A 72,089-nucleotide genomic window follows, 5' to 3' on the forward strand; every position below is an offset into this window, starting at 1 on the left:
TTATTTTTGTGATATGCTCAAAGAAGCTTTCACTCTCCTCATGAGAAATGGAAGGCAACTCAAGGAACGTAACAATTGAATACACTCGGGAGTAAGCGTGATGATCTTCTTGCGAATGCCAACTATGACCTCACGAGTTAGAGACTTCTCTTTAGGGAACCCATTATAGAACTCTCTAACCAAGTCCTCATCAAAGCCTTGATTATCCGAAGCCAAATGCTTCAAATGATTATCCTTAATACACTCCCTAAGGGTCGTAAATGAATCATCTGAAGTTGGGGACTCCAAATCAACATTCCGCTCAGGTAAAATAGCCCTTAAAAATTTGGGGAGCCGTCAACTCTAGTCTTTTTGGATGGAGGAGGGGAAGTGGAGGCACCATTAGCAACATGTTTGCTTGAAGCTTTAGTTCTCGATCTTACCATCTTGAAGAATGGGTTGGTAGTGCCTATGAGACAAAAAGGAACTTAACAACAGAAGCAAAATTAAACAAACACAAGCAAAAAATTAGTTACAAATTAAACAACAAATTATTCTTTTTTTTTACTCCTTTTAAAAAAAAAAAATAATAAGTGTGAAGGTGTGAAGAACACCCATGATGTAAACCAGAAAAGAAAACAAAAGAAAGAAAAACATTTTTATTTCTTTTTTCAATTTTTCATTTTTTTTTTAAGTTTGGACAACCAGTTGGCCAGTCGACTGAATGGTCGGTGGCCTTCTGAACATATTTCACTCACTTCTCTACTGGTCGACTAATTTGGATGATCGTTCGGCCAAACAAGTAGGAAAAATTCAGAACAGGCAAACATCAAATTTGATTTATTCTCCGAATTAAACTAATCAATCATAATCCGAAGTAATTAAAGCAAAATTGAAACAAAAAGAACTCACAAGAACAAGGACAACAAAAACACAAGAACATCAACTAAAGGGGAGAATATCACAAATGGTCACTAAACTTTAACATGTTCGACACTTTGGTCACTGACTTTTCAAATATGTCACTTTAGTCACTCATCTTTTACATCATCTTACACATTAATCACCGCCGTTAAATATTCTGTTACAATATTGTAAATAATGCATATTGTGAGGATATATTTTCATCTAAGTTGAGATTTTTCTTATAAATCATATTAAATTATTAAATGGATGGGGAGAAGTATCAGATCTGAGATAGTGAGTTCCATCTCCATTCATCGTCTTTGTTGAGAATCCCGCAGTTCAATGTGTCAAGGAATGAGTGAATGACTTTGATTGCGGGAGGTTGGTGGCGGTTCGAAGCAACTCCGGTAACAAATTTGATGAGAAGTTGGATGTGTTTGTTGGGATTGAAGAAAGAAATATTGATTTTGAGGGTTGCCTTTCGACTCAGACTCTACAAGCTATGGCGGAGGATGCATAATTCACAAACATATATGGACAAAGAGAAGAACATGATTTTCATGTTATTAAGATTGGGTTGTGTTTGTATTGTTCAAGGCTTTTATGGGTTGTGCAGGTTCAATTGAATTCATGACTGAAAATGGTTACTCAAAATCCATATCATTGCCCATTCGGTCAAGCATATGACTATGACTTCGCATCCTCATGTACTGACAATCTCTTCAGCAAATTGACTTTATCTTGTAATCCTTCCACTGCCCTTTCATTATCTTGCTCATCAATTTCATGGGAATAGAAAGATGAGGCCCTGATTGATAGGAGCATTTTAATGCGATGTTTTAATAGTTATTTCCCCATATTTTGCTTAGTTATTTCCTTTACTTAATCATTTTTAATTTAGTTTCTATTTTCTAGGTACATTGAATAAATGGAGAAGAAATGAGCTTAAAGGCAGAAGGGATGCAGAAATGAGCTGAAATAAAGAAATGAAGTTTTCCTGGTCCGACTAGGAATCCCAGTCAACGCAGGAATCCTGATGAGGCTAGGAAACCTGAAGGCATTAGGAGACCACATGACGTGGGAGATATTATGGGAGATTAAATCTGATTTTTGCATGGGAAATCAAGGAGATTACGTTGAGAAAATCAAGGGAGAGTTTCAAGGGATTGTGCAACAAGAAAAAGCTCAAAACAAGTCCAGATTTGTTCCTTAATTCCCTCAAGATATGTTGGCTGAAATTAGAGAATAAAATCTGCAATTTTAATGTGAAAATCAAGAGAAAATCAAGGGGATGATGTTAAGGATAAAGCCATGGAGAGATTTAAGGGAGAAAATGTCCAAAACAAGTCCCGATTCATTCCTATTTTCACTCAAGATTATTTTGGCCGAAAATTAAGAGAAAAATCAGATAAAATCTTGGGAAAATCAGCAATAATATATTTGGAAAGATTAGGGATTGATTTTGGAGCTTCCTGATTGGTTGAATGACATGGCAGAGCTGACGTGGCATTAATTCATTGGTTGGAGCTGTGTGGTGCAACCAGAAAATTCCTTGGAAATTAAATTCATGAAGCCTTGCCTCCCCCTATATAAACCCCCCTATGCTAGATGTTTTAACACCATCAAACAACAACACAAGAACAACACCTCAACACCTCTTCATTCAGAAAAATTCTCTCCATTCTCTAGTTGCAAAGTTCTGCATTTTCAAGCAAGGAGAGGAAGAAGAAGAAGGAGCCGTGAAGATCATATCCTCCATCATCCACCTTGAAGGCTTGCTTCCAAGATTCAAGATCCAACCATCTAGCTCTCCATCTCCATCTCCACTCACGGTGTAATTCGTTCCTCTTCTTTGTAACCTTTTTGGTTTCCTTGTTTGATTTCGTATGAACTTGTTTCTAGTTAACCTAACGTTTAGGGCGAAGTTTAAGCCCAATTTCTATGTTTAAATAAAGTTTTTGAATTCTATAATTGTGATTCGAAGTTGCTTATGTGAGTTTGTTTAATTAAATTTGCTTTATAGATATCTTTCGTATTTTAATCTTATGTGGTTCGAAACACTTAGGGTTTTGATATGAATGGTGCTAGATTTAAGAACATGAAATCAACTTTTTGTTTTGTGTAACTTGAATCGAAGTAGTAAAGGTTTTGGACAAAAACTGAATTTAATTAAAGAGAATTGCAATTAGGTGGACTTTTCCATAACTAAGTTGTACACTTGAGTTGATAGCTTTTCTCTATGTGTAATGCGTTAAACATGTTATGATTAACTAGCTTTCTAGTGCTTGAATGCATGTTTGATAGGATTGATCTAGGTGCTTTCGCTTAGGTTAATTAGCATTGAAAAGTAAAAAATGGGAAATTATTTGCTTTCGAATATTTCACATGATCAACTTCTTTCTCATGACTTAGATGAACAATTATAGGGTTTGAATCGAATTTGATTACATGGAATTGGTTTTGATCTTTGTTCCTTGCGTTCCACCCTTGTACATGTGTTTTTACATTTTCTTTATTTTATTTATTTTAATTTTCAATTTATTAATCCTAAACCCCCCTCTTTATGTTTACTTGTATATATTTTTATTTCTTTGTTTTATTTTTGTAAATAATACTTTTTACTTTTACTAATTAATTAATTATTTTTGCAATTACAGGTGTACCCTCAATCCCCGGTTAGAACGATCCCTACTTATTCTATACTAACAACTACATGCAGGGTTAAATTGCGCGCTTACTTTTAGCGTATCACTGATGTCACCCTCCTCAATGCCATAAAAAAGAACGACTTCATTGTTGCAGTAAGTCCCTTCGAGCATTCAGTAAACGATAACAACCCAATCCCTTCGCTGCTGCTTTGATCTTTGAATTTGAGTTACGTTTGGAAGGAAGAAGAAGAAGAAGAAAAAGAAGAAGAAGAAGAAGAAGAAAGAAATAAGCCTCGGGATTTTGCTGTTGAGGAAAAAATCTGAAAATTTGTTCAAAAAAAAAAAAAAAAGAAAGGAAGATGTAAATGAACAGTTTTTTGTAGGTGAATCGACCAAAATACGCTCAATACTAACGGTGTGTAACAAAATATTTAACGGCAATGACTAAAGTGAATGACGGAGTTAAACTTGAGTGACTAAAGTAATATATTTGAAAAGTCAGTGACCAAAGTGTCGAATAAGTTAAAGTTCAGTGACCATTTGTGATATTCTTCCTCAACTAAGGTATAATTTGATGAAATTAATGGTGATAATGAAATGACAGCAATTTGATTACCCATAGCTCCACAACCTCAAAACTAAATTTAGATAGCAAAAACAATTGATAATCTCAACTCAAAAAGCTGAAAATTTTCGGGTTTGAATGCTTGTCATGATACCCGACACAAAATCCATTAAATTTCTTCAAATTACCACCAAAATCAAACAACCCATGACTCTTACAACCTAGAATAGAAGGAAAACGAAGCAAAAATCCTAGAATCAACACCAAAATCACAAGAATTGAAGAAGAAAAGATGAACTCCATACCACTTGAAGAGAGCCCAAAACATCAAAATGCAATTCAAATTCACCAAGAAGCATGAAAAATCACTCACAAACCTAGAAAATTGGAAGATTTTGGATATAAATTAATGGCTTAAGGTGTTGGGTGTTCTAAGACAATGAAGAGAAGAAGATGAACAATAAACGCAGAAGAAGAAAAGAAAGAAGAGTGAGTTTGTGGGGGAAGAGAGAGAAAAGGTAAAGTGAATTTATTTTTTTATTTTTTTTGAAAGTTAAAATTTTCAAAAACAAAAACACAAAGCAAACATACCACCACATATTTTTACACAAACCATTTGAAATACGAAATTGAAATGCAAGATTGAGATTTAGAAATGCTCCCCCTTGAAGACCATGACGTTCACTCAAGTCACCAACAATCACCAACATGCAAGGCTTCAAGACCTTGCCTTCTAAGCTAAACTTTAATGGTGGTGTCATTTCTTCAAGAATGGTTCCATGGGTTGATAGGAGCATTTTAATGCGATGTTTTAACTGCTATTTCCCTACATTTCCTGCGTTATTTCCTTAAAAGAATCCCTGTTTAGGAAAGTTTCTATTCTTCGATTGGGGAAGTTCCTAATTGTAGAAAGTTTCCATTTTGTAGTTTCTATTTCTCATTTTTAGAAAGTTTCCCATTTTAGTTTAGGAAAGTTTCCTCTTCTTATTTTAGAAAGTTTCTATTTTCAGGTCCTTGGAATAAATGAGCTGAAATGAGCTCATAAATGGAAAGAGGAGCTGGTGAACGTTGGAAGGAGACAAGAGGAGGTACAAAGGGCTGCATAAATGAGCAGAAATGAAGAAAAAAAGTTTTCCTGCTCCAACCAGGAAATCCTGTCCAAGAAAGGAAATGACTCCTAAGCCGTCCTTGAAGTGTGATCGAAATAATGAAGTGTCATAGCATGAGAGAAGCTTCATGAAGACCTTAGAAGATGACATGGCAAGAAGGTGACGCAAGAAGGCCCAAGAATTCTCAAGAGACATTGGATTTTCGGCAATGGACAAAAGCCTATGAAATTAGGGTTTTGTGACGCAAAGGAGTATGTGTTGAGTTGTTTGCCGTGAAATCCTAAGAGGAAGAGAGAGAGATGGCGTGAAAATAAAGAAAAGAATAAAAGATTACACCAAGAGATTTTCTAGGGAGATTTTTATGGAAGGAAATATTCTTGGAGGAGTTAATTTTGTGTGATTGCCGTGAAAAGAGAGAGAGAGAAAGGAGGAAGCCAACGTGAAAATCAGAAAATATCAAGAGGAAGACGTTGGGAGAAGAAATAGGGAGAAGTTTAAGGAAAGAAGAAGTGTGTGCAAGAATAAAGAAGTCCAAAACAAGTCTAGGTGCATCCCTAAATTCCCTAAAGGAATTTTGGCCGAAATTCATGAAGAAAATCAGAAAATCCTAATATAATTTCGGCAAGGATATATATTAAAGGAATTTAGGAAATTAATTTGGAGTTTTGTGATTGGTTGAACAACAAAGAAGGGATTACTTGGCATCATACATTGGTTGAAGTGATGTGGAAATTTCTGATTATTTCTTGGACATACAATTCACAAAACTCAGCATGATCTCCAACAGCTTCAGCAATCAGTACCTGACAAACATGGAATAAATCATCATTACAACTTCATGCTGAAAATCCTAACTTGCCGAATAAACATTGAATATAGACAAAATCAGAACCAAGTTCAACCAAACTCGATAATTGTGATGAGTATAAAGAATATGAAGAAAATTAAGTTAATTAATCACAACATAGACAGCTAGGAGCATTAACATGCAACTAGTCATATCAAGTCTCAGAAAAAGAAAGGTTCAATAAGCCCATAACCAACAAACTAAAATCCTTAATACAGACATCCTTATAATTTACCTATTCGTGAATCTTCAATAACATTCAAGCTCCACCATTTATATTCAATATTTGCAACAAACAAACTGGTACTAGCAAAGTAAGTGAAACATCTGTTTTATCAAACAATATAAAATGAGCACATACCATATTTTTTATTATATCAAGTTTAAAATAAACCACAAACTACAACCAATGCCATTTAAATATCAAAGTTATATTAACAAGGATATGGTTTTCACGTTATTATAAAAGTGTCTTTCTGAAGGGTATTGTTGTTCAGAACATACCATTCTTTTTTCAAACTTGTACAGAGCTAAGACCACATAATCAACCAAATTATGCTTCAAGAGCCAAACAAAAGCACATGATTGAGACCATTCCAAAAAGAGATTTTAAGCATTATCAGAAACTAAGAACAAAAGAGCAACTATCACCACTAGATCGCATAATCAACAATTTAGCCTATTAATTGCTCATAGAAACTTGTTTTCACTCAGAAAGGGAACAACAATTTCAGCTTCAGTAGTAACAGACGATATAACCTTGTGGAATCAAAAGCACACATAACTACTACCAAATCATACTTCACAAAACAAAAATAATCCAAATTGTATTGACTAATACAAAGACCAATGTACAAGCAATAATAATTGTATTGACTCACACTTGCATCCAGATTCAATTAAGCATATAATCAGATTTTATTACAGAGTTAATCAAACAAATCAATAGTTGTAGAACTTCAGATTCACAGTTATTCAAACATACAAACAATTTCACAATAATGAACCACAACTAAGTAAAGATTGAGAATGAACTTATAGCTGGGGGGTAGTGAGCTTAAGTGTACGAAAACAAATGTCATAGAAAGCCTCATTGTTAGTTAAGAACCATACATGGAGAAAGTCATCATCATGTGATCTAGGTACTCTTCCCTAATCTTGTTTATCAGAAGTGTTCCCATTCCAGATCTAGTACCACCACCCAGAGAATGGCACACCTGGAACCTTGCACTAATCACCAAAAAATTAAACAATCAGATACAAACTTTCATTTCATTTCCACTTCAAATCCATGAAAGTGAACAACAATTAAAAACCAGAACACTTAAATACACATATCCCTAAAGTTTCACTTCATTTCAAAGTAACCCTAATTTCCACTTCATTTTGATAAAAATGAATTACAATCAACTATTGAACACTTAGAATAACAAATCCCCAAAATTTCACCGCCTTTACATTTCATTTCTACTTCATTTCACTAATAGTAGGGTTTTCTTCGGTCTGTATTCACCAAAACTCTTTTATATACCAAATCCATATAATACAACTCGATTTACATGTAAACTAAGAAGAATTAGGGTTTAGTTAGACCAGATTCATACCTTGCAAGTAGTCAGTTCTCCGCCTCCCTTTGCACCACATCAAGAACCGAATCGATCAACTCAGCCCCCTCGGTGTAGTGACCTTTCGCCTAGTTGTTTCCAGCACCAGACTGACTAAAGACGAAATCATCATAACGGAAGATCTGACCGTAGAGACCAGATCTGATGATGTCCATGGTCTCAGGCTTTAGATCATGAGGACGGCGCGTAGAACATACCTTTTTCCACTGGCTTTGTTATAGTAGATGTTAACCCTCTTAAGCTAGAGCTCGGAGTTGTCGGTGTATCGTTCGGTGGTATCGATACTATGCTTGGTGCGTGTTCTGAGGAGGGGAAGAGAGAGGCAGGGAGGGAGAGAGTATTGTTGTTCTATGTTCTTTCCAAAGGATAGAGAAACTAGAAAGATCTCATTGTCTCTCGTTTTTAAGTTTGACCTGTTTTGGGCCTAACGTCATTAAATGGGTTTCATGACACTCTAAGTAAAGAGACGTCTTTAAAAAAAAAAAAACCGGGTGTCCAGGTATGTGTTTTGTGTAGCAGTGACGAACTTTACATTATGTGGTGGTGGCAACTTGGAAATGAGCTCCACCTTGACTTTGTCAACTTCAATACCTCTTGAGCTAACAACATGTCCAAGGACAATTCCTTCTTGCACCATAAAATGACACTTCTCCCAATTCAATACTAGGTTGCTTTCTTCACATCTTTGGAGTACAAGGGTCAAGTGTTCTAGGCATTGATCAAATGAGTCTCCAAAGACACTAAAATCATCCATGAAAACTGCAATGAACTTCTCCACCATATCACTAAAAATGGAAATCATGCACATTTGGAAAGTGGCCGGTACATTGCACAATCTGAATGACATTCTTCTATAGGGAAATGTGCCATATGGACAAGTGAAGGTGGTTTCTTGGTCTTCCGGAGTAATTAGAATTTAGTTGTAGCTACTATATCCATTAAGAAAATAATAATATTCATGGCCGGCAAGCCTCTCTAGCATTTGGTCAATGAAAGGAAGAGGAAAGTGATCATTCATTGTTGCATTGTTGAGCTTCCAGTGGTCGATGCATACTCTCCATCCATTAGCAACTCTTTGAGGAATAAGCTATCTCTTGTCATTAGCTACCACAGTCATGTCACTCTTCTTAGGAAGCACTTGGATCGGTGACTGGATAGATGACACCAACATCAAGCAACTTCTTGACTTCCTTCCTTACCACTTCTTACATGGGGGGATTTAGCCTCCTTTGTGGATTCCTCCTAGGCTTCATGTCTTCTTCAAGAAGGATCTTGTGCATGCACATACTTGGACTTATGTCTTTGATGTCAGCAATAGTCCACCCAATAGCCTCGTTGTGATCATCCAACACCCTAAGTAGCTTTTGTTCTTGCAAATCACTTAAACATGAAGAGATAATTATAGGGAACTTGTGGTTTTCACCAATAAAAACATACTTTAAATGGGAAGGAAGTGGTTTCATTTCTAGAGTAAGGGGACATTTAACTGAGGGAAGTAAGGGAGGAGAGTTAGAAGAGGGTACCTCAACTTTTGGTTGCAAGTGTGGAGTGCATGGCCTCATGGCCTCAAGTGTAAGATCGGCTTTCTTAGGTGTCTCTTCAACAAACTCCATACCGTTATGATGCAAGCATGTCTCTAAAGGATATTTGGATGCGGTTTCAATAAAAGTGCTCTTCACCATTTTGTCAATACCATCAAGAACCTCAATCCGATGGCATGTGTAAGCTTGTGAAGGTGTATTGAATCCCTCAAAGATTCTAAAGCTGATAGTGGTTTCATGGACGGTCATGGTCATCAACCCTTCCTTAACATCTATCTTTGTCCTGCCGGTAGCCATGAAAGCTCTTCCTAGAATGATAGACAAATCTTTCTCCATTGGAACCTCTTCCATGTCAAGATTGACAAAGTCTGCCGGTATTAATAGCTCATCAACCTTCACAAATACATCTTCAACAATTCATCTTGGGTACACAATGCTTTTATCCGCCATTGGCAATGAAATAGCAATGGGGCAGATTTCTCCATTGCCAAGAGATTCATAGATACTATAGGGCATCAAGTTAATACTAGCCCCTAAATTTATCAAGGCTTGATCAAAGAACTTGGTGCCCACTTTGCATGGAATAGTGAACGAACCCGGATCTTTCAACTTGGGTGGTAGCTTCCTTTGCAAAACCGCACTCACACTCTCACTAAAGCACACCTTCTCATCCTTCTCAAATGTGGTCTTATTATTGTTGCAAAGCTCCTTAAGAAACTTGGCATAGGTAGGAATGGTTTTGATTGCATCCAAAAGAGGGATGTTAATCTCCACCTTCCTAAACACATCTACGAATTTGCTCTTTAACTTCTCATTCTTTTTGCTTCAATGCCACTTTTCTTTGAGCTTGAGGGTAAGGAAGGGTCACTTCTTTTTCTTCAAAGAAGGGTTGAAGGTGATACCTCTTTTGAATGGCCTTTCATTTATAGTAGAATGAGAGGGAGGATTTATTATCATGAGTTCCGACCTTGGCATTGAAATTATCCTTCAAGGCTTCTTCTTGCTTCTCATCGGCATAAGCATTCATCTTATCATTCAAAGCTTCTTCTTCACCATCATTGAAGCCTACGATGACTTCTTCATGTGACAACTCTCTTGCTTTCGCCTTTGATCTTCTTTCAAAACTAGGTGACTCCCTTAGAGTTACATCTTCCTCGTTGGTAGGCATGTACACATTGTTCTTCACTTGCCTTCCACTTTTCAAGGTGGTAATAGATTTGGCTTCATGCCTTGGGTTATTCTCCACTTGGCTTGGAAACACACCTTGCTTCCTTTGACTTAACTCACTAGCTAGTTGCCCTATTTGTACCTCAAGCTTTCACACTTTGATGAATGACATTGATCTTCTCATTTTGCTTTGCTTGATTATTCACAAAGACCGCCATCATTTCTTCAAGGGCAGGTGTCTTTCTTGCTTCTTGAATTGGCACTTGGGGTTGTTGTATGATACGCTCAAAGCAAGCATATAATTTAACCCTATAACATGTCATCGTTAGTATATAGTAAATAGAGATCGTTCAAATCCGGGGATTGAGGGTACACCTGTCATTGTAAGACAAATAAAGAATTAAAATAAAACAAAGTATAATATTTACAAGAATATATACAAGTAACGAAAAAAGAGGGTTTTAAAAATTGGTTTCCGAAAATTAAAAGAATTAAAACAAATAAAACACAAAAACACATATACAAGAGTGAGAAACCCATTCCTTAATCAAATTCGATTCAACCCCACAATTGTTCTTCCAAGTCATGAGAAAGAAGTTGATCATGTAAAACATTTGAAGCAAAAGATTTTCCACATTTTCCTTTCCTTTACTAATTAACCTAAGTGAAAGCACCTAGATCAATCCTATCAAACATGCAATCAAAGTCTAGAAAGCTAGCTAATCAAAACATGTTCAACACAATAAACAAGAGAAAGGTTATCAACTTAAGTGCACAACTTAGTATGAAAAAGTTCATCTAATTGCAATCCTTTTCAATTAAATTCGATTCTTGTCCAAAACATTTACTACTTTTGATTCAAGTTTACAAAACTATTAGGTGAATCATAAACTTAAACCTAGCACCAATTATATGCAAACCCTAAAAGTTTCGAACCATTTAAGACAAACATATAAAAGATATCAATCAAGCAAATTTAATTGAACAATCTCACATAAGCAACTATAGAATTACAATAATAGGAATTGAAAAATTCATTCAATCATAAGAATTCGGAGTTAAACTTTGTTCAAACATTGATGTCAACTAGAAACAATTCCAACAAAAATCAAACAAGGTTACAAAGAAAGATGGCGAATTACACCGTGAGATGGATGATGGAGATGGAGATGTTGGCGTTGGATTCTTGAATCTTGGAAGCAAGTCTTCAAGGTGGATGATGGATGATGATGCTCACGGCTCCTTCTTCTCTTCTTCTTCCTTGCTTGAAAACTGTGGATTGCACTAGAGGATGGAGAGAGGGAGAGAGACTTGACGTTAAATGGTGTGATTTTTCTGAATGGGAAGTGGAACCCTTAATGTCAAAACAAGGGGGGTATATATAAGGGACGACAATGCTTCATGATTCTTCTATTATTTTCTCAAGGAATTTTCTGAAAATGCCACATAGCTCATCTAATCACAATTTGCCAAGTAATCCCTATTGTGTTGTCCAACCAATCAAAAGTCTTCAAAATAATTCCCTAATATATTGTTGCCGAAATATCCATGAATATATTCTGATTTTCTTTATTATTTTCGGCCAAAATATCTTTAGGGAATGTAAGGATAAACCTAGACTTGTTTTGAGCATTTTCAAGTCCACACTTCTTATTTCCTTAAAACTCTCCCTAGGAAATCTCCAAGGCATATCATTCCTTGTGTGGCGTTAATCTCCTTTATTTTTTTTGATTTTCACGTTGTCCTCTCTCCCTTTTCACGGCAACAACACAATTATTCTCCAAGAAAATCTCTTTGCCCCTTAAAAATCTCCCTTGATTTCCTCCAATCGAAATATTCAATCAATCTCCTTGATTTTCACGTTGGCTTCTTCTTTTCCTCTTGATATTTCACGGCAAAACACTTAAAACCCTCCAAAAATATATCTTTGCGTCACAAACCCTAATTCCAATGGGCCTTCATTGTTTTGCCGAAATCCATAATAGTCTAGAAGGGTCTTGGGCCTCCTTGCGTCATCTTCAAGCCTTAAAGTCTCCTAGTGCCTCCAGGAATCTTCCTCCAATGTCAACTTCCTTTATTTTTCTGCTCATGCTTCCTTGTTTGCTCAGGAGTCTTGCTTTGACAAAGTTTCCTTTTCTGAACAGGTTTCCTGGTTGAAACAGGAAAACTTTATTTCTTTGTTTCAGCTCATTTATGCAGTCCTTGAGCTCCTTCCAACGTTCTCCAGCTTTTCTTTCCCTTTTGAGCTCATTTAAGCTTGTTTGCTCCAAGGACCTGAAAATAGAAACTATTACTAAAAATGGAAACTTTCTAAAAATAGTAACGTTCCTAAACAAGAAAGATTCATTTAAGGAAATAACTAAGCAAATATGAGGAAATAACAATTAAAACGTCGCATTAAAATGCTCCTTTCATTGTAGAGGTAGAGGTTGTTGAGGTGGTGCTTGATAAGGTGGTCTAGGAGCATGATAAGCATTGTTTGCTCCTTGATTGTTGAAGTGTGAACTACTTGCACCTTGATATCCACCTGCTTGCCTTTGGTAACTTTGACCTTGTTCACGGTTTTGATTCCCACCCCAACAAAAATTAGGGTGGTTCCTCCATCGGGGAATTTAAGTGTTGCTATAAGGATCATTCTTTGGCTTTGTTTGGTAGCCGAGAAGATTGCATTGCTCTATCAATTTCGGATACATGTCGCTTTGTGAACATTCCGTTGTGCTATGATACTCACTTTCGCAAATCAAGCAAGCTTACTCCATGGCTTTGACTCTCAAACTAGGCTCCTGAATTTGGCTTGGTGATGCCATTTGATTGAGGGGTCTTCCTTGTGCTTGTAGAATCATGTCAAGATTCTTTTACATATTTCCTTCTATTCGCTTCAACTCTTGTTGCATTTGAACACTTGGAATGCCAATATTATACATGCCTCTCCTTTGGTCTTGCTCTCTCATAGGTACTTGTGCACAATTCATCATCATTGACTTTCTATCCAAGGCACTATCATAGAGTTGAGAAGATTCACTCATTTAATCTAGGATCTTCATTGCTTCATCTTCGGTATTGTTCATGAAACATTCCCCACAAGCATTGTCAACTCTCCTCCTTGTGTCTTGTGAAAGCCCGGTGCAGAAGGCACTTAGAACCGCTACCTTAGAGAGGCCATGATTGGGAACACCACCCTCTATATCCTTGAATCTCTCCCATGTCTCATAGAATGACTCATTTGGTAGCTCTCGGAAGTTTATCAACTCATTCCTCAATGAATTGGACTTGTGAGGAGGGAAATAGAATTTGAGGAATACCCTTTGCATCTTTTCCCAAGTGTGGATACTAATTGGGGGTAACTTGTACAACCATTTCTTGGCTTTGTCCTTCAATGAAAAGGGAAAGAGCCGAAGACGCAAGTTGCCTTCATCAATACCCAAAAGTTGAACGGTTGAGCATGCTTCATTGAACTTTTGGAGGTGCAAGTATGTCTCATTACTTGGCAAGCCAAAGAAAAGGGGTAAGTTTGCAATAATCCTTGACTTTATGTCAAAAGCAAAGACATATGGTGGAAGCACAATGCAACTTGGATGATTGGAAATTGTTGGCAAAGTGTAATCCTTCATGGGGCGTGGTTCAACCATTGTGGGTATCCGGGCTATTTTAGCTTGCAACTCTTCCGCCAATTTCTTTATGAGATCAAGAGTGCTATTTTAGCTTGCAACTCTTCCGCCAATTTCTTTATGAGATCAAGAGTTTCTTGCGGTATATGAATTTCTTCACCACTATCTTCAAGGATTTGATCAATAGATGTGTTGTCTCCACTTGGTGTGCTTAGAGATGATGGAGTAGAATATCTTGAATTGATCCTTGGGCTACTTGTAGGTGATTTGTGAGACATAAACACCTATTAAATTTCAAAACAAAGGTAAGAACATAAGTTAAGATACAAAAAGAAACCACAAACAAGAAATTGAAAAATTGCTGAAAATAGGGGAAGCGACCTGTCGGCGACACTTGCCGACTGGTTAGTGAACTTCTGTACCCTAAAACGACTGATTAGAAATTTCCAACGACTGGTCGGTGAAACAAAATCACACGAAATTAACACAAACGACCGGTCGGTAAACAGAGATAAAATAAAAACAAGGGAAATTTCTAGCTAATCCCTAAGGCTACCCGAGCTAGGGTTCGGATTTTACACCAATCCCCGGCAACGGCGCCAAAAACTTGTTAGCATTGAAGTCACCCTTAAGTATAAAGGTCAAGTTATAGTGCAGTGGGGGTTTAGAGTAAGGGATATCGTACCCAATGGATTGGTAAATCCCACTCTAGGTAGGGAAGTCCTAAAGGAAAACTAGAAAGAATATGCAAATGTACAATCACAAAAAAAGGCTTACAAGTGAACCAAAGTTCATGTGAGTATGTGCAAGATAGTGTGTAGAGATTTGAGTTTGATTTTGAGAATGATTTCGATTCAAATTGAAACAACGAAAGCAAGTAATGTAAACTAAGCCTAAACAAGTTGTTATCAAATGGATGTGAGTTAGGGCATCGGGTTTCACCTTTTGCCTCCCTTGCAAGCATTAAAGAAATTGAATATGAATGATGCAAAGCTAATTGTCCAACTACCCTCTTAGCATCCAGATAGGACTACTAAGGCTTAAACCCCTTTCATTTTATTAACTCTAACCGGATAAGTCTAGAGCTAACTACCTAGAGACAAATTCAATTATCGGATAGGTCTCAATCGGATAGCAAAACTTCATGTCATGGCAAACACCTAACTCAAATTGATTAGGTCTAAGTAATGCATTCAACTATTGAATTAGCATGTGAGAATGACAACATGAATTTGCATCAATTTATAAACAAAAGCATCAATACAAGCAAGTTTGGCTCGGGCTTTCAACTCTAGACCTAACAAGTTCACTACTCACACATAGCTAGATACACAAGCTTCAACATTCTATTAAACATCAAATACATAAAGAGTTAGGGAGTAAAGGGTAACTATTGATGATGCCGGAAGAGGTGGTGGAGATGGGTCTCCAAGAACATGATGTGATGGTAGTCACCTCATTCTCCTTGCTCCAAGCTCTTGATATTGGTATGAATGGTGAAATTTAGAATCTCTAAGGTGAGTTGTGGCGCTGAGTAGTGGTGGAAATAGAGGTTGTAGCAATGGAAAATGGTGGTTTTTGTGGTGGAAATGGTGATGTCTTCTCTAGAGAGAAAATGGGTCTTGACTTTGATGAAGATGACGGAATGGAGTCAAGAATGATTAAGATCGAGTCTTTGGCCTCTCTTTTCTTAGCTATGTATGTCCTCTTGGTCCTAAGATGTGCAAGAGATGCTCTTACATCCCCAAATCGTCCCAAATTGGCAAGGTGACAAAAGGACAAGGTGTAGGGAGATATTTGAATTTCAAGTCATGGGAGATTCTCACAACCATGGTCCTCCTTTGCTGCACAAAAGATTCTCCATGAGTGGCGGCTTGTCAGAAAAGTTCACCGGAAAAGTCGCCAAAAAAATCGCCGGAAAAGTCTATTTGCAATTTTCTTCCAATCTCCGTGTTTTCTTCTCCTAGATTCAAATCTCTGCATTTCAAGCCTCAAGTCATTTTATTCTCAATGCATGGTTTCCTACAAATAAAAGGAAATGGATTAAAAAGGGCAAAATAGCATGGAAGACAAATCAATTTTCATAGTTATGGGGCACAATTGCATAAGTAATTTGTGACTCAACACAACCCCCAAATTGGGTCATGATGCCTATGCCAAAATCTTCCCCACAACATGTACATCAACTTTCACAACTACACTGAGTCAGATTGTAAGCCATTTGCCCGGAATTTACCTCAAAAGAAAAGGGGCCGATCGAAACCCTAGAATTTCAAATTCTCAATTCGACCTCTACACTTCAAATCGTTGCAAGCTGCTTGGAGGGAAGCATCTACGTCTCCTAGGCTTCAAAAGCCTTCAAGAATCATCGTCGGAGGTGGCCGGAATCAAGAGTTCCGACGATGCCCCGAAGCAGCGCTGCCACCAATCTTCTCTGCCGTGCTGTCCCTTCTACAGCTCAAATCGTGCAACAAGGCTACCACAGACTTGAAGGAGGAGAGACGAAGCTATTGGGATAGGTAGCGCAGCCAAGGTGGCCGGACTGCGGAGTTATGACTGGACGAAAATCGAAGGTGGTTTTCGTCGCGAGGAGAGAGAAGAGAGCTCGGGTTTCCTTTTTTGGAAACTAGGGCTTTTTTGCAATTTTCCTGAAATTTTTCCCTTTACACAAAAATGGAAACTTTTTCCATTGGCCATAACTTCTTCATATGAACTCCGATTTTTGTATTCCGCATGTCCATGAACTCGTATCGTCGCGCTCTACGGCTTTTGTGAAGTAAGTTTTCACAGAATCCTAACGTATAAAAAGTCAACCCTTGAATCGAAGCATTCCGAGCGAATAATTGTCCGAAATAATTTCTATTTCACGATTAATAATAAGAACAAGGCATCGAAACCATAATTTGTACCAACTGGGACTTTTATTAATTTCATGAAAAATACGAGAAATTAACACAAAAATCCAGGTCATTACATCTGACCCCTAGTACAAGTTCCTCACGTTACCTCCCAACGCGCGTCCTTCACTATCTTTACTCCCATTGATGCCTCCTTCGCACTTAGATTTTAAGAGTAGCTTTGTCTAGTAGTAGCTTTCATATAGAAGTAGCTTTTTCAATCATTGGCAATTTAGGATGTTCGACAACAGGTTTTATGTTTGGTAAGCAGTTTTGACAGTAGCTGTTTTTATGTTTGGTAATAGATTTTGTGTTATTTGCTAGTAGCTTTCATATTCATTACCAATACTTGTTTAGGATGTATGGCAGTAACTTTATATTTCAACAACATTTTTGACGTTAGTTTTTGAGATCTTGGCAATTCTTTTTTGTTGTCTAAAATTTTTCCCTATTTTTCTTTCTTGTAGTTTTGAAAAACTCCAAAGGCTCATACATGATGTTGGAAGTAAAGTGACAAAAGGAGAAGGCATATTGAGATAAAAGAAAATGCTACTGTCAAAACTGCTTATGAATAACAAAAGATGTTGCTAAACAGCAGCTACTGTCACTCAAATACAATCATCATCAGCCTCTTTTCCACTCCTTCCGCTACTTCATACTCCATGGCCCAGCAAATCAAGAAACTACAAGTAGAAGAAAGAGAAAGAGAACTTAAGGGTTGAGATTGCCGACTTAAGCAAGTGCGTCTTGGTTTTTTTTGGCGGAGTATCGACTGAGAAAGTTGGCTCTGACTCTTGCATTTGTCAAACACCACGAAGCTCTCAACCCTCACATTCATCAACTGCGTGTGAGGCACGCTTGATGTCACGAACTTTGAGGTCAGCAAAGAGATGAAGATGAGGATCTAGATGTCGAGAGCTTTGAAGACGAAGATGTAGGAGACGAAAGGAGAGAAGAAGCACGAGGCCGTACATGGATGAGATTGCCGCAATCGAATGATGACAAGCGGAAGGGAGAGAAGAAGCACAAGGTCGTACGTGGATGAGGTTGCAGACTTCGATTGCGGATAGAGAGAGAGAGAGAGAGAGAGAGAGATGTTGACAGTAATCTTGTGCCAATTCGCTAGAATGACATTTTCACTAGTGTTTAATATGTTTTTTTTCCCTAAAACAAAAAAAAATGGACACTACTTCGCTAACCAATATCAATAACAAGTTTTTTTTTTTTTTTTTTTAAAGTTGTTGAAACACTTAGGCCTCGTTTGGTTTGCAGAAAGAAAATTGGTTCCTTGGCCTTTCCCATGAGCATGGGAAACTAAATTTCCCACTAGTTTCCCTTCCAATGTTTGGGAATGTCAGAAAAGTAATATGAAAATGTATTTTACTTTCCTTTCCAATGTTTGGTTTGTGCATGAATAGGAAAGTAAGCAACATCAAATTTCCAATAGTATCCTTAATATTAAAACACTTTAAGATTCAAAATTTTCTTGGATAAATTGGTAATAATAATCTTTCAAAATAAGGGAAAATTTCACAAACAGTACACCAAGTAAAGGCCACTAATAATTCTTATACATAAAGTTTCAAACCCACTATTAGTACCAAAATCTGAAACTAGACCCACTATTAGTACACGACGTCAATGACGCCGTTAATTTGACACCAAAATGTCTATTATGCCCTCAGTTTTTTTTTTTAATAATTTTTTTTTTCTGTTTTTTTTTTCCTTCGTTTTTATCTCTTTCTTCTTCCTTCTTCCGGATCCACAGCAAGAAACAGAGAGAGAGAGGGATCTAAGGAAGGAGGAATCGAATAGATGAAGAAAAATCAGAAAGAAAGAAAGGAAAACTAAATAACAGAGGTGGGTTTCAAAGTGGGTGAGCTCGGGCTTCTTCTCACATGAAGAACAGAGGTGGGTTTCGTAGAGGCAGAAGAAGGAAGAAGAAAGAGATAAAAACGAAGGAAAAAAAAAGAAGAAAAAAAAAAACTGAGGGCATAATAGACATTTTGGTGTCAAATTAACAGCGTCATTGACGTCGTGTACTGATAGTGGGTCGAGTTTCAGATTTCGTGTACCGAAATGATTGGTTTGGAACTTTATGTATAAGAATTATTAGTGGCATTTACTTGATGCACTGTTTGCAAAATTTTCCCTTAAAATAATATTTAAAATATGTAATTAATGTGCAATTAATGAAGGGAAAGTAGAAGGGAAAGTGATCCAAGCTTTCCCTTTTCTTCCAAACTCTAACCCCTTCTGCATTTTTCAGTAAATTTCATAGGAAAGCGATGAGGATCAACGAAGCGACAAAAAGTAGTCTTGTTTTACCCTTTTGGATTGGGTACTGGATTTCATTTTCTCTTCGAGACTCGATGGAGTATCGGAGCACTCGCTGGAATTCGCCTTCTCTGATGGAGTAGCTGTGCCTCTGTTTGATTATGATGATTAGTTCTTGTTGTACCTCATCATATGGGTTGATCCATTGAAGAAAAAATCAGTCTACTTTCAGTGTAGAATTCAATGTTTGTTTTGTGATGGTTCGATTTTGTTTTGCAATTTATGTATCAATGCTGAGTTGAAATTTGACTTCTTGTTCAATCTTGGAGTTTTGGTTGTTATACTCAGTAGGAATGTTGTAGTAATCTGTATAGCTTTTTGGGTGTGTGGATGTTCAATTTTATTGAGTAATTGAGTAGGCATGCTCTTTTTCAAACTGTTTAATTGTGATGGTTCAATTTTGTTTTGCAATTTGTGTATCACTGCTGAAATACTGGCAGCAAGTTCATGATCTGAGTGATACGATTATATAAGTGTTTTATATATTCCTGTGTTGCTATGTGTAATATGACTCTACTATGTGATATATGCAGTATTAGTAGTTTAATTAACAATCTCTGTTAGTAGTTCAAGTAGCAATCCATCTCTCTTATCATAAAGAAAAGCCTATGTCTTTGTCTAAGAATAATAGTGTTGATGAAAATGTGGTTTTAACCATTTTTCTTACATGAAAAGTGACGCTTGATACCTCTCATTTGCTTACAAGCAAGAACAGAGTAGAATTCTGAAACAATGATGCACAGGCTAACTATGTTCTCTTGTTATTGGATATAGTCAGCCTGGGCCAACCATAGCTGGTTAGCGTAGTATTGTCCAAAAAAAAATACTACTTTATTTTTTAAATATGCTAGTAAGGATTATAAAAAAAGAAGTCATGCGGATAGCGATAGAAGTTATGATGTGTGTTGGTCAACTGAATGCCATGATTCATTCTCTTTTGTTTTCGATCTAACAATGTACTCAAGCTTGTGTCTTTGATGTGAATCTTCATTCTAGGTTTATAGAAACATTTGGAACGCATATAGTTGTCGGTGTGAAGTTGAGAGGTAAAGATGTCATTTATATGAAGCAGCAGCATTCTTCAACTCTTCAACCAGCTGATATACAGAAAAGCACTAGCTGCCGCTAAAGTAGTCGAACAAAATTATCTAACTATATAATTATATATATAAAAAGAATAGTACAATGTAGCGCACCTAATTTTCACCATAGAAACATCACCATTAAAAAGAAATGCTTGACTATTGTGGGCAAGATGGATATTCCTCGGCGAATCCAAGCTCTTGTAGCTGATATTAAGACCACGCATGTCCCTTCAATTTTCTTCTATCTATTTTAGACATATATATAGGGAAGCAAGCTTTGTAGCTGATCATCTAGCTGGCCATGATGATAGGAATACCTTAGTCTGGTTTAATTGTCTCTTCTTATCTGTGTCCCCAACATTCCATTTGAATCAGCTGGGAAGGTAATGTTCTAGTGGTTTTGTTTTGTAGTTTTTTTTAGTACTCAAAAATAAAATATATATTTTTTTTTTGAATAAAGGGCTGGTGCGGCTGCCCTCAAGTCTCGATTAATGAAACTGTCGAATACAAGGGGGGGACATTAAGCCTAAACCCCTGATTATACAATAAGCATCTAAAGTATGTCCTGAAATAATATCAGGAATCTCTACATATGACATGTATTCGAAGAAGCACCAACTAGCAAAGAGTGCACAATTAGCTACTCCATTTGCTTTAACATAGCAGTGACATAACGGAAAGATAACTCGATATGTAACCCGATTACAACATAGCATAATTACCAGCTTTAGCACAGCTTTCCTCCTATGTTGCCGCCGAAAAAGAAATCCGACGACACTTAGTCTCACCCTGCCACTAGGCGGCAGCGCCCATTTGACGAAGCAAATAACTCGCCGCCGACCTAGAGCAGACAAGGCACGTAGAGTGCATACACATGCACAAGACCCGATTAGTCCCACACAAACAATGTAGGGATTTATTGCTCGCATAAAGCGACATATAGCTAACCAACATAAATAAACTAAAACATAAAATAAACTTAGACCTATGGCAGGGCCCAGAAACTGAGCCCAAGCCCAAGCCCATATAGCTAGAGGATCAGAGCCAACAGGACAAGCCCGGCCCAATACTGTTGTAGTCACCGTCGATATCCTGACACCTCCGTCGCACCTCCACCTATTTCGGGTCGCCGCCGTCATCAGCACTCCACCAGCCTCCGAACCGAGGCTTCTGACCATCTTTCTACCCAGATCAGATCTGGGGTCACCCATCGATCCAACCCAGAGCCGGTCATCCATCGTCCCTATGCTATTGACTGCGCTCGATCCCGACCGTGCTCCCAAACCAGCGACTTCCGGCCAGCCCCGCGACAGCAGCACCAGACCACCGCTCGCCATCAGACACGATCTCCTCAGCCACGTCTCTCAAATCCCAGCGATCCAGATCGGATCCACTCTGATTGAGAGCCGAACAACTCACCTTTGACCCGTCCCCGATGGACGGACAATCAGACCCGTCCGGCTGCACCCACAACGCGCCGACGAGGTCAAAGACGACGCCTAGGCGGAGGGCCGCCGGACGAGTGCAAATACGGCTAGGGTATTTCCTGTTCTCGCTCTCCTTCAAAAGCTAGACTTGTAAAGTTTTAAAATAAAATATATTTTGTTACAGTTAGATTAGCACAAAAATTGTAATAAATGAAAGAGAGAGATTCAGGGAAATCCGTAGAAACAGCAAACCAAACTACTCCGCTATTTTTGGATTCTTTCCTCACTAATCGAAAAAGAAAAGAACTTTGCAAGTGACTCCCGATTCAATTCTCTCCTCCTCTCTTCTTCAACTGCGCCTCCTCGTCCGTTGGTACCAACAACATACCCTGTTCATTGTTTGCTAAATATTTAAACATTTGGAGATAGATAGACTAAAATATTAATTAGTTATCTGCATTAGATATTTTTGTTCGCCGGCAATTGTGATTGTACGATTTTTACGTAGAGGAGGGTGATTCTGGAGCCAAAGAGGAAGAAGAGGGGAGGGGATTTGTATGTAGATTATTTTGAAGTGGTTTGAGATGAAAAATGGCGTGTGAAGTTGGTGGCGGGGGTGGGCAAGACAACGCGTCGTCGGGTTTGGGATCGCCGAAGAAGAACAGGGATAGGATCAAGTTGCTGTGCAGCTATGGCGGGAAAATCCTACCTAGACCTTCCGACCGCATCCTAAAGTATGTTGGTGGCGAGACTCGTGTCGTTGCCTTGTCCCGCGACGCAACTTTTTCTGGTACATAAATTCATGCATGCATGCACGGTTAAGTTGTTTCCCTATATATACAATGTATGATGATGATGATGATGACATTGCAGAATTGATGAAGAAATTGAGTGCAGTAGTTGATGGGGACATGGTGTTGAAGTACCAGTTAATCCCTGAAGATCTGGATGCCTTGGTCTCTGTTCGAAGCGATGAAGATGTAAAGCACATGCTGGACGAATATGATAGACAAGAAAACCAAGGCATGAGTCCTAGGCTAAGGACCTTCTTGTTTCCATCCAAGCCAATCATGATAGAAAACAGCAGCCACTCATTGGAGCTAGAGCAGCGTTACATAGACGCCATCAATGGCATAGTCCGTTCATCGAAACAACAGCCACCCTCAATCATAGGCAGCCCTCACATCGCCAGCACCAGCAGCATTGGGAATTGCAGCAGCCCCATAGCCAGCTACAGCCCCCTTGCTAGCTTTTCCTCTGCTTGTTCTTCCCCCAAGTCAGGATCGCCCGAACACCATTTTATGGTGGTACAAGAAGCTAACCAAATATTACAAGCCAGTAGATTTTCGCTTCCTCCTGTTATGCATAAAGTGCAGAGCTCTCCCAGCCTTTCTGGTAATCTTAATCTTCAACAATACCACAACCTAAACTTTGCTCACCGTCACCACCAGGGTGGTGGTGGTGGTGGTGGATACCATTACCAACAACCCCAAAGTGGCCACTACCAAATGTCTAGAAGCCTATCAAGAAACTCGCACCCCCACAACCACAGTAGAGGTGGTCTAGGCAGTCCCACCCCGCCCCATATGTCTCCCAGGGGAAGATCCGAGTCAGGGAGCGTGAGGAGCTTGATGGGTCAGTCTCGTCATAATTCGGGTTGCAGTAGCCCGAGACAACAAAACCAAAGACCAAATGCAGGAGGAGTCAACGATTATTGTGATGATCCATATGGCTACAACGGGGTTGATAGAGCTGAGAGTCTTCCAACAAGTCCACGACAACGTTAGCTAGGGAGCTAATGATTTGATTTCAGATTTCTTCATCAGGCACCTCTAGTTTCTCTCAACTCGATGAATTTTACAATTTTTCCTTTCTGTTTCTCTACTTATGAGCCATGTCTGTTAATACCACTGATCAATTTTGATCTTTGATAGTAAAAAGGAAAAAAGACCATAAGAATCAGCTTTAAAAAAAAAAAAAAAAAAAAAAAAGACGAGGTAAACTATATGGCAAGGCCCAAAAGGAGTAGGGATTATTATTGGGTAGAAGCAAGATACACACTCCTCAGTTAACGTCACTGTTCAGCATTTAAACGGGGATGCTGCTCAAACTAATCAATCCACCATCTTGCTATCTTCATCTAATTTAATTTCAAGTAAAGTAACTAATCCTCTATCTTCTAGCAACAATATTTCCCATTCTCGTCCAAACAAAAATGAACCCAACCAACCCCAACTACCCCATCGGATCCTGCCCATCTCGGTTCTCCTATTATACACATTTAGTAAGCAAGAAAAACAAAAAAGAAAACCACTATCTATCCAAAATATATGCTCACTTGCTGTCGGTGAAATCTGCATCGATAACATCTCCTTCAGGTCCCTTGCCGGATGATGATGATGACTCTGAAGGCCCAGCTTCAGCACCGGGTGCTGTTGGGCCTGTACCAGGGGCACCAGGCTGGTTATAAAGGGACTGTCCAAGCTGCATGACTTCCTGGTTGAGAGCAGCCATGGCATCCTTAATAGCTTGGGTTGAACCCCCAGAAATAGCTTCCTTGAGTTCTCCGAGTTTTGCCTCAACCTTCTCTTTAACTGGGGCTGGAACCTTGTCTCCCAGTTCCTTCAGCTGCTTCTCAGTCTGGTAGACAACGGAATCTGCCTGGTTCTTTGTGTCAATGGCATCTCTCTTCTCCTTGTCCTCCTTTGCAAACTTCTCTGCTTCATTAACCATTCTTTGTACCTGTATGTTTCAAGACATTTTCCTTAAACAAAATCCAACAGTTCAAACATAAAGAGAACCAGAAAGTGCGACATGCCAAAAGTTCTACTCCAAATTGAACATGAAAAAGCCAACAATTTTTAAACAATCTAGTAACATATCATAAACATACCTCATCATTGGGCAATGTGCTCGCACCAGTAATGGTGATGTCCTGCTTTTTGCCAGTGCCCTTGTCAACAGCATATACCGAGAGAATACCATTGGCATCAATGTCAAACTTTACTTCAATTTGAGGAACCCCACGTGGTGCAGGCGGGATACCATCCAAACGGAAACTGCCAAGAGATTTGTTATCTCTAACAAATTCTCTCTCCCCTTGAAGGACATTAATCTCCACACTTGTCTGCCCATCTGCAGCCGTTGAGAACACCTCCGACTTAGAGGTAGGGAGAGTGGTATTTCTTGGGATGATCTTTGTCATGACGCCACCCAGAGTCTCCAAACCCAGTGACAGTGGTGTCACATCCAACAATACGATGTCACTCACATCTCCAGCTAATACACCAGCCTAGAGTCCAGTAAATTAAAGTAGCACCAGTAAGGTAACCATAGTAGCAAAACTATAACATGAATATAAAACCAGTAACTGTAAAAGCACTCAAACAAGTTGCCAAAGACGGCAATTATATATCAATCATAATGTTAGCAACTGTAAAGAGAAATCATGACCTACCTGAACTGCAGCCCCAAGGGCAACAACTTCATCAGGATTGACTGTAACATTTGGTTCCTTTCCGGTTAACTTCCTCACAAGCTCCTGAACAGCTGGTATACGGGTTGAGCCACCAACAAGTATTACCTCATCTAGGTCTTTAAAGGAGAGTTTTGCATCCCTCAACGAAGTTTCAACTGGTGTTTTAAGTCTGAAATAATATAACTTCAATTAGTTGAGATACAAAATTTTCAGGGGTTGCAGAGAAGGAAAAGGAGGCAAAGAAAGCACTACAAAACCTACTGTGTTCAGTAACAATCAAATAGGATAGCATGAATTAGCGACAGAATGATCTTCATGACAAAATGCAGACATCAATAGTTTCATTACAAGTTTCTAACAGTTCTTACCTGTCAAGGAGATCAGAGCACAGCTCCTCAAACTTGACCCTTGTAAGTGTTGTCTCAATGTGCTTGGGGCCATCTGCAGTCGCAGTAATGAAAGGCAAGCTGCAACAAAACAATTATAATAAATGAGAAATTGCTAGAAATAAAAAACACCATAAGTACCTAAATTTTAAAGTATCCACAGATAGATAATCATCAATCTCTTATACAGCCACAACACACCTTAAATTTGTCTGCGTTAAAGATGACAACTCCATTTTGGCCTTCTCAGCTGTCTCTGTCAGCCGCTGAAGGGCTTGTTTATCCTTCAATAGATCTATTCCTTCATCTCTTTTGAATTCCGCAGCAAGCCAATCCACAATCCTCTGGATAACAAAATCAGAATTAGATCTGATGCATCACTTCACCCAAAGGAAAACAGATAAGGCCAAGTTTGTAGTAACTAAACTGGACATAACATTGAAATTTCTTTTATTTCATAGGAAAAATGAGTTTCAGTCGCATTTTTAACTTGTTTTGGTCAGTGAATTTCCATCACAATGCCAAAACAGTTTTCTGTTTGCAGAACTTTTGAAAGTATTCTTTCAATATGTTCTGCATAACCAATTGCTAGGCAGTAGCAATTGGAAACATTCTAAGCCATTCAACATACTTCATTTGTCCAATTACTTGCAATGCCTAAACCAATCATGAGACAAGGGCTCATAAAGATTTAAGTCTTTGGACTTCCCAATTAGCACAACCCCTCCAGCCAACCAAACAGTGGTTACTTGGTTAGTCTAATCATATGCATACGATAACTGGAATTTCCAAATAATCTGATAACTGCGACAATCACCACATCAGATAGCACAGTTTCCATAGTCTATAACTGGTTCCTCAATACACATTCTTATATGATATTTTTTTTCTTTTTTTACTGTTGGTTCCAGCCGCAATCGTCCAAAACTACAGCTTTAGGATTCTTACAAACTCAGAAAGTCAGAAGTAGTCCAAAACAATGAAACATTGCAAGCAATGGCAAGGAAACTCCATAGCAAACAGTCCAAAAGGATGAAATATAATATGTAATGGCACGGGAACTGAATAACACACAGGTCCTAAGTGTACTAAACGCAGCACAGAGAGAAAGAAAAAGAAAGCAACTACTTACCTTATCAAAATCATCACCACCCAAATGCGTATCTCCAGAAGTAGATAGCACCTCAAACACTCCATCACCGACCTCCAGCACTGCAGCAGAAGGACAACAAGTTGGTAAATCATTTCCGTGCGCACACAAAACTACCAATAATCTAGCAGATTCATGGTGACATAATTGACTAAAGGCAACATATCCAGTTCTTTTCAAAAAGGCAAACGTATGTCCCAGTAACAAACACCATACCTGAGACATCAAAAGTACCACCTCCAAGGTCAAATACTAAGATAGTTTCATTGTTCTTCTTTTCAAAACCATATGCTAGGGAAGCAGCAGTAGGTTCATTAATGATCCTCAGAACATCCAACCCAGCAATACGGCCAGCATCTTTTGTAGCAGTTCTTTGAGAATCATTAAAGTAAGCAGGCACAGTAACCACAGCTTTGGTGACTTTATCATTCAAAAACTTTGAAGCGTCGTCCACAAGCTTTCTCAAAACCTAGTTCAGCAGTAAAATGTGAATAAAACCAAAACCAAGGCAAAACAATTGTTTGTCCATAAACCAATTTCCATCAACCTAACCCAATTGATTGACAAAAAAACTCTAAGAAAAACTAAATAATTGGCATTCTCCTATCGAAAGTAACATACACACACAAAAGAGAAAGAGTAGCGAAAGCAGAGAATAGATGCAGGGTTAAGAGAGGGAAACCTGAGCAGAGATTTCTTCGGCGGCGAACTGTTTGCCAATAGCAGGACAATCAAGCTTAACATTCCCATTCTCATCCCTAACAACCTTGTAGGAGACCTGCTTAGACTCTTCGTCAACCTCAGACATCTTCCTCCCAATAAACCTCTTCACCGAAAAGAAGGTGTTCTCCGGGTTCACAACGGCCTGTCGTTTTGCGATCTGACCGACGAGCCTATCGCCGCTCTTAGTGTAAGCGACGACGGACGGCGTGGTTCTCTGGCCCTCAGCATTGGTCACTATGGTGGGCTTACCACCCTCCATAGCACCAACGGCGGAGTTAGTCGTCCCCAAATCGATCCCCACAACTTTCTCGTTTACTATGCGGAGCGGTCCCGCCCTTCGAGCAGCGCCGTTGGATCGTAGGGTGACGAAGCCCCGCAACGGCGCCGTTTGTCCCAATCTCTGACCTAAAAACAGCGTCCTTGGGAGTGAAGCACCCGGGGGAGTGCCCAGGACGTTGATTTGAGCAGAGCACGCCATAGAAGAAGCTCAGAGGGTTTAGTTTTGAAATGATCGCAGAAATGAGAGAAGCTGGTATAGGCTGGCTAGAGAGACAGTCGAGACTCGAGAGATATTGGGTTTGCCGAGAAGAAGAGAGTGACGAGGTGGAGATAAAAAGGTTTCCTGGGGGAAGAGAGTGAGGTTAGGTGGCGCCACGTGGACGGGGTTCTGGAATGATCTATTGGCCTGTTCCGTTTGATTGACGGGTAGGCTGATTCTGTAGGCTTCCAGCTTCTCGGTGGAACAATCGAGGTGGTTGTGGATTTGTTTGGAACCCAAGCCAGGCCCAGAACAAATTATATGTTTCTGAAAGCTGCAAAGTGCAAACAAACTTGCGACTTTTTATTTTTATCAAGAATATTGATCAATATTTGAAAATTTAGTCTAGTGGTATTATTCGTAAATAGAAGGCTATATGTTCAACTCACGAAAGACTTGTGGTTATAATTTTCATTTGTTAATCGAAAAAACAAATTGAAAATCCTCTGAATGAATGAAGGTGAGCGCGAGGAAACCAATTTTTTTTTTTTTTTTTACTATTGGCTAAAGACGATGCTGGAGGTAACTGGTGGACCCTTGATAGATTTGTATTGATGGAATTAATTTCCCAACTTTCCTAAAGAAGCGGTTGCAAAATTAGCTTCATGAAAAAGGTGCTTGAAACTTGAAAGAGATAGCTTCAATAGATACCTGGCAGGACAACTTCACCTGCATGATTTGTAATAAAAAATATAAAAAATAAAAACCAGCAGAAGTTTGACCTCAAGTAGAAACTAATCCATAAAAGTAAACATTAATAGCCGCAGTTGTCTCTTCGGGGACATTCAATAAAATTGGAACGATACAGAGAAGATTAGCATGACTCTTGCACAAGGATGTCACATATAAATCGAGAAATAAACCAGAATTTGTTGTAAAACGATAGTAAAAGAATTTGAGAGAGGGATAGTTTAGACACAAAGAATGAAGTATGAGAAATGGAGTGATTCTATTCATCTCACAATGAGGTTTATATAAGAATACCTCAGGTTTACAAAAGATAACTATTTAACGATTACATCAATCACTCGTCTGATTATAATCAATCAATCGCTAATTATATTATGTTAATCACCAATCAATCTTAATTGGCGTATATCATGCAACACTAATTGCTATTACATGAATAGCCACATTAATATTTACAACACTCCCCCTTAGATATTTCATGTCAATAGTGTTGCCCTTGTTATGCGCTTCTAAGTTGTCTCATCAAAAACCTTGCCAAGTAATAAAAACCCTGTGGGAAAAAACAACCTTGGTCGAAGGAGAAAAAGATCACAACGCGCTTGAGTGTGGATTAGCAGTATCACAGCTTTAGAGATAGGTGGAGTCTTCTTATCAGCACCATAAGTAGGTAGTATGTCTATGAGAGGGATGCATTAGAGTTGCTACACCAAAACCTTGCCCGGTAAACCCAGTGGGAGAAACCCGTGGTCGAAGGGAAAAGATCAACAAATGCATATATGTCAAATTAAAGCATCTCCTGGATGCAGTAAGTGGGCTGACCATGCTAAAGATGTGCCTCGTCAAAACCTTGCCAGGTAACAAAACCCAGTGGGACAAAATAACCCTGGACGAAGGACAAAAAGAGTACACGATGGTCAAATGAGTATGCTTCAGGATACTCCCCCTGATTTTGACTCCCCCTGAAAATTACATGTTAGGTAATTCAGATAGTTTACGTAGACCAATACCTTTGACATGCTTCTGGAATGTAGACTTTGGTAGTGACTTGGTGAAGAGGTCTGCACGATTGTCTTCAAATCAAATCTGCTTAACTTCAATCTTCTGATGCTCCTGTTATTGCTAATTGAAGAAGAACTTCGGTGCAATATGTTTGGTGTTGTCTCCTTTGATGAAACCCATCTTCATTTGCTCAATGCAAGAAGCATTATCCTCGTGGATTGTAATACCCGGTTGTTTTCTTTAATCAAAGCAAAAACATAATTATGGCATTGCTTTACTTTTCATGATTTCACTGCTTTACATTTCATGATTATGTTTAATTAGTAGGGCTGCTTGAGATTGTTTAATCATCGGCCGACACCCTCGATCGACCGACACCAAAAACAAAAACAGAGCAAAGGCTCTCTCTCTCTCTCTCTCTCTCGTCCGAAAACACAAAAACAGAGCAAACGCTCTCCGTTCTTTTCCTTCCTCCACCGGCCATCAATCGACGCCGGACAACCTCCAGTGGCTTCGTCTCAGCCTTGCGAAGCTACCTGCTGCGGTCTTGGGTCACGGCACAGCTGGAAGCGGCGGCGAAGAGACCGGGTTCGTCCAGCCCCGATTTGGTTCCAAGCTTGGTAGCTCGAGCTACCGGTCACAAAACCTTCCCAAACTCCATCCTCAGGTTCGTCTCAACCTTCTGAAACTCCCAGAAGCACCCTTGCACGGCGGCGCTGTCTCTGGAGGCAGCTGGAGTTCAACCCCGATCGGATCAAAACGGAGCAAAGGATCCAAATATCTCGAACTACAGGACGTCTTTTTGAGTGTTTCTTGGACTGGTGAACTCAGAGTGAGGACCTGAACAACTTTTCAGAAGGGATCGAGGCCTGAGATTGAAGTTTTTACGCCGAAACTCAAGCTCGCCGAATTCTGGAATTTTTCCGGCCACCGAGACTTTCGATCAAGATATCTCGAGCTGTAGAGCATCGTTTTGAATGATTCTTGAACCAGTGAGTTCTCCTTGAGGTTATTAACAACTATCCAGAAGGAATCGAGGCCTGATATTGAATTTTTTACGTCGAAATCATAGCTCGCCGGTTTCTGCAATTCTCGCCGGTTTCTGGAACATTTCCGGCCAAGTTCAGTTGTTCTAGGTAATTTTCGACCACTTCCGTTCATTTTCAGACTTCATGCTAGTTAGAAAAGTGGTTGGGCTTGATGAGATGAAGAGGAGCAGCCTGGCCCCGACACCATCGGCGGTGGTCGGCGGCGGCTCTGCCCCTAACTCCGGCGGCCATTTCCGGCCACCTCTGGGGGTCAAAAATGTGATTTCCTTACATTTTTAGATTCTACATTTCAATACGATCATTTCGATATATTATATGCAATTTTTGTATATCGTATGATTAAGTTATGAATTTTACGATTTCGATCGATTTCAATCGTTCGATTTGTGATCTGTGAAGATCGGACCGTCCGATGGACTTGTAGTTTTGATATGTTGATCTTATGACTGTCCGAGTGGCTTTGTGTGGTCATGGGCGAAGATCCGACCGTTGGATCTTCGTATAATTTTTGGAGGATGATCCTAAAGGCGATCCGTGAGGATCCGACCGTTGGATCATCATTTAATTTCGATCCGACCGTTGGATTGTCGTTTGCGTATGTTTTTGAGTTATTGGCTAAGTTAAGGTCATGTTTGATTAGGTGATTGACGGTCTTCCTTGGGTGAGCGGTTTCGGTGTGTATTGTGTTAAATTGAAGACGCAACGGGAATATCGAGGTGAGTAAACCTCACGTGGTTCATATTACAAACCGAATAAATTTAATTACTTTATTTTTTGGTCGTAATTATGTGAAAATATTTGTGTTTAATTGTGGAAATTGTTTGAATTAAATAATTGTTTTGGAAAAATATGAACTCAATCGACTACGGTTCATAGGGCTACGGCTCACAGGTAAGAAAATGATTTTGTGTATAAAAAGGAATTTATTGCTTTATTGTACGAGATCTATAGTTGATATTAATAGACATTCCTGTGCGAATGTCTATGTACATATATTATTTACATGAAAAATATATATGTATTGATGGATTTTTGTTGAGGAAACCATATAGTGAGGTGTTGAGTTTTATTGTTTGAGAAACAGTAAATTGTTGAGTTGTTGAGATATATTGATCTGTGGAGATCAATAGGTCACGGGGTGACCATGGCATCTATTAATGAATCACGCTCTCGTACCGGGCCGGTGGTTACTAATAGTATTAAATCGTGAACCACGCTCTCGCGCCGGGCCGGTGGTTACGATCAGTTAGAGCTCTAGTCTATCTGCCAAATGTTGAGTAATCTTATGAGGGTAACGGGGAGTGACTCATAAGTGTATATATATCTATATGAGAGTGAGAAAGTGAAGTGGTTTTGTGGTGGTCGTTGTGATTGTGATGTTTCTACATTTCTATACTTGAGTTAAAGGAAATGTATTTTAATAAATCAACAGTTCATTCTTGTTTACTCATACGAGCTGTCAAAAGCTTACCGGGTTTTGTGTTGTTGCAATCCCGGTACACTATTCAAACTGTGTAGCGGGTACTACTACAGGTCAGGAGAATCAGGAAGGTGATCGAGCTGCGTAGAGTAGCTGCAAGTGTGTTATTCTGATTTTCTATTGTGAGGTTTGTTATGCTCATTTAGAGCTTTACAATTTTACTTGTGAGAGTGAATTTGTAATAATAAACTCGAGGTCTTCGAGATTTTATATTTGAATGGCGAGTGGTGTGTTTGTTCTGAGAAAAAAATTCAGAACGTTTATTTGATTAAGTTGTTAAATTCATGTTTCGGATTTGAATTTGTTATTCAAAATTCGGGGCGTGACAATAGTGGTTGGTTCATCAGTGGTGGAATACAGTCCACATGTGCTTCGAACATGCTTTGTGATGGCTCTCAACCATATACATTCACGTACTGCTTCGTGAAAAGCTAGAATCTCACCATGATTCGAAGAGGTAGTAACAAGAGTCTGTTTTGTAGACCTCCAAGAAATTGCAGTATTCCCAATGGTAAAGACATAACCAGTTTGGGAATGTGCCTTGTGCGGGTCTAATAGATAACCTGCATCAGCATATCCAACAAGGCAAGCATCATTCTGAGGATCAAGGGGGTTTGATCCATTCCTTGATGCATAGGGATAGAATAAGCCCATATCCGCCGTACCTCTAAGGTAGCGAAAAATGTCTTTTATGCCATTCCAGTGGTGGCGTGTTGGCGTATAGCTATATCTAGCTAACAAGTTCACATTGAATGAGATGTCCTATCTAGGGCATTAAGCCAAGTACAATAATGCGCCTATTGCACTTAGATATGGGACTTCTGGCACCAATATCTCTTCGTTATCATCTGCAGGACAATACGATTCTCTCTAGACTTCAGACGACCGTGGGTGTGCTTGCTTTTATCCTCATTAAAGAATCTTAACATCTTCTGGATGTAATTTGGTTGATGGACCAAAATTTCATCTACACTGTGCTCGGGCTCCAGGTCGAGACAATAATTTGTTCTCCCAAGGCCTTTCATCTCAAATTCCAACTTCAGGTGCTTTACGGTTTCCTTGATCTCTTCAGGAGTATCAATCAAATTCATGTCATTGACATAGACCGCCACAATTCCAAACTAGGAACTTGTTTCCTTAATAAACACGCATGGACATAGTTTATTATTCACATATCCCATCCCGATTAAATATTCACTTAGACGGTTAAACCACTTCCGTCTGGATTGTTTCAATCCATAAAGTGAACGCCTCAAAACTAATGAAGAGCGTGTTCCGTGGTCTAGAACTATTTGCATCAGGTATATTAAGTCCTTCAGGAACTTTTATGTATATCTCTATATCGTGATCCCCATAGAGATAAGCTGTGACCACATTCCATATTCAGTTTTTCGGAAACTACCAAACTGATAAGGTAGCGGAACGTTATGACGTCCATTACGGGAGAATATGCCTCCTCGTAATCAATCACAAGGCGTTGAGAAAATTCTTGCGCCACTAGACGAGCCTTGTGTATCACAATCTCGTTTTTCTCATTACGCTTCCTTACAAATACTCATTTAAATCCTACAGGTTTAACATGGGGAGGTGTAGGAACAACAGGTCCAAAACACCTTTCTCTTTGTCAAGGAATCTAATTTGACCTGGATTTCTTATTTCCTTTTTGGCCAGTCGTCTCTTCGTTGATTTTGATCAACAAAGCAAGGTTCGAGGTCATCGCTTATTATAATTTCGGTGGCTACCGCAAATACTAATATATCATCGATGATAATCTCAATCCGATTCCAAATCTCACTAAATTTACCGAGATTTCTCTATTCTTGAGAATGGATTCAAATGTTGGAGCATCCCCCAACATGGTCTCTTCTAGGACGTACCCATAATCCGGATTTATCTCATGAGATGAATCAGTTTGAGATAGCGATGTCAAGAGGATTCGTTTGTGCCAAGTTTACCCTCTTCTGGGGATAAGAATCCTTCGAACCTAATGGTCTACCTCGCTTGTTGGCAAGGACATATGACTGGTTAGCCGCCATGGTCGTACCTTGTCCATATGGGACTACACATCCTACAGGGACTTCTATCCTTGTAGGCACATTTGCAGCAGGTATATATGATCTCGTCACTTTTGCTAGATCAGATAAAGTGTCTGGCATATTGTATTCTATACTCTATAGATCTAGAATTGTCCGCACTTCACTATTTTGGTGCGGTTTGGGGATCAAGATGAGACATTGTGGGGACATTCCATGTTAATTCACGCCGTTCATCAGGAACGGTGACGTTCTTATCTCCCCCTAACGGCGGGAAGATTATCTCATCAAAGTGACAATCCGCAAATTAAGCGGTAAAGAGATCGCCTGTCAAGGGCTCTAAAGAGCACATAATGGATGGGACTCATAATCGACATGTATACCCATCTTTTGTTGAAAACCCAATTTTATACGTTGTGACGACACAATTAGCACGAGGACTGCATACCCAAATGCGCTTAAGTGCGAAACATCAGGTTCGTACCCAGTCACCAGCTGTAACGCGGAGTAAGGTTGGTAGCAGTGGGCCTAAACAGGACCAGCATAGGTGCATGCAATATTGCATAGCCCCATGCAGAAATTAGAAGCTTGGTGCGCATTACCAAGATTCTATTTGCGAGACCATCTTGGGTGTGAACATAGGGAACTGTATATTCAGCATCAACCCCAAAGGATATGCAATAATCATCAAAAGACTTCAATGTAAACTCTCCGGTATTATCAAGTCTTATAGACTTTATGGGATAATCCGAGTGGTGAACCCTCAATTTCATGATCTGGGTGAGAGTTTAGCAAAAGTGGCGTTTTCTTGTGGACAATAGTGTAACATGTGATCACTTTGTCGATACATCAACCAAAACCATTAACATTTAACTAGTCCACATGGTGGTTGGATATATATGTCCACAAATTTCCCTTGCATTCTGTGCAGAAAAATAGTGGGGTATGTACTAGTCTTTGCATATGATGGTCTAGTATTAAATATTTTTAACGAGTATGGCATAGTGTGTCATTATATACAAGACCGTTATTCAGAATGGGATGCACCTGCGATGAGTTGAGGATACGGTGCATCATACTTTGACCTGTGTGTCCCAAACGGTCATGCCATAGCAAGTAGTTGCTTGAATTAGTTAGCTTCTAGCTAACAGATTTCAATTTTCTCCAATGTACGCTTCTGGCCACACACTTGGAGGTTATGCAAAGATATTACACTCATTTTTCTCAGTGGTTTCAACGTGGTAACTGTTGGTTCGAATATCCTTAATACTCAATAACATTCTTCTGGCACGTGGAGATTATAAGGCCTCATTAATGGTAGGTTCAGTACCATTGGACAACATACAGTGGGTTTTGCCATAACCCTCTATCAGGTTGGATTGGCCTGATACGGTTGTCACAGAGGTATGAATAGACATATGTTTGAAAAATATCTCCGATCTGGGAGTATGGTGTGCGTAATAGCACTTTTAACCAGACAACAAACTTCCCCACAAGACATGCCTATTCATAAATTTAATTCAATGGATCACATGTATAAATGAGTTTATTGAATTAAATATATTCGAACATAACCACATTTCTATAATCCAAAATAATTGAAAACATAAATCACCAAAATCCGAAGATGTTTCATTCATCAAGATGAAATAGATATGGCACAAGGGGCCAATTATTCCCATGTCTTCGAGTTCTAATCCTCGGTATGTTCAGTAACTGGCTGAAAATCCATGATCTCTAGTGTGGAATCGATAGAAAATGACCATTCAATAAAGTTGGTATTTCGAGTTCCGCGACTGGCGTAATACTCATTTACTGCTTCGGCTATCGCACAACAGGTGCGGGACTAGCAGTGAATTCCTCCACATTGATCACAAAGATCATGTTGATTTTGGTGGCAGCGGGCCGAACCAGTGTTCTTTTCGACTTTGGCTTGTTGGGCAGGGGCACTAAAACATGGGGCCATGTTTTGGGGCGGTTATATGGGCCCACCTCTCTTTCCTTGTCTCGAAAGATAGGACTTTTTTTTTCCTTCCACGGCCGCAATTTCTCTTTCGCGATTAGGTTTGCAATGAGTAACATCATTTGCTTCAAGCAAAAGTGTTGCTTAAGTACCGATGGGCTTGGCATGATCATTCCTCAACAGGAGGTTGTTGTTCATTTCAGTGAGCAACAAGATAGTGATCAATTCTAAGAATTAGTAAAGTGCCTCTCCTTGTATTCTTTTGGGCAGATGGGCTTGTTCAATATCTTGCTAATCATGTCTTGCTTCAGGCAAGAAAATGGTCATTTTGTGGTTAAAGTACTCTTCCAGAGTGACCCAAAGAGTCTGTGTATCCTCTTCATCGGATACTCAACTTGGAGTGCTTTCTCTATATGTTTCTTTATGAACATTATGGTACTCGCCTTAAAAGCCTCAGTGACAACATTGTCAGTATTGATTGTTGATCTCATCTTCTTTGTAGTCAGATAAATTTTCACATCTTGAGTCCACCTTAGATAGTTTCTTCCGGAAACCTCCAAAGCAACAAAGTCAAATATGTTGAGATTTGACATTTCTTATAGGAAAGGAACAAATAATATTAGTGCTTTGGGTAATATCGTCCATAAGCAAGTAATGAAAACTTCAGGTTCTATAACATGGTATGAAAAATCGGATTAGACATGTAAAATCTACTGCTTTTATCATGTGTGGTGAATTTATGAAGGAAACTTCAAGTTTCTTAAATGGCATTATCGAAACTACAAGTTCGATTTATGTATGAACTACTGGTTCATTTAGAACTTCTAGTTCATTAGGTAGCTGCATTTTCTACACATATATTCTAGTGCGAAAATTTAGACAAGTAACACAATAATATTGAATTGAGCAAATTGAAATAATCTCACAAATTTGGATAAATAAAAATCACAAATCAATTGAGATATTAATTGCATGCTAGTAATATAACAGATTAATTATCATACAATTATGTGAATAAATGCTTCTGGCAATTAATTACACATTAGATATGGTGAATCTATTTACAATATGAAATCATTTTTCCTTTTATTTTTGATTTTGCTGGACCAAAGAAGGAGTGGGCTTGATAGTGAAGACTATCGGGCTTAGTCTGCGGGCTTGTGACCCGGGCTTTCATGCTTAAGTCAAATGGTGTGTGAGACCTGCTGAGGGAGAGTGGGCCTACTGGGCTCAAACTGGTCTGCCAAGGAATGAAAAGTTATTACTCAACCCTTTCGGTAACTCCAATTAAATACGACCAGGTAAGGAAGGATGAGGTTTAGGTGGAGCGAGGCTCACTTAAGTACACGGCCTCATCTGAACCTTGCCTAGATATCGCATCCAACTGGATGAGCCTAGTTTGAGAAGATTCATAACTTTTGTCATGGCAATGCAACATGTGGTGAGCTTCTGTTCTGGTCTTGCAACTTGGGCTTGAGCTTCTGGCTCGGATTTGTTATTGTGACTTTGGGCTTGATTTGAGCTTCTGACTCAGCCTCATTTAATATTCACAATTATAACATAATTAAATTCAATATATGTTATTAAATCATAACGTAAATAAATTAATACAGCCCATTAATACTTCTGGCATTTCGTATAGGTAATAAATTGGGTAAATGCTTCTGGCATTGTAGTAATATTAAATAGGAATCATACATGTCAATGTGTCATGATATATGTCAATCAAATCCAAAAACATGAACAAATATATACGACAGATATATATGTATCAACCAAATAAATTAATAAAGTAAATTTGGGGGTTCATGCATCATGGTGATTGTTCATATTCAATCATTAGGCTCAATAAGCATGAATATGAAATTAGATTTTGGAAAGAAAAATACTTGATGAAGAACAGATGAATCTTCAGTTTATATGTGCAGAACTGAGAAGGTTGTCTTCTCAGCCAATCCAATAACTCAGGAGTTATTCGCCTCTTCTCTTGATTGAATGATGAACCACCTCTTCTCCGCAACTCGCAATCTGAATCCTAGAGCTTGTCGTGCTGATAACGTGTTGTAAAACGATAGTAAAAGAATTTGAGAGAGGGAGAGTTTAGACACAAAGAATGAAGTGATTCTATTCATCTCACAATGAGGTTTATATAGGAGTACCTCAGGTTTACAAAATGTAACTATTTAACGATTACATCAATCACTCGTCTGATTACAATCAATTAATCGCTAATTATATTCTGTTAATCACCAATCAATCTTAATTGGCATATATCACGCAACACTAATTGCAATTACATGAATAGCCACATTAATATTTACAACAAAATTTATAAAAAAAAAAAAATTATAGGGGCAGTTGTAATGCCCCGTACCTTAAAGTTTTTACTAGTTACATTTTACCGTGGTTGACTGAAGAGTGACTTTTTCTTTAGTCTGGTAAATTAGGAAATTTCTTTGAGAATGTCGTAGTATACGAAAAATCAAATTCGTGGACACGTAGTTTGTTCAAATCGAAGTTACTACAGGAAAGTTGTGATTGAATAATTGAAATTTACTAATTATAGTTTTAGTTTAAATTTTTATTTTTATTTTATTTTGGGGGAAGTGAATAAATGAGGAGAGAGAGAGTGAAAATCGGGACAGAGCCCGACCTCCAGCCCCTCCCCCTTTCTTTTCTCTTCTCCACGGACCGGACCCAAATTCCGGCGAAATCACCGTAGCCGGACCCCAGTTGGACTCGTCGCCGGCCATCGAAGCTTCCTCTTTTCCTTCTCCTCCATCTCAGGTAAGGATTTTAGGTGATTAGGCTTGGATCGAAGCAAATCGAAGAGTAGAGAAAAACCGAAAATTTTCGATTTCTTGGTTGGGTTTTTGGTTTCCGGTGATTTTCGGCCAGAAACCTTGGTGAATCTTGTTGTTGGAAGAACACTGATCTTGTGGGTAGCTTATTGCAGCTTGAATCGACCGGTAGAGGAGAAATTCGAAGGTGAACAGTATCGTGAACAGTAACTGACGAGTTCTTGGTTTTTGGTTGATTTTTCCGGCTATTTCTGCTTGAATTTGGTTGTTGTTGCAGGTATGGAAATTGTTGGGTGTGTTGTGGAGATGATTTTGAGCTAAATAGGTTGACCGGAATTGGATTTAATCTTTGAGTTTTGTGTTAGATTTGAAGTTGTTCGGATAGTGAGATTCCTTGGAATTTTGATGTTGGATGTGGTTGTTTTGAGTATTGTGGTTTATAATTTTATAGGTTAAATGCTCTTGTTTATAGTTTCCTATTGAACTAATGTGTTGGAAAGTTGGAGAAGTGATTGTGGATTGAAAAGGAAAATTAAGAGAGAACTTGGAAATTTTGGGAAGGAATTATTTTATAATTTGGTGGTTAATTTATGGTTGAGTTGTTAAAGAGTTTTGAGGACATTGAAATGGTAAGGAATTCCGAAATTCGAGAGTTGAATCCTTAATTGAAGAATTGGTTGTTAGAGGAAATTTCTTTTGAGTAATGAGTATTAAATTCCGAAGGAGTAAGGTTTGACTCTTAGATTAATTTTTTTATCGAGGTTAATTATATCCTGTCCATTGCTACAGGACGTACTGATCCCTCGAGCGAGGAGGACACGGGCAGGCAGCAGGATTAGCTGCGAGACTCACCAGTGAGTGGACTTTTATTTTATTTAAATAATGCATGCAGCGTGGTATTAAATTTATATTGGAATGTTATTTGAGTAAATGTGGTTTTCATGGAAAGAAAAGAATTTAAAGAAAGGAGTTGGCAAGGAGGCTATTTTCGGCGCATGCGTACATTACCTAGTCGGCAGTCCCCTCTAGGTAATAGTCTGGTCGGCAGTCCCCTCTAGGTAATAGTCTGGTCGGCAGTCCTCTCCAGACTATATCCCGGTCGGCAATCCCCTCCGGTGAGTCATCAGGTCGGCAGTCCCCTCCAGATGAGGTAGTTAGTCGGCAGTCCCCTCTAACTACCTGTGGTTAGTCGGCAGTCCCCTCTAACCACCGCCTCCTAAATTTCGGTCGGCAGTCCCCTCCGATGCGTCATCTGGGCGGCAGTCCCCTCCAGATGGCATGAGATGGCTAGACAGCAGTCCTCTCTAGTCATCGAGCGATGTCTCATGAAACGATGGTTTTCAAAGGAATGAGTTGGAACTGTTTTATAAATCCCGCTGCATGTTGGATTTTTATTAATGAGAAAATGGGAAAGCATTCAAGCATTGGTTTCATAAATTATTTTAGTTTCGTCCACTCACTCTAACGGTTTTTAAATGTTTTCCCCTGGGCCCTTCGGTTTCAAATGGCCAGATTTTCAGATTTGCTGAGATCGCGTCCAGGAACTTGAGGCATAGGAATCAGCGCTTCCGTTTTGACTGTATGTGACGTCCCGAACCTAAATTTACCAGTTTACAAGTCTTTCGATGGGTAAACGACATTTACATTTAATTTTTGGCTCTGTTTTGACATTTTAGGGGGCCCTAAAAGTTGACTTTTTGTTCGGGTCAAAATTTGAGAAAATTTCCTTCATGAAAGTTGTAGTGGACGTTAAACCGAGCGTGTGCATATGTGGTATGTAAAAATCGGAGTTCGTATACGAAAGTTATACGCGAAAATGTAAAAGTTACTGTTCACAGTAAGTAGTATATATTTGAATTTCTACTGTTGGCCGGTAACTTTTCTTTTTGCTTTCTCTCTCTCCTTCCCCGCGTCTTCTCTCTCTTCTCTCGCATCACTCTCTCTCTTCGGCCTCACCCCTGCAACTTCCTCCTCCGGCCACTTGGGAACGTGAGGCGGGCACCATTGGACTCCTCTGCCCGTACCCAACCTCCCCACGGTGGTAGATCACGACGTTTTGGCCGGAAAATGGCGCACCAAGGCCGAGAAGTTTACTGTAGCAAGTGACCGTTGACCTCAATTCCGGCCACCTCCGGCGACAAAGCCAGGCTTTTTAGAAGCGTCTTGAGGCGTACTTGAAGCTCCCCAAATATCTTGAAGCGATTTGCAGCGTGGAGGAAGAAAGCATAATTAGAAAATTTTACTCTACTTCGGTTTACTTAATTGTTCGGCCACTTAGAGGTATTTTCTGACTTGGCCACAGTTATGAAAGATTCTTAGAATATTGAGTTGTTGATGCTGGTAAAATTTGGTAGCCAGATATGGTGGTTGACCGGCGGCGCGTGGGCCAGGCGCAGCTGCCTGTGGCGGCGCGTCCGGCCGATCTTGGTGAGTTGTTTTGGTCTATTGACTAGTATATATTGTTATGAATTTATGGATATGTGTTTGGTGGAAATTGGAGGAGGTTTGGATATTAATCAGAATTTCCGAAGTTCAATAGTTTGGTTATTGGTTTATGAGAAATTCCACTATCGGATTTCTCTCAGTTTTTCCCTAGAAACCTTCAATTAATGAATTGGTACTAATGGTGAAGTTTGGGTTAAATTGGAGAAGAAATGAAAATGTTGATTTATGAGGATTTGATGTGGGAATTGTATTTAATTTCCGGATTGTTATTCGCGAATTATAATTGTGTACAGGGCGACGTGCCGAGCTACTGCTCGACGTAGGAAACCGGTAGCATGGTCGCCTAAATAGTACTGTGAGTGGACATTTGTTTTTAAATTAATTCCGCATGTAGTATTATTATTTTCTTCCAATTGAGATTTAATTATGTTTTGAATATTTGAGCGTTGATTTATCGAGATTTATTTATGGATTACGAGATTAGTATTGAAATTCCTTCCCGAGGGCTTTTAGTAGATTTTTGAGATAGTTATTCATGAGTTATTGAGTTGAGGAATGATTTTCGGGAAGTGACTGATTTAGCAAATATTATGAGAATCATGGATTTCGAATATCGGTTTTTGTGAGGATTCACGAGTACGAATGTTTCATCGAATTTTTGAGCATGATTGAATTATCGAGATTTATTGAGCTTTAAGCTCCGTACTTATCAGCCTTGAAGTTAGATTGAGTTTTCTTTCCGAAAGCATTTATTGATTTACAGAGTATTTGATTTTATGCTTTCGAGGATGCTTTCGAGGATTTATTGAGATATTGAGGTTTGATTTAGTGAGTTAATCCTGAGTTATGCTTTCGGTGAATTATTATTGATTTATTGAAGTAATACCGAGTTTCTTTCCGAAAGCAAGTAATTGAAAGAGGTTATTTTTAGTTTCTTGATGAGGCTATTCAGTTTATTAAGGAGGCCAGTTTTGGCGCATGCGTATCTTACCTAGTTGGCAGTCCCTTCTAGGTAATAGTCTGGTTTGCAGTCCCTTCCAGACTACAGCTCGGTTGGCAGTCCCATCCGATGCATCACCTGGTTGGCAGTCCCTTCCAGATGACATGAGGTAGTTAGTCGGCAGTCCCGTCTACTACCTGTGGTTAAGTCGGCAGTCCCGTCTACTACATGTGGCTAGTTGGCAGTCCCATCTATCCACCGCCTCCTATTCCGGTTGGCAGTCCCTTCCGATGCGTCATCTGGGTGGCAGTCCCTCCTAGATGGCATGAGATGACTAGACAGCAGTCCTTTCTAGTCATCAAACGAGCCTCATGAAAAAGATGTTTTTATAAGGATTGAGGATGAGATTTTAAGAGATTTCAAGATGTTCTTGTTACGTGATTGAGATTTCAGTAAAGAGGATGATTAAGAGTGTTTTCAAGATTGTTACTGCATGTGAGATTTTAGAGAATAACTTGGGAAAGCATTAAGTTTTACTTATACATTTGAAAGTACTTATTTTTCGTCCACTCACTCTAACTTATTTTAAATGTTTTCCCCTGGGCCCTTCGGTTTTAAATGCCCAGTTTGCAGGCCAGTTTAGCTTGAGGTCGAGCGTACTTGAGGTTGAGGCATAGCTGTCATAGCTTCCGCATTATAAAAGTATTGGTCGTTTATCTTGTATTCTACCTTCTTGTACGCCTGAGAAATAGATTGCTCTGATAACTCTTGAGATTAATATTCTTATGTTTCAGAATTGTTTTGTGATATGGGAGATGTTGTAATATAGGGAGCAGGGTGGCTCCAGGAGAATAAGGATGGATGATTTCGAAGTGTAAATGTTTTTTTTTTTTTTTTTTTTTTTCAGGTTTTGGGTTGTCCATTTTTAGGGGAAGTTCTGTCAAATTTTTGGTAAAATTTCTTCTAAGGTGGGCCCCGCATGGCCTCTTCAGATTTCAGGGTGAAATCCGGGGCGGGTCCTGTCACTGTAGGTTAATACTTAACCTACCTTGCATGATATCGGCTTAGTTATGTAGCACTGCTCTGATAACCTTTTATTTTGGAGAATGTTAATGCTTGAGAATATGTTATCGTATGGAGGTTAAGGTGGAATTCGTACTTCCTGAATGTAACATATACACTTGGAATGTAATTATTGGAATGTGTATCTGAGTAGGAACTTATTATTAATCATATCCAGGTTTTGTGAAATATTTGGGTAGCCTATTTTAGGAGAGGTTCTGCCGATTTTTCGGTAGAATTTCACTTAAAGTGGGCCCCACAGGCTCGTATCCGGGTTTCGGGGTGAAACTTGGGTTTTCTTTGTTTTCTTTGTGTTTATGAATAGCTAAATTTTCCTAGTGTTTTATTTGTACACCTTTGACCATTATCAATATAATTTGTCTATTTTCATTCACAAATATTAATGAATGTCCAATTGATAATCTGCATCCGTATTTCTCCAAAAAAAAGAAAAATGCCTAAACAAATGAGAATTAAGAGGGATCGCTTTTTATAGTCATCTTACAGAATCGCTTATTAGACCAACTTTTCAATCGCATATTAAGATCTTGACCGTTCAGATTTTAGATCTATACAAGTAGATCACTTATGTAAATTTTTAGCCAAATTGACGATCGTTAAGGCATTCGTAACTGTATTTCAGAATTATAAGCATGAGCGGTTGAGGTTGAACATATTTGGTTTGTTTGTTGATTTAATATAGTTTGATACTTTTGCGGTTATTAATTTGGCTGTAAATTTGCATAGGTGATCCATTCATATAGACCTAACAACTGAACGGTCAAGATCTTAATATGTGATCGAAAAATTAGTCTAATAAACGATCCCTTAAAATGGCCAAAAGAATGGATCATTCACTAGAAAGGTTCTTACACTAAGAGATCCTCTTGTGAGACCCACTTCTCGATCACATTTCGGCATCTCAACTGTTCAATTTTTAAGTTCCAACATGTAACTTACTTTTGAAAATTTTTAGCCAAATTGATGATCATTGAGCATTCATAATCATGATTTACATTTCTAAACATGAACGGTTCAAGTTGAACAGATTTGGTTCGTCCATTGATTTGATCTAGTTCGGTACCTTAACGATCATCAATTTTGCTGAAAATTTACAGAAGTGATATATCTATTCATAGAAATTAAACGGTCGAGTTGTTGATATGTGATCGAAAAATTAGTCTAATAAGAGATCCCTTAAAATGACCAGATCCCTCAGTAAAAGGGTTCTTTTTTTTAGTCATTTTAAGAATAACAAATTACCACTACCTACATTTTTTTTCATAAATTACCATCAGTTTTTTTAAATTCTCATGAGCTAGTGTGTAGGGCCCATGCGCAAGGTATTATACATTGCTGTCAGATTTCTTTCCTTTTAAAATTATTTCTATTGCAAAGTAAATTATGAATCTGCCCTTGTGGGTTTGATAATGTAAATTAACATTGCTGAATGTCAGTAGCATTTGAAAAAAATAATATTTCTATATTCTGTCTTTGTTTTTCTTAGAAACAACACATTTATTTAAATAATTCCAAAAACTATTTATACATATTACAATATGAAACTTGAACACTATATATCATTGAGAAAAGTTCAGTCACCATCCCCAAACTATGCTGTCAAGGCCAATTTGATACCCGAACTCTCAAAAGTATCAATGTGATACCCAAACACGTATTTTGACATCAACGTGATATTTCCGTCAAAAATTTCTAACGGCTCCGTTATTTGATGACGTGGCAAGCACGTGGAGACAAAAAAAGAAGTTAAATGACCAACTTACCCTTTTGTTTTTGTTAATTCATTTTTATTTTTATTTTTCTTTTCATTTCTTCTTCTTCTTCTTCTTCTTCTTCTTCTGTTCTAACTAAACCGCCGCACCTCCGAAGCAAGCTCCGCCACCAGCCACCAACCACTCACCCCAAAATGAATTCCGATTTCGGCCTCGAACGCGAGCTCGGCCCCGACCACAGTTACCGCCCCCAACATCAAAAATATCACATTACATGCAAATGCAGCAATTTGACAACTTCTAATCCAATTCAAATTGAGAAAACAAGAACAAACAATTCAACTTCTAATCCAAAATTTCAATCTCCCATCTCCACTCCCAAAATTGGAATCCCACCTGCAACAATCAACAATTCTCAACGATTCCAAGAACTCGCCAGTTACTGTTCACACTCTCAAACACCTTCAAATCTTCCTCCACCGATCATGAAAAGCTGCAAGAGGTTAGGGATGAAGGTTAGCTTCGACCCAGCAACAAAAATCCCAAAGAAATCCGGTCGGAACCCACCGGAAACCGGAGATCGAAGGAATCTCCGATTTCCCCCTTTTCTGGAAATCCCTCTTCGATTTCTTCTCAAATCAAGGCTACCCAATTCAGAAATCTTACCTTAGATGCAAGAGGAGGAAGAGAGGATCCTCTAATAGCCGGTGATGAGGCCGGCGGCGGTGATTCCACCGGAAATGGGTTCCGGGTCTGAAGAGAAGAGAAAGAGAAATAAGGGGGGGGGGCTGGAGTCGGTTCTCCCGAATTCACTCTCTCTCTCTCTGCACCTTCCTTCTGATATTCCCATTGTAGGCTGTGAGCTCACGCCTTATGTGCTCTTGCGCCGCCCTGATAAGACCGTCACTACTGACGATGTGCCGGAGTCGGCACCTATTGATGGCCAGTTCTTGAGATACAAGTGGTGAGTTGCGGTTTTTTTGGAATCAATTTGAGTGTTGTTTTTTTTTTTTTTGTAATGGTTTGCGTGGTTTTCGATTGGGTGTTTGTTAGGTTGGTTTGATTTCGGGGTTTTGAGCTTGGTTTTTTTTTCGGGTTGTCAATGATTTTGGGATTGTTGGTGTTACATACGTGTTGGTGGTGGAAAGGACTGTGTGTGTGTAAGAGCATTGTTGTTCAGTCACTTCTCAATGTGAGAGAGAGCTTTGTGTTTTTTTTTTTAATTACTTAGTAGTGAAAGACTATTCTGCCCCTGATAAAAATATCACATAGGACCCACATGCTTGCTACGTCAGCAAACAGACGGCCTCGTTAGGAATTTTTGACGGAAGTATCATGTTGATGTCAAAATACGCGTTTGGGTATCACATTGATACTTTTGAGAGTTCGGGTATCAAATTGGCCTTGGCAGCATAGTTTGGGCGTCGTGACTAAACTTTTCTATATATCATTTATCTCTGGCTTTGCCGCTTTCACATACAAGTTGCTTTGAATTTCACCTCTTCTCATGGTGAAGAAGTTTCTCCAGCAGGATTTCTTAGAGTACTGACCCTCAGTAGTATATTGACCCCCAGTAGTATACTAGCCCCAGTAGTATACTAACCCTCAATAGTGTACTGATCCCCAGTAGTATACTGACCCCGAGTAGTATACTAGCCTGGCCTTCTTGCATTTGCTCACTTCAGCATTGCTTTCATTAGCTCCATCCTCTAAGTCAACCGACAACACAGAGCATAAGGGATAACAAAGTGTGCCCAAAACTGTTTTGGCAATTACAACTCTAATCCTTTCTCTTCAAATATGTTGAAACAACTCTAATCCTTTCTCTTCAAAAATCATAGCATTCAAACACATAAGAACTGTCACTAATCTTGGAGCTTAATCTCTAATAATCTCTATAGAATTCTGATCAAACAAGAATAATAGTACCAGCAACAACACAATTCTAAAACTATGATTCCACAATAGGACTACAGACACAGATCACATTCACTGATTCCACAAAAACAATAGATATTGCATCCTTTGGATACCCAGAATGATGTCAATACAACCTAGAGTGCACAATATAGTTTAGAATATGATTAAGTTGCACATGTTTCAGCTAATGGATGTTGACTCACTATTGAAAGACTGATTTGACCTTCTCAACATCAAGGGACTGTTGTAGTATATGAGGCACTCCCAGCTTGATCTGTAGTTTCATCTCTCTGCAGAAATTAGAAATTATGACTAATTGACTAATGAAACAAATTCAAAAACGATCTTCCAAATATGATAACCATCGATCACAACGGTTTACATGCACAAAGGCCAACAACTAACCCCAATCTGTCAAAACCTCACTAACCTGAAAATTTGCTTCACCGCCTCGATTCGCCGCCTCGCTTCGCCGATCGCCTAGCCACTTTGCCGCCTCGCTTTCCCACTCACCTCGCCGCCTCGCTTTGCCGCTTCGCCTCACCGGCTACTTCGCCATTGGAGCCTCGATTTGCTACTCCGATTTGCTACTCTGATTTGTTGCTTAGTTGCAGAAATGGAAGAGAGGTTTTGATTTTGGGGAGAAATGGATCTGAAAGAGATATGAGAGAGAGCGACAGCTGTATCGTGATAGATATAGAACGAGTGGCAATTTTTGTAATTTCATAAACGTTTAACTGTCCTTTTTGTCCTTAATATATTTAATCGTTACTGTAGCTAGGTTTAATTTGACCGGACGGGGACTGTGTTTGTGGCCTTTGCACATGGGAAAGAAATGAAAGAATTTGTAGCTAGTGGTCATTAACTCATTTTTGTTCGCTTAGAAGGCCACTACAGTAAAATTAGACTTATATTTTTGGTATTAAAAATAAACATAATTAGGAAGACTGCCACTCAAGCTTTCAGGTCAAAATTCGATACTATCTCTATTAACTCACGGCACCGTAACCCCTTTAACTCTCGTCGCCGATCTCTCTCTCGTTGACGAGAAGAAATCTGGTCAAGTCGTACTTGATTACACCCGACCTGGTTCCGACTCGCATACGATAACGTTAGTAATTTTCTATAGATTTTAGGGAGAATTTCACAAATGGTCACTCAACTATGGCTCATTCGACACTTTGGTCACTCAAGTTTCAAATATATCATTTTGGTTACTCAAGTATTACACTGTCATTCACTAAAGTCACCCAAGGAGCATTTTTTCTCACAACAAAGTGACTTTTGTGAATGACAGTGTAATACTTGAGTGACCAAAGTGATATATTTGAAACTTGAGTGACCAAAGTGTCGAATGAGTCATAGTTGAGTGACCAAAGTGACTATTCTCCCTAGATTTTATATAATGAATTTCCCCTTAATTGTAATGGAGCACTTTGAGAAAGATACAAAACCCCTGTAAGACTCCGGATTATTTCGCTATGGATAAAGTCACACACATTTTATATACAATCATCTGAGTTATGACAACTATTTAGACCACATATGTGTAGAAGCGAAGACATCAGAAATACACGGCTTAATAGCCACCAAAGACTGTGCTAGTTGCCTAACCTTCCGCATAGGCAAAGAAACATTCCCACATCAAAATATAATTGGGCGCGCAATCCGACATCTCCTATAAAATGGGGAAATCCTTCCCAATCAAGTAAGTTCACTATTCCTCTATATACCGTGATCCTGTCCTTATCTTATACAGATACTAACTTAGACATTGGAGGGTTATATGCCAGCAACTGATAGGAGCATTTTAATGCGACGTTTTAACTGTTATTTCCTCATATTTACTTAGTTATTTCCTTAAATAAATCCTTCTTGATTAGGAAAGTTTCCATCTTTAGAAAGTTTATATTTTTAGTAATTTTAATAAAAGTTTCTATTTTCTAGGTACATTGGAATAAATGACAAGGAAATAAAGCTGAAATGAAGAAATGGAGTTTTCCTGGTCCGACTAGGAATCCCAGTCAACGCAGGAATCCTGATGATGCTAGGAAACCTGAAGGCATTAGGAGACCACATGGCTTGAAGATGACGTGGGAGATATTATGGGAGATTAAATCTGATTTTTGCATGGGAAATCAAGGAGATTACGTTGAGAAAATCAAGGGAGAATTTCAAGGGATTGTGCAACAAGAAAAGGCTCAAAACAAGTCCAGACTCGTTCCTTAATTCCCTCAAGATATGTTGGCTGAAATTAGAGAATAAAATCTGCAATTTTAATGTGAAAATCAGGAGAAAATCAAGGGGAGGATGTTAAGGATAAAGCCATGGAGAGATTTAAGGGAGAAAAGGTCCAAAATGAGTCTGGATACTTTGTCTAGGTTCATGCCTAGATATTTGGCCGAAAATTAAGAGAAAAATCAGAAATAATCTTGGGAAAATCAGCAACAATATATTAGGGATTGATTTTGGAGGTTTTTGATTGGTTGGATGACACACAGAGCTGACGTGGCGCTACGTGATTGGTCGAAGCTGTGTGGCAAAGCTTGGCCGTTCCCCTATATAAACCCCCCTATGCTAGACGTTTAAGACACACTTTCATTCAGAAAATCCTCCATAACGTCATAAGCTCTCTCAATTTTCTCTCCATCCTCTAAAGCAAGCCACGGAGTTCAAGCAAGGCCGAAGGGAGAAGAAGGAGCCGTGATTATTCCTCCACCATCCACCATTGAAGACTTGCTTTCAAGTTTCAAGGATCACAACGAAAATCATCCATCCTCATCTTCCATCCACGGTGTAATTCGACCTCTACTTTGTAACCTTTGTTTGAATTTCGTTGGTTTGCTTTAGTTGACATTCATGATTGAACAAAGTTATTATTCTGGAATTTTTATGATTAATTGAGAATTTTCAGATTCTATTATTGTGATTCGAGAGTTGCTTATGTGGGTTTGTTTAATTAAATTTGCGTTATAGATAACTTTTGTATTTTAATCTTATGTGGTTGCAAACACTTAGGGTTTCGATATAATTGGTGCTAGGTTTAAGAACATGAAATCGACTTTTCGTTTTGTGTAAACTTGAATCAAAGTAGTAAAGGTTTTGAGCAAAGATCGAATTTAATTAACGAGGATTGCAATTAGGTGGACTTTTCCATACTAAGTTGTACACTTGAGTTGATAGCCTTTCTTTATGTGTAATGCATTAAACATGACATGATTGACTAGCTTTCTAGGGTTTGATTGCATGTTTGATAGGATTAATCTAGGTGCTTTCACTTAGGTTAATTAGCATTGAAAAGTAAAATATGGGAAATCATTTGCTTTCGAATGTTTCACATGATCAACTCCTTTCTCATGACTTAGATGAACAATTATAGGGTTTGAATCGAATTTGATTACATGGAATTGGTTTTGATCTTTGTTCCTTGCGTTCCACCCTTGTAAACCAATTCCTACCCGTAAAAGGTGGTTGTGCTAATGCCTTTATACTCGAGCATGTGAAGGGAGTCTCCCCCATCTTCGATGTGGGACACTAGTTGTTCTTCTGATGCCATATCAGTCCTCCTGTTGTGTACATAGTTGGGCTATGCTCGCCTTGCCCAGGGCCCTGGGTGCCCGGGGTGGCATCCCAAATGAGCCCCGCCATGGTGGGTCGTGAACCCGGCCCATGGCATAGTACATGGGAGTACCGATGGGGCCCAGCCGATAGGGCCAAACTTAGTTGAGACTTCCCTAGTATGTACAAGTCCCCCAAGTTCCCGTTTAAGATGTTTCTTGGGTGGGGACTTATTATTGTCTCGGAAGTTTGGCACTAGTGTGCCTATAGGGAGTCCCCCAAGTTCCCGTTCAAGGTTTATCTTGAGCGGGTTACGCTGTAGGTAGCTAATCTACACGCTGCGAGAGGGTGAGGGTTGAGCCTCCGGTACCCAATGGGGTAGAGAGGACTTGACTCTGATACCCGATGGGGTAGAGGATGTGAGCCTCCGGTACCCAATAGGGTAGAGAGGACTTGGCTCTGAGACCCGATGGGGTAGAGGATGTGAGCCTCCGGTACCCAATGGGGTAGAGAGGACTTGGCTCTGATACCCGATGGGGTAGAGGATGTGAGCCTCCGGTACCCAATAGGGTAGAGAGGACTTGGCTCTGATACCCGATGGGGTAGAGGATGTGAGCCTCCGGTACCCAATGGGGTAGAGAGGACTTGGCTCTGGTACCCGATGGGGTAGAGAGAGGACTTGACTCTGATACCCGATGGGGTAGAGGATGTGAGCCTCCGGTACCCAATGGGGTAGAGAGGACTTGGCTCTGGTACCCGATGGGGTAGAGAGAGGACTTGACTCTGATACCCGATGGGGTAGAGGATGTGAGCCTCCGGTACCCAATGGGGTAGAGAGGACTTGGCTCTGGTACCCGATGGGGTAGAGAGAGGACTTGGCTCTGATACCCGATGGGGTAGAGGATGTGAGCCTCGTGGTACCCAGTGGGGTAGGCGGTGCATGTCAGCCACGTGGGGCAGACTGAGTGCAATAAATGCCCGTCCCCTCAACTGACGGTTTTCGAGACGTGGGACACGTGTAGTGATCTTGCGGTTTAGGGCTTTTCGTCTTGAACGGGCCTGATGCTTTGGAGATTGAATTTAAGAGGGAAACAGACTGTTTCCCTTCTCACTTTTTCCAAAATTCTGAGAATTTGCGAGTTTTGCGTTTTACCTTCTCTCTGTGTGCTTCTGTTGCTGTGAGGAGTGAAGACGAAAGCCCTGAGGTGCTATCACAGAGAAGGCCTTGGCCGGATTAGTGACTGCAGGAAAAGAGGTAAGAGAATGTGGTTTGGTTTTTGGTTTTTCTTGTGTGTTTCTGTTTGAGATGTTTTTTTTTTTTGCGTTTTTCCTGGGTTTTTTGTTTGCGTTTCTGGGTTACTCAGAATAAGCAATATGTGAAAGTGGGTAGGAATTGCTACGGCCGATTGGGTGTTTATGGACTTTGCTTGAATTTCTGGGTTTTTTCTGGGTTTTTTGTTTGAAGTGGGGAGTGATCCGCGCTCCAACATGGTCTTAGATCTGGCTAGGCTAACCCTTGTGCTTCTGATTCCAGATATATCGAGTTTTGAGGTCCCCGGTACCGTAGTTAGGATGGAATCAGAAACCAATGGTGGGGATGCGGGATCGTCGTACCAGTCCTCTGCCAGGCAAGCTGAAGTGGACATCGATCGGTACTTAGCGCAAGTAAGTCAATTAGCAGAGAATACCGGATCCTCGACTGGGGTGTTCTCGGAGAGCAGTGAGGAGTCCGACGAGGGTGAGAGCGAGGGAGGGTCGGCGGAGGCCCCGGTAGTCACGGTGGCAATTCCCGAGGGCATACCGAAGCCTAGGTATACACTTGCGGACGGGACCGTATGCGACGAACCCGGGAGAAGTATGATGATGAAGGAGATCATCGCCATGCGACTGAAGTGGGGAATACCGGATACAGTAGAGCTTAGGCCTCTCAAGGATGGAGAGATGGCCGCAAATCCTGCCCCGGGGTGGGTGGCGCTGCACGAGAACCAGTTCCACCAAGGGTTATCGCTACCTCTGCCCCGGTGCCTACAGTATCTGCTGCGGATGCTGAACCTGTCACCGGGGCAGTTGACCCCGAATGCTATTCGCCAAATATACAGTATGTTGGCCATGTGGGACTTGTGCCAACAAGGGTGGCCTTCCGTAAATGAATTCCGCGCGGTGCACAGGGTCCTGTACTCGAGGAAGCTGTCCTGTGCGGGTACGGTGACATTTGCTGCTAGGGACTACGAACCACTAGTTACCGATATGCCTTCCTCGATGAGCAAAAGGTGGAGGAATAAAGTATTTCTAGCTGGGGGCCGGTGGCAAATCAAAAATAAGAAGTGGCAGCTGACCGGTACCTTCCAAGCCATCGGGGACCAGGCCTACAGTTTGTCTGAGGTAGAAAGGAAGAGGATAGCCCGGGTATATGCCGTTTGGAATGAGAAGGAGAGGAGCTCTTATAGATTCATCCGGCCCTCTATACTTTATAGGCTAGGACTAGGATGGCTTCCCGGTGAGGCTGAAAGGTTTTTTTTTATTTTTTTTTTTGCATGTCACCCCGTCCTTTTTCCTTGACTAACTTCGAACTGATTGCAGTGAAAGCACCGAAGAGGAAACCCCGGAAAGGCAAAGAGGAAGACAAGATGGATGATAATCAGCTGATAGATATGCTGATGGGGCAGGGAGAAGACGCCCTAGGGTCGAAAACTACGGGTCGGTCCGTTGAAGAGACCCTACTGGAGCTTACTGATGCGGGGTATGGGGAACCTGATCCTGAAGCTCCCGCGACCCAAGTCGTGCAGCCGTCGGTTGCTGACGTCATTACCATTGCTGATACCGGAAAGGAAAAAGCACCGGCCTCCGTATCTATTTCTTCCCGCTCCACCGGGAGTGATGAGGTCTTGCTTCCAGGTGAGAAGAAGAGATCTCACAAGCACCGGCACCGAAGCGAGAAGCATGAGGTGACGTATACCGGCCGGGACGTTAAGGGATCCGGTGCTAAGAGACAGAAGAAGGATCACCCGGTACCTGAGTCGTCGCCTTCGCTTGCCCTGTTGTCTCCTGCCCTTCCGGTAATCCCCAAGAAGCCCATCAAGCAGCTGCTGAGTGAGTACGGGGTTGCTGATGAGAAGTTCGTGCGGGCCATGCTTAGTGACCTGAAGGACATTGATCTCGACCGGGTGCGGGCCAAAGACAATACTCCCAAAGAGAATCGCCGTCTTGCCCGGGAATCCATGATGCGGGTATGGGTTTGCTTTACTCTTGTAGCTTTCTATACTATATATACATTTTAATCGGTGCGCTTGCAGGCACTCTTCAATGTGTACGCGGTGGATGCCAGCGAGGAAGATACTCAACTGAAGGAGGAGGTGAGCAATCTCTCCGGGCAGGTGAAGTATCTTCATGGCGAGAAGGCCAGGCTGGAGAAGGAGCGGGACTCCTTGAAGAAGAAGATTGAGTCTTTGACTCCCCTGGTTGCCGAGATGGACGCGGCCAAGCAGCGAATCGCGGAGCTTGAATCTGAAATCTCTGAGGCCCGGGAGGAGGTGAAAAGTGCCCGGGACTCCGAAAAAGAGGCTGCGGAGTCTGCCACATCCTGGAAGGAGAAAGCAGACTACCTGGAGGAGCGTCTTCCCGCGGAGAAGCACGAGGCCGTAGAGGAGTACAAGGCCTCCGAAGAGCTCATTGCCATGCTGGCTGCTGCCCAAGACAAAGCTGTAATCATGAAGTACAAGGAATGGGTGGCGGCCGGGTACTTGGACGAGGCCAAATTCAGGCGGGGCCTTCTTGAGAAGAAGAAGAAAGACGAGGCGGCAGCCAGGTCTGGTGCCGGTGGATGCCAAAGTACCGGTGGGGAGCAGTAGTACTTGGATTCCATTTTTTTGTATATGTTTTTTTTTTTTTTAGTAGAAGTTACCCTTGCCTTGAACAATGGCGTAATTCCTGTGCTTGGTAGTCCAGGCTTTTGTGGATTAAAATTTTTTGAATTTGAATGGGAATTGGAAAGGAATTAAAATTTCTAGGATTTTGTACCTTAAGCATTTACTTGCATCACTTATTACCGGAATAGAGTAACTGACAATAGCTATGTCCGGGAATGTCCGGGGTAGGTAAAAAAAAAAATGCTAGAAATGGTCTGAATAATTCATTTTTCCATTCAAATACCACATGGTGGTTAAATACAGAATGAGTACCCGATGGGTAGCTTGCCATAGCTGTATGGTCAAAAAGCAAAAGCTAGGACAAGATGCTCCCGGAGCTACTTGTAATAGTACCGCAGGCGCTGGGTATTCCATGGATGCCTGGAAACAACCCCGTTCGTATCCCGGATGTAAAAGGTTGCGGGGCCTGCCTCTTCAATGATCTCGTAAGGGCCAGTCCAGGATGGATCCAATCCCCGGGGCTCTGGGTAGACCTGCTTCATGACCCAGTCCCCTAACTTCAGTGTCCGGGATTCTACTTTGGCGTCGTAATAGCGGGCTATCCTCCGCTTGTTAGCCAAGTTATGCATGTGTGCCACATCCCTTCGTTCCTCGAGTAAATCAGCATCGAGCTGTAGGCCTTCTGAGTTGGTACCTGCATCGAAGTATTCGATCCGGGGACTCTGGATTTGTGTTTTAATAGGGAGTACCGCTTCTGATCCGAAAGCCATACAGAAAGGGGTCTCTCCGGTGGCCTCCGTTGCCGTGGTCCGGATAGCCCACAACACCTCCGGGAGTTTAGCAGCCCAAAGACCTTTGGCCTCGTCGAGCTTCTTCTTCAGTATTTTCTTGATGATCTTGTTGACAGCTTCGACCTGACCGTTGGTCTGGGGGTGAGCCGGGGAAGCATAGAGGATCTTGGTGCCCAGGTTTTCTGTATAAGCCCTCAATTCATCATTGTCAAACTGGGCACCATTGTCCGTGACTATGGTGTCCGGGACTCCAAACCTGCAATAGATATTCCTCCACAGGAAATGTTTTACCTTTTCCGTGGTGATGGCGACAAGAGGTTCTGCTTCAACCCACTTTGTTTGATAGTCCACAGCGACGATGGCGTATTTGAATTGTCCTACTGCTGTGGGGAGTTTACCAATCAAGTCCAAACCCCACTGACAGAACGGCCACGGTGCCAGGAGGATGGAGAGGGCTATGGGCGGTGCCCTTGGGATATTTGCATACATTTGGCACTTGTGGCAAGAATTGGATATTGTTTGGGCTAGGGCCGACATGGTTGGCCAGAAATATCCTGCCCTTAGGGTCTTATGTGCGAGGGACCGGGCTCCGGCATGGTTACCGCATACGCCAGCATGTATGTCCTTCATTATTTTGTGACCCTCCTCCGGCGTTACACACCTCAGACTGGGGAAGCAGTGGCCTCTCCGGTATAACTTGCCATTCATGATCGTGTATCGAGTTGACCTTAACTGCAGTCTTCTGGCCTCGACCTTATCATCCGGTGCCAGGCCGTCGACCATATATTTCAAAATTGGGTCCATCCACGAAGCTGTGTGATCCACAGCGAATATTTCTGACACAGTTTTAGAAGTGCTAGGTCTCTCGAGTATTTCGACTTTAGTGGCTCCATAGGTAGGACTTGGGGAAGTTGATGCAAGCTTAGCAAGGGCGTCTGCCTTGTCGTTTTCTGCCCTCGGTATTTGGGTAAAAATGTAGGAGGTAAATCTCTGCACTAATGCCCGAGCCAGAGCCTGGTAAGAGGACATGTGGGGTTCCTTTGCCTCGAAGTTACCGCTGACCTGGTTTACGACTAACTGGGAATCACTGAAAATACTAAGGTGCTGCACCCCTAGTTCCCGGGCGATCTGCAGACCTGCTATGAGTGCCTCGAATTCTGCGGTGTTGTTGGATGCTTTGAAGGCAAATTTGAGGGCGTACTCGTAGACTTGATCGTCCGGGCTAATTAGCAGGATACCGGCTCCACTTGTTTTCTTGTTGGATGCGCCATCAACATATAATCGCCAAGTGGCTGGTGGAGGCGGATCCGGGGCAAGTGGGTCAGGTGATTCCAGGGACGGGTTATGGGAGGGAATCGCCTCAGAAATAAAATCTGCCGCTGCCTGGCCCTTAATAGCTGTCCGCGGTTGGTACTTCATATCGAACTCTCCCAGCTCGATGGCCCATTTAATTAACCTGCCCGATGTCTCCGGTTTCTGCAAAACCTGCCTCAGCGGGTGATTAGTGAAAACGGTGATTGAATGTGCTTGGAAGTAATGCCTAAGCTTCCGGGCCGATACCAGGAGGGCCAGTGCTATTTTTTCAATGTCCGGGTACCTGGATTCTGCACCAGTGTACCCCTTTCCAGCATAGTACACCGGGTACTCGCAATCGGACTCCTTCCTAATCAGAGCTGAGCTTACAGCCGTTGAAGATGCCGCCAGATATATGTAGAGCATTTCTCCTGGAACAGGTTTGTAAAGTAGAGGTACCGCTGATAAGTACGCCTTCAAGCCAATAAAAGCAGTCTCGTGCTCAGCTGTCCAGGCTATTACCTCGACGTGCTGGGTTTTTAGCAGTTTGAAGAAAGGAGTACACTTGTCCGTCAGCCTGGAGATGAACCTTGACAGGGCCGCCTCCTTGCCTGTAAGAGATTGGACCTCGTTCCGGTAGGTTGGGGATACCATGTCTAATATAGCCTGCACCTTCTCCGGGTTGGCTTCGATCCCCCTGTGGCTAATGATGTGCCCGAGAAACTTTCCTACCTCGACCCCGAAGATGCACTTCTGCGGGTTAAGCCGCATACCATTGCGTAATATGATGGTGAAGACGATTGACAAGTTGGTTACGTGGTCCTCCAGAGTTAAACTTTTTACCAGCATATCGTCCACGTAAACTTCCATGATAGTACCGATAACCTCCTCAAACATAGAGTTGACAAGTCGCTGATAAGTGGCACCTGCGTTCTTTAATCCGAAAGGCATGACCTGGTAACAATAGAGACCCTTGTCTGTGGTAAAGGCAGTGTGCTCCTCGTCTGCCGGGTTCATTCGAATTTGGTTGTACCCACTGAACGCATCCATGAAACTGAGTAACCGGTACCCAGCAGTGGAGTCGATTAGTTGGTCAATTCGCGGGAGCGGGAAGCTATCCTTGGGGCATGCCCGGTTGAGGTTTGTGTAGTCCACACACATGCGCCATGATCCCTGAGATTTCTTTGGCACCATGACCACGTTGGCTAACCACCGGGGATACGTGACTTCCCTGACAAAGTTGATGGCCATCAACTTCTTTACTTCAGCCTGGATAGCCCGGTACTTATCGTGTGTGAAGGCCCTCCTCTTTTGTCTTACCGGTGCAGAATAAGGGACAATACTAAGATTGTGCGTGGCTATCTCCATTGGTATACCGGGCATGTCCTCATATGACCAGGCGAATGCAGATGAGTTTGAGCGGAGGAACGAGATCAACCTTTCCCTGATAACGGAGACAGCTTAGTACCTATCTTAACAGTCCTGTCCGGGAACTGCTCTGATAGCACCACCTCCTCAATGTCCTCTACGGCACCGGGCCGTTCTTCGTCTGAATCGGTATCGTCCCTGGGATCCTCGTACCTGTCCGTCAGAGGGTTAGTAGCCACGGGCAACATCTCAAACTTTCCCCTACCGCGAGATACGGTCAAAGAATAGCATTTCCTTGCTGCGGCCTGGTCACCCCGGATCGTAGCAATGCCGACTGGGGTTGGCACTTTCATCATCAGCATGTGACCTGCAATGAAGGTTTTCAGACGCCAAAGTGCCGGTCGGCCCAGGATAGCATTATAGGATGAGACGCAGTCCACCACGATGAACTCTGTTTTGATGGTTGAACAATTTGGACTTTCGCCTACCGTGATCGATAGGTAATCTGATCCGAGTGGTTGGACGATATCCGAGTGGTAATCTGATACGAGGACCGCCCGGGTCCTTTCACCCAACAGGTTAGAGGAGCCATTCGAGCGGATATGTCGAAGCCACTGAAGATTGACTACACGGGGGTTAGAGACCCCTACCAGCATCTACAGGCCTTCCGCTCGCAAACAAGCGCCAAGGGATATACGGATGAGGTGTGTTGTAATATGTTCCAGGAAACCTTGTCAGGGGAAGCTTTAAGTTGGTTCTACGAACTGCCGGTCGGTTCTGTAGGGAACTTCAAGGAGTTAGCTGACAAGTTTGTAGCTCGATTCATCTTACGCACCGATGGGATACACACACCAAAGGGCCTGTTAAAGGTCCAGCAGGGTGAGAATGAAACTTTGAAGTCTTTTGTAAATCGATGGCAGGCGGCTACCGCCAAGTGCCGGGACCTTAATAAGGAACTGGCCGAGCTGGCTTTCAGGAGAGGCTTAAGGCGCGAAGAATTTCTCTATGGGATTAACCATAATCCTCCAGCCAACTACGACGAGCTGATGGCCACTGCCATCAGACACGCCCAGGCCGAATTCGAAACCTACGGGGACACCCCCAGACCAGAGCTAAGGGTGCCAACCCCGGTCTCAACTGTCAGGGATGAGCCACGAAAGAGGGAGTGGGTCCATAGTCATGACAGGTCACCCCATACCTCGAGCAAAAGAAGCAAAGAGTCCTCATCCAGGACTAACAGTTATGGGACCACTCACCATCAGCGGGAGCCAGGGGTACAACAGGCCCCGCGAACACCACCACCCCCCCGGTATGAGGTGTTCACAATCCTTAACGCTTCATACGAGACTATTTGGAACGAAAGTAAGGATGAGATACCGGGCCCACCCCCAAGGAAGTTCCCGAAGAGTAAACTTACCCAGCAAGATACCGGAAAGTTCTGCACTTATCATGAGGATGCCGGACACAATACCAATCTCTGTGTTGCTTTAAAAAATACTATCGAGTCCCTTATCCAGAGGGGCAAGCTTCAACGGTACCTGCCTGCTAAAGAGATAGGAGCGGTGGACGTGTACGGCCAAATCTTCACGATCCACGGTGGGGGCCCGAAGGAATTACATCCCCAGAGGAAGAGGCGAAATTCTAGTTTCGGTCATCCGGAAGTTTTCAACTTCCACAAGGCCCCGCGGCAAGACGGTGGTACCGGGTGGACATCGGTGACATTCCTGCAGGAGGAGGAAGCCGATCTGAAAATGCCCCATGATGATCCCTTCTTAATCACGCTCCAAATGGACCATTATATAATGTCCCGCGTGCTCGTGGACACCGGGGCCTCAGTTAGCGTATTATTTCGCGATGCGTACAAAGCTTTGAACAGAGGGAGAGCCAAGCTGTCGCAGGATAATGAACCCCTCATTAGCTTTTCAGGGGATATCGTCCAACCACTCGGATCAGATTACCTATCGATCACGGTAGGCGAAAGCCCAAATTGTTCAACCATCAAAACAGAGTTCATCGTGGTGGACTGCGTCTCATCCTATAATGCTATCCTAGGCCGACCGGCACTTTGGCGTTTGAAAACCTTCATTGCAGGTCACATGCTGATGATGAAAGTGCCAACCCCGGTCGGCATTGCTACGATCCGGGGTGACCAGGCCGCAGCAAGGAAATGCTATTCATTGACAGTATCTCGCGGTAGGGGAAAGTCTGAGATGTTGCCCGTGGCTACTAACCCTCTGACGGACAGGTACGAGGATCCCAGGGATGATACCGATTCAGACGAAGAACGGCCCGGTGCCGTAGAGGACATTGAGGAGGTGGTGCTATCAGAGCAGTTCCCGGACAGGACTGTTAAGATAGGTACTAAGCTGTCTCCGGTTATCAGGGAAAGGTTGATCTCGTTCCTCCGCTCAAACTCATCTGTATTCGCCTGGTCATATGAGGACATGCCCGGTATACCAATGGAGATAGCCACGCACAATCTTAGTATTATCCCTTATTCAGCACCGGTAAGACAAAAGAGGAGGGCCTTCACACACGATAAGTACCGGGCTATCCAGGCTGAAGTAAAGAAGTTGATGGCCATCAACTTTGTCAGGGAAGTCACGTATCCCCGGTGGTTAGCCAACGTGGTCATAGTGCCAAAGAAATCTCAGGGATCATGGCGCATGTGTGTGGACTACACAAACCTCAACCGGGCATGCCCCAAGGATAGCTTCCCGCTCCCGCGAATTGACCAACTAATCGACTCCACTGCTGGGTACCGGTTACTCAGTTTCATGGATGCGTTCAGTGGGTACAACCAAATTCGAATGAACCTGGCAGACGAGGAGCACACTGCCTTTACCACAGACAAGGGTCTCTATTGTTACCAGGTCATGCCTTTCGGATTAAAGAACGCAGGTGCCACTTATCAGCGACTCGTCAACTCTATGTTTGAGGAGGTTATCGGTACTATCATGGAAGTTTACGTGGACGATATGCTGGTAAAAAGTTTAACTCCGGAGGACCACGTAACCAACTTGTAAATCGTCTTCACCATCATATTACGCAATGGTATGCGGCTTAACCCGCAGAAGTGCATCTTCGGGGTCGAGGTAGGAAAGTTTCTCGGGTACATCATTAGCCACAGGGGGATCGAGGCCAACCCGGAAAAGGTGCAGGCTATATTAGACATGGTATCCCCAACCTACCGGAACGAGGTCCAATCTCTTACAAGCAAGGTGGCCGCCCTGTCAAGGTTCATCTCCAGGCTGACGGACAAGTGTACTCCTTTCTTCAAACTGCTAAAAACCCAGCACGTCGAGGTAATAGCCTGGACAGCTGAGCACGAGACTGCTTTTATTGGCTTGAAGGCGTACTTATCAGCGGTACCTCTACTTTACAAACCTGTTCCAGGAGAAATGCTCTACATATATCTGGCGGCATCTTCAACGGCTGTAAGCTCAGTTCTGATTAGGAAGGACTCCGATTGCGAGTACCCGGTGTACTATGCTGGAAAGGGGTACACTGGTGCAGAATCCAGGTACCCGGACATTGAAAAAATCGCACTGGCCCTCCTGGTATCGGCCCGGAAGCTGAGGCATTACTTCCAAGCACATTCAATCACCGTTTTCACTAATCACCCGCTGAGGCAGGTTTTGCAGAAACCGGAGACATCTGGCAGGTTAATTAAGTGGGCCATCGAGCTGGGAGAGTTCGATATCAAGTACCAACCCCGGACAGCTATTAAGGGCCAAGCAGCGGCAGATTTTATTTCTGAGGTGATTCCCTCCCACAACCCTTCTCGGGAATCACCTGAACCACTAGCCCCGGATCCACCTCCACCAAGCACTTGGCGATTATATGTGGATGGCGCATCCAACAAAAAGACAAGCGGAGCCGGTATCCTGCTAATTAGCCCGGACGATCAAGTCTACGAGTACGCCCTCAAATTTGCCTTCAAGGCATCCAACAACACCGCAGAGTATGAGGCACTCATAGCAGGTCTGCAGATCGCCCGGGAACTAGGGGTGCAGCACCTTAGTATATTCAGTGATTCACAGTTAGTCGTAAACCAGGTCAGCGGTAACTTCGAGGCAAAGGAGCCCCACATGTCCTCTTACCAGGCTCTGGCTCGGGCATTAGTTCAGAGATTTACCTCCTACGTTTTTACCCAGATACCGAGGGCAGAAAACGACAAGGCAGACGCCCTTGCTAAGCTTGCATCAACTTCTCCAAATCCTACCTATGGGGCCACTAAGGTCGAAATACTCGAAAGACCTAGCACTTCCAAAGCGGTGTCAGAAATATTCGCGGTGGATCACACAGCTTCGCGGATGGACCCAATTTTGAAATACATGGTCGACGGCCTGGCACCGGATGATAAGATCGAGGCCAGAAGACTACAGTTAAGGTCAGCTCGATACACGATCATGAATGGCAAATTATACCGGAGAGGCCACTGCTTCCCCAATCTGAAGTGTGTAACACCGGAGGAAGGTCACAAAATAATGAAGGACATACATGCTGGTGTATGCGGTAACCATGCCGGAGCCCGATCTCTTGCACACAAGACCCTAAGGGCAGGATATTTCTGGCCAACCATGTCGGTCCTAGCCCAAACAATATCCAGTTCTTGCCACAAGTGCCAAATGTATGCAAATATCCCAAGGGCACCGCCCATTGCCCTCTCCATCCTCCTTGCACCATGGCCGTTCTGTCAGTGGGGTTTGGACTTGATTGGTAAACTTCCCACAGCAGTGGGACAATTCAAATACGCCATCGTCGCTGTGGACTATCAAACAAAGTGGGTTGAAGCGGAACCTCTTGTCGCCATCACCACGGAAAAGGTAAAAAATTTCCTGTGGAAGAACATCTACTGCAGGTTTGGAGTCCCGGACACCATAATCACGGACAATGGTACCCAGTTTGACAATGATGAGTTGAGGGCTTACACAGAGAACCTGGGCACCAGGATTCTATATGCATCCCCGGCCCACCCCCAGACCAACGGTCAGGTCGAGGCTGTCAACAAGATCATCAAGAAGATACTGAAAAAGAAGCTCGACGATGCCAAGGGTCTTTGGGCTGCTAAACTCCCGGAGGTGTTGTGGGCTATCAGGACCACGGCAACAGAGGCCACCGGAGAGACCCCATTCTGCATGGCTTTCGGGACAGAAGCGGTACTCCCTATTGAAACACAGGTCCAGAGTCCCCGGATCGAATACTTCGATGCGGGTACCAACTCGGAAGGCCTACAACTCGATGCCGATTTACTAGAGGAACGAAGGGATGTGGCACACATGCATAACTTGGCTAACAAGCAGAGGATAGCTCGCTACTACGATGCCAAGGTCCAATCCCGCACACTGAAGTTGGGGGACTGGGTCATGAAGCAGGTCTACCCAGAGCCCCGGGGACTGGATCCATCCTGGACAGGCCCTTACGAGATCATTGAAGAGGTAGGCCCCGCAACCTTTTTCATCCGGGACATGGACGGGGTCGTATCCCGGCATCCATGGAATACCCAGCGCCTGCGGTACTATTACAAGTAGCTCCGGGAGCATCTTGTCCTAGCTTTTGCTTTTTGACCATACAGCTATGGCAAGCTACCCATCGGGTACTCATTCTGTATTTAACCACCATATGGTATTTGAATGGAAAAATGAATTATTCAGACCATTTCTAGCATTTTTTTACCTACCCCGGACATACCCGGACATAGCTATTGTCAGTTACTCTATTCCGGTAATAAGTGATGCAAGTAAATGCTTGGAAGGTACAAAATCCTAGAAATTTTAATTCCTTTCCAATTCCCATTCAAATTCAAAAAATTTTAATCCACAAAAGCCTGGACTACCAAGTACAGGAATTAAGCCATTGTTCAAGGCAAGGATAACTTCTACTAAAAATAAAAAAAACATATACAAAAAAAAGGGAATCCAAGTACTACTGCTCCCCACCGGTACTCTGGGATCCACCGGCACCAGACCTGGCCGCAGCTTCCTTGTCTTTCTTCTTCTTCTCAAGAAGGCCCCGCCTGAATTTTGCCTCGTCCAAGTACCCGGCCGCCACCCATTCCTTGAACTTCATGATAACAGCTTTGTCTTGGGCAGCAGCCAGCATGGTAATGAGCTCTTCGGAGGCCTTGTACTCCTCTACAGCCTCGTGCTTCTCCGCGGGAAGACGCTCCTCCAGGTAGTCTGCTTTCTCCTTCCAGGACGTGGCAGACTCCGCAGCCTCTTTTTCGGAGTCCCGGGCACTTTTCACCTCTTCCCGGGCCTCAGAGATTTCAGATTCAAGCTCCGCGATTCGCTGCTTGGCCGCGTCCATCTCGGCAACCAGGGGAGTCAAAGACTCAATCTTCTTCTTCAAGGAGTCCCGCTCCTTCTCCAGCCTGGCCTTCTCGCCATGAAGATACTTCACCTGCCCGGAGAGATTGCTAACCTCCTCTTTCAGTTGAGTATCTTCCTCGCTGGCATCCACCGCGTACACATTGAAGAGTGCCTGCAAGCGCACCGATTAAAATGTATATATAGTAATAAAAGGCTACAAGGGTAAAGCAAACTCGTACCCGCATCATGGATTCCCGGGCAACACGGCGATTCTCTTTAGGAGTATTGTCTTTGGCCCGCACCCGGTCGAGATCAATGTCCTTCAGGTCACTAAGCAAGGACCGCACGAACTTCTCATCAGCAACCCCGTACTCACTCAGCAGCTGCTTGATGGGCTTCTTGGAGATTACCGGAAGGGCAGGAGACAACAGGGAAAGCGAAGGCGACGACTCAGGTACCGGGTGATCCTTCTTCTGCCTCTTAGCACCGGATCCCTTAACGTCCCGGCCGGTATATGTCACCTCATGCTTCTCGCTTCGGTGCCGGTGCTTGTGAGATCTCTTCTTCTCACCCGGAAGCAAGGCCTCATCACTCCCGGTGGAGCGGGAAGAAATAGATACGGAGGCCGGTGCTTTTTCCTTTCCGGTATCAGCAATGGTAATGACGTCAGCAACCGACGGCTGCACGACTTGGGCCGCGGGAGCTTCAGGATCAGGTTCCCCATACCCCGCATCTGTAAGCTCCAGTAGGGTCTCTTCAACGGACCGACCCGTAGTTTTCGACCCTAGGTCGACTTCAATATGAAGGGCGTCTTCTCCCTGCCCCATCAGCATATCCATCAGCTGATTATCATCCATCTTGTCCTCCTCTTTGCCTTTCCGGGGTTTCCTCTTCGGTGCTTTCACTGCAATCAGTTCGAAGTTAGTCAAGGAAAAAGGATAGGGTGACATACAAAAAAAAAAACAAAAAAAAAACTTTCAGCCTCACCGGGAAGCCATCCTAGTCCTAGCCTATAAAGTATAGAGTGCCGGATGAATCTATATGAGCTCCTCTCCTTCTCATTCCAAACGGCATATACCCGGGCTATCCTCTTCCTTTCTATCTCAGACAAACTGTAGGCCTGGTCCCCGATGGCTTGGAAGGTACCGGTCAGCTGCCACTTCTTATTTTTGATTTGCCACCGGCCCCCGGCTAGAAATACTTTGTTCCTCCACCTTTTGCTCATCGAGGAAGGCATATCGGTAACTAGTGGTTCGTAGTCCCTAGCAGCAAATGTCACCGTACCCGCACAGGACAGCTTCCTCGAGTACAGGACCCTGTGCACCGCGCGGAATTCATTTACGGAAGGCCACCCTTGTTGGCACAAGTCCCACATGGCCAACATACTGTATATTTGACGAATAGCATTCGGGGTCAACTGCCCCGGTGACAGGTTCAGCATCCGCAGCAGATACTGTAGGCACCGGGGCAGAGGTAGCGATAATCCTTGGTGGAACTGGTTCTCGTGCAGCGCCACCCACCCCGGGGCAGGATTTGCGGCCATCTCTCCATCCTTGAGAGGCCTAAGCTCCACTGTATCCGGTATTCCCCACTTCAGTCGCATGGCGATGATCTCCATCATCGTCATACTTCTCCGGGGTTCGTCGCATACGGTCCCGTCCGCAAGTGTATACCTAGGCTTCGGTATGCCCTCGGGAATTGCTACTGTGACTACCGGGGCCTCCGCCGACCCTCCCTCGCTCTCACCCTCGTCGGACTCCCCACTGCTCTCCGAGAACAGCCTAGTCGAGGATCCGGTATTCTCTGCTAATTGACTTACTTGCGCTAAGTACCGATCGATGTCCACTTCAGCTTGCCTGGCAGAGGACTGGTACGACGATCCCGCATCCCCACCCTTGGTTTCTGATTCCATCCTAACTACGATACCGGGGACTTCAAAACTCGATGTATCTGGAATCAGAAGCACAAGGGTTAGCCTAGCCAGATCTAAGACCATGGTGAAGCGCGGATCACTCCCCACTTCAAACAAAAAACCCAGAAAAAACCCAGAAATTCAAGCAAAGTCCATAAACACCCAATCGGCCGTAGCAATCCCTACCCACTTTCACATATTGCTTATTCTGAGAAACCCAGAAACGCAAACAAACAAAAAACCCAGAAACGCAAACAAGCAAAAAAACCCAGAAAAAACCCAGAAACGCAACACAAAAAAAAAACCCAAGAAAAACAGAAAAAAAAACATGCCAAATGGAAACACACAAGAACAACCAAAAACCAAACCACATTCTCTTACCTCTTTTCCTGCAGTCGCTAATCCGGCCAAGGCCTTCTCTGTGATCGCACCTCAAGGCTTTCGTCTTCACTCCTCACAGCAACAGAGGCACACAGAGAGAAGGTAAAAAAAGCAAACTCGCAAATTCTCAGAATTTTGGAAAAAGTGAGAAGGGAAACAGACTGTTTCCCTCTTAAATTCAATCTCCAAAGCATCAGGGCCGTTGAAGACGAAAAGACCTCAACCGCAAGATCACTACACGTGTCCCACGTCTCGAAAACCGTCAGTTGAGGGGACGGGCATTTATTGCACTCTGTCTGCCCCACGTGGCTGACATGCACCGCCTACCCCATTGGGTACCACGACGCTCACATCCTCTACCCGATCGGGTATCAGAGCCAAGTCCTCTCTCTACCCCATCGGGTATCAGAGCCAAGTCCTCTCTACCCCATTGGGTACTGGAGGCTCACATCCTCTACCCCATCGGGTATCAGAGCCAAGTCCTCTCTACCTCATTGGGTACCGGAGACTAACATCCTCTACCCCATCGGGTATCAGAGCCAAGTCCTCTCTACCCCATTGGGTACCGGAGGCTCACATCCTCTACCCCATCATTGGGTATCAGAGACAAGTCCTCTCTCTACCCCATCGGGTATCAGAGCCAAGTCCTCTCTACCCCATTGGGTACCGGAGGCTCACATCCTCTACCCCATTGGGTATCAGAGACAAGTCCTCTCTCTACCCCATCGGGTATCAGAGCCAAGTCCTCTCTACCCCATTGGGTACCGGAGGCTCACATCCTCTACCCCATTGGGTATCAGAGACAAGTCCTCTCTCTACCCCATCGGGTATCAGAGCCAAGTCCTCTCTATCCCATTGGGTACCGGAGGCTCACATCCTCTACCCCATTGGGTATCAGAGACAAGTCCTCTCTCTACCCCATCGGGTACCAGAGGCAAGTCCTCTCTACCCCATTGGGTACCGGAGGCTCACATCCTCTACCCCATCGGGTACCAAGTCCTCGCTACCCCATTGGGTACCGGAGGCTCACCTCCTCTACCCCATCGGGTACCAAGTCCTCTCTACCCCATTGGGTACCGGAGGCTTACATCCTCTACCCCATCGGGTATCAGAGCCAAGTCCTCTCTACCCCATTGGGTACCGGAGGCTCAACCCTCACCCTATCGCAACGTGTAGATTAGCTACCTACAGCGTAACCCGCTCAAGATATCCCTTGAACGGGAACTTGGGGGACTCCCTATAGGCACACTAGTGCCAAACTTCCGAGACAATAATAAGTCCCCACCCAAGAAACATCTTGAACGGGAACTTGGGGGACTTGTACATACTAGGAAAGTCTCAACTAAGTTTGGCACTATCGGCTGGGCCCCATCGGTACTCCCATGTACTACGCCATGGGCCGGGTTCACGACCCACCATGGCGGGGCTCATTTGGGATGCCACCCCGGGCACCCAGGGCCCTGGGCAAGGCCAGCACAGCCCAACTATTTACATAACAGGAGGACTGATATGGCATCAGAAGAGCAACTAGTGTCCCACATCGAGGATGGGGGAGACTTCCTTCACATGCTCGAGTATAAAAGCATTAGCACAACCACCTTTTACGGGTAATAACTCCTTTGTCCACTATTTACTTACTATACATCTATATTAGCTTCTCACTTAGGCATCGGAGAGGTGTAAACCGTCCGGTACGGTTTACCCCTCTAAGCGTGTGTTCTTGGTACAGGATTTAGGAGGTGCATCGGTACCGCAGACGGTATAGCATTCTGTGTGAGGTACCCGGAGAAAGCCACCAGAAACAGCATGATCTAGGACTTTGAATTTGTTTTGTGATTGAGTGTATATGTGATCTATGCTTGATTATATGTGTGCACATAGCCTATGTTAGGTTCGTTCATCATAGTTAGAGAAGCATATAGATTATTTGATTAACTTGCATGCCTTATTTGTGAGCTTTTGAGCCTAATATCTATATTGTATGCATTGTTCATTCACTTATTCTTTCATGTGTGTACAATTTCATGACATTGCGTATCTAGAACTTGCTTGAGACCTCTCGAGGCTACTTTTAGCTTGCGACATGATAGAAAGGATTGAGGCATTAAGACTATATACCACCATGGCCAAAGAAGCATGTGCCCAAAGATATTTACCACTAGATTTCCACTTTGAGCCTATTTATATATTTAGCCTTTTTGTTCATTACCACCACAAATTCCTACCTAGCCTATACACTCATATCCTACCATTCCATGGTAGTTGGTGAAGCGATTCGAGAGAATGACTTATGTTTGAGTGCTTCAAAAGAAACAAAAAGTTAAAAGTGTGAGGTTACAAAAGAATAAGTGTGGGGGTGAGTGTTTTGTATAGAAAAAAAAGTTCTCAAAAAAAAAAAAAAAAGGTTCAAAGGAAAAAAAAAAAAAAAAAAAAAGGTGATCGAAAAAAAAAAAAATTGTTGAAAAGAAAAAAAAATAATAGTAAATAGCTAGTATTATTTTTGCTTATAGTATAGTGTAGTGTGGGTTGTACATTGGGATTAGAGTGAGTGAGTTAGCATTTGAAAGCAAAAGTCATATATATCTCTACAAGAGAGAGTTGCTTCACGAGCTTCTATGGACTTTGTATTTTCTTATCCTTCATTTCTTATAGCCACTTGCCCTTTGCCCCATTACAACCAAATAAAAGACCTCTTAATCTTGAATGTTGTGGGTTACCTAGCGGAGATGAGATCGAAGAGCAAACACATGGCGGCGCGTGTTGTGAAGTTACTTTTGAGTGAAACACATATAGCCCCTAAACACTTGAGCGGTAATATGTAGTGAACCTATGTGAGTTTAGCGGGTTATATCGGGTCTTCTATGTGCCTATTTGATTGTGGTGGATTGATTTGACACATGGTCAACGCATGCATATACTTGAGCATTTCTCATATGTGCTTCTTAATTGCCTTAGAAATTCGTAAGTCCTATGTTGTGCTTTATCAACTTTATGGTCATATACATAATTAGTTCTCCGTGGTTGGAAAGACTAATACCACATTTTCTTTATGTTTGAGCATATGTGTTTGAGTTAATAGATTTTTGACTATTAATTTACATTTAGTTTGCTTGGGGACAAGCAAAGTTCAAGTGTGGGAGTGTGATTATACGCATTTATATGCGTGTAATTATATTTAAAACACTATAAATAAGCAAATCCCCATGTCAATTAATATGTAATTAATCTATTTTTATTTATTTTGTAGAAAATAAGCGGAATTGCGGAAACGAGATAAAATTGTGTGAAATTGGAGTTAATTGAAGTTTTCGACAAAATGACGAAATAGTCAATGCGGGTCAACCGTAGTCAACACTATCAAGGGAGCGGAATCTAATCACATTCGATAATATGTTGTGGAACTGCATTGAGAAGACAGAAGAAAGAAGAGAGAAGAGAGAACAAAATTGAGGAAAAGAAAGAAAAAAAAATTCTGATTTTGCTGACGTCAGCAGCTGACCCTTCCCTCTTCTCACGTGCCCAGTTTTTTCTCTTCCTCTCTTCCTCTTATAGCTTTCTTTTCTTTTTCTCTCTTCCTCTCATAAGCTGACACATCAGCTTAGCTTATCTTTCTTTCTTCTTCCTCTCTCACCAGACCACGTATCTCTCTTCTTCCCCTCTCACCAGACCACATATAATTAACCTCATTTCCTCTCTCCTTCCTCTCTCACGCCCAGACCTCACTATTAATTCCAATTCCCATTTTCCTTCTCCTCCAACACGCCGAACAACCACACACCACCAAACCTCACCACAATTCCTTCCTTCTCCATTTTTCCCTTCTCCTCACCAAAATCCAACCCACCTCACCAAGATTCACACCACCTCACTAAGATTTTCTTCTCCTCACCAAAATCCAACCCACCTCACCAAGATTCATACTTCCTCACTAAGATCCACTTCACCAAAATTCTATCTTCTCATCAATTTCACAATATTCAAAAGGGAAGCACTTCAAGCATAAGGGGATTAATCACCACTTGGGTAAAAGGGAGAAATTATAATTCCAAGGCTTGTTATGTTTGCTTTTTAGCATTTGTAACTTGTCTTGGTTGTTCTCCCTCTTCTATACCTTTTCCTCTTTTATTATATGAAATTGATGGAATTGATGATGTATATATTTATGGGTAGTGAGTAGAAATTTTGTTGGGGGCTAGGGTTGTGTGCCCTAGCCCAAATTTTATGTAAAGGATGTCTATTTTAATGTCATTGATGCAATTTATTTTATTGGATGCTTATATCAATTTTTTTTGGGTTGAAATGCATGTCTAGGAGCCTAGTCAACTCTAGGGTATGTATTTTGAGCATGTCTAGGACGGAATTAGAGGCTTGATCTCCTTTAATTCCGAAGCTAGAACCCTCAATTTGGTATTGTAGGGGTTATAAGCATGGTGATTTACACCCGCCGCGTGATTGCGAGGGTGAATCGCTTAGTGGTCTAATTCTTGAGCTTTATGCCAATTAGAGCGACTTAGAGACCCTTGAACCGGCTCTAGCTCTCTCTAATTGAGTTTGTGTGACCCTTGAAACGGCAATTAATACCGTAATTGAGAATATATGGTCCTTGAGCCTTGAACCGCCTAGGATACGACTACCGCCAAATGAAGAATTTTGCATCTACATTAAATTAGCTTCTGGCACATAGGATTTGGGTGAAGGAACCACCCTAGCACCCAACACTCTTTTGTCTTGAATTTTTTCGCAAACTACTTTAGCATTGCATTTTTCATTTTTAGCAATTTTCTATTTTCGGTTCTTAAATTTAGTTTAAGTCTTCACAATTAAAAATCACAATTTCGGATACTTGTTGCTAGGATAATTTGTATTTGTGCTTAGTTGTCCGTAACTAAGTGGGGGTTCCCTATTCCCTTGGGTACGATACTTGGAGCTTAATTTATTTGCCCTAAACTTGATGACCGTGTTGTATTACGCGTGAGGCGCTAGCATAGGCACCGAATCAGTAGTAGATGGCATAAGGTCGTTTGTCCTTCCTTTGCCCCAAAACAGCTCCAACTGCATAGTCAGAGGCATCACACATCAACTTAAAGGGCAAAGACCAATCTGGAGGTAACATGATGGGGGCAGACGTCAACAACTCCTTAAGCTTGTCAAAAGCTTCTTGACACTCCTTGTCAAAGTGAAACGTCACATCCTTCTGGAGTAGTTGGCATAAAGGTCTCGAAATCGTCCTTGATAAACCTCCTGTAAAAACCTGCATGGCCAAGGAAAGAACGAATCTCTCTCACAGAAGTGGGAGAGGGTAAGTAACGCACAATATCCACATTGGCTTTATCAACCTCTATTCCCCTAGCAGAGACAATATGTCCTAGAACTATTCCTTGTTTAACCATAAAATGACATTTCTCCCAGTTTAATACAAGGTTAGTTTCCATGCAACGTTTCAAAATGATTTCCAGATTATTAAGACAATCATCA

The 72,089-nt window shown here is 41.9% G+C and overlaps 2 protein-coding genes, 1 long non-coding RNA gene and 1 other non-coding gene across 5 annotated transcripts; 3 read left to right on the forward strand and 1 right to left on the reverse strand.

Moving 5' to 3' along the window:
* The first annotated feature begins 20,908 nt into the window (after window positions 1-20,908).
* On the forward strand, window positions 20,909-24,054 carry LOC133742961 (uncharacterized). Its single transcript, XM_062170688.1, has 2 exons — window positions 20,909-22,531; window positions 22,615-24,054. Exons 1-2 carry the CDS (start codon window positions 22,333-22,335, stop codon window positions 23,526-23,528), a joined length of 1,113 nt encoding a protein of 370 aa, XP_062026672.1. The 5' UTR covers window positions 20,909-22,332; the 3' UTR covers window positions 23,529-24,054.
* Window positions 23,747-28,221, reverse strand: LOC133742960 (stromal 70 kDa heat shock-related protein, chloroplastic-like). The gene is made up of 8 exons (XM_062170686.1): window positions 27,438-28,221; window positions 26,972-27,224; window positions 26,738-26,817; window positions 25,807-25,949; window positions 25,588-25,686; window positions 25,199-25,388; window positions 24,635-25,033; window positions 23,747-24,483 (listed from the first exon to the last, which is right to left on the reverse strand). The coding sequence occupies exons 1-8, from the start codon at window positions 27,954-27,956 to the stop codon at window positions 24,076-24,078; spliced, it is 2,091 nt and encodes a 696-aa protein (XP_062026670.1). The 5' UTR covers window positions 27,957-28,221; the 3' UTR covers window positions 23,747-24,075.
* A 564-nt stretch (window positions 28,222-28,785) lies between these two features.
* LOC133707619 (U6 spliceosomal RNA) lies at window positions 28,786-28,888 on the forward strand. The gene has a single exon (XR_009845231.1). It is a non-coding gene; the product is annotated as a U6 spliceosomal RNA (small nuclear RNA).
* A 12,039-nt stretch (window positions 28,889-40,927) lies between these two features.
* On the forward strand, window positions 40,928-43,212 carry LOC133746150 (uncharacterized). Of its 2 annotated transcripts, XR_009863987.1 has the most exons (3): window positions 40,928-41,458; window positions 41,770-41,831; window positions 43,043-43,212. It is a non-coding gene; the product is annotated as an uncharacterized LOC133746150 (long non-coding RNA). The 2 variants fall into 2 exon arrangements; XR_009863988.1 differs by lacking the exon at window positions 41,770-41,831.
* Window positions 43,213-72,089: the final 28,877 nt, after the last annotated feature.

The sequence above is a fragment of the Rosa rugosa genome, chromosome 4 (assembly GCF_958449725.1).
Source record: "Rosa rugosa chromosome 4, drRosRugo1.1, whole genome shotgun sequence".
NCBI lineage: Eukaryota > Viridiplantae > Streptophyta > Magnoliopsida > Rosales > Rosaceae > Rosa > Rosa rugosa.

What these genes read in the sequence shown, in the direction of transcription:
- LOC133742961 (XM_062170688.1), top strand. Translation starts at nt 22,333, where the DNA reads ATGGCGTGTGAAGTTGGTGGCGGGGGTGGGCAAGACAACGCGTCGTCG. An exon ending in CCGCGACGCAACTTTTTCTG is followed by an intron (nt 22,532 to 22,614) that starts GTACATAAATTC and finishes ATGACATTGCAG; the next exon opens with AATTGATGAAGAAATTGAGT.
- LOC133742960 (XM_062170686.1), bottom strand. Translation starts at nt 27,956, where the DNA reads ATGGCGTGCTCTGCTCAAATCAACGTCCTGGGCACTCCCCCGGGTGCT. An exon ending in CCGAAGAAATCTCTGCTCAG is followed by an intron (nt 27,225 to 27,437) that starts GTTTCCCTCTCT and finishes CTGCTGAACTAG; the next exon opens with GTTTTGAGAAAGCTTGTGGA. An exon ending in GCACATTGCCCAATGATGAG is followed by an intron (nt 24,484 to 24,634) that starts GTATGTTTATGA and finishes TGAAACATACAG; the next exon opens with GTACAAAGAATGGTTAATGA.